The sequence below is a fragment of the Eleutherodactylus coqui genome, chromosome 7, assembly GCF_035609145.1.
Source record: "Eleutherodactylus coqui strain aEleCoq1 chromosome 7, aEleCoq1.hap1, whole genome shotgun sequence".
Taxonomy (NCBI): domain Eukaryota; kingdom Metazoa; phylum Chordata; class Amphibia; order Anura; family Eleutherodactylidae; genus Eleutherodactylus; species Eleutherodactylus coqui.
Window position 1 is genome coordinate 42,345,083 of NC_089843.1, and position 72,089 is coordinate 42,417,171.

Below are 72,089 nucleotides of genomic sequence, written 5' to 3' on the forward strand. Positions count from 1 at the left end.
TCAAATTTAAAGTATCACTATTTCACGACCACGGTGTAAATCAAGGGGTCATCTTGGGAAAATTAGGCAGTGTATGGATTTGGCAAGTCCAGGCAGCAGATCTATTGATTTTTTTTATATAGTACTGTAGTTCATGGTAGGAGCTGTACTGAAATAACAGTAAGGTTGTCTTACACGTTTTATAATAAGTATGTCAGAACATGTATAAGTAAAATAGGAATTTTATATGTGAAAAATTAATTCCAATTTCTTATCTATTGTCATATATCAGGTAACATGTATACAACATGTGCCAAGAACAGGAAATACTTTAACTGGCTTTTTCCCACAAAAGGAATTCCTCCTTTATCTACATGATAGGAGATAAATGTCTATTTGCTGGGGGGTTGACTGCTTGGATTTCCAAAGATTCTAGAGAATGGCATCCTTGAATGCCCCATGTGAATGAAGTGGTGGTGCACATGTGTGCCCACAGCTCTATTTACTTCTATGGGATGCTCAGTGGCCCAGAGTCAATTGGGGCCCCTCCAGAATGTTCTATGTCTGTCTTGTGTCACTGTCTTGTCAGTGTCTTGTTTTTGGAGTGCATTAGATCTATGTGTATTGCTGTTTTCAGGACTGAAAGACTTAAAGGGGTTGTCCCGCGAAAGCAAGTGGGGTTAACACTTCTGTATGGCCATATTAATGCACTTTGTAATATACATCGTGCATTAAATATTGGCCATACAGAAGTTATTTACTTACCTACAGGGCCCCCCCCCCCCCTGTGCTGGCGTCCCCGTTTCCATGGCGCCAACCAAACTTCTCCTCTGGTCGCAGGAACAGTCGCGCTTGCACACAGACGATTCCTCTTCTGGATGGTCCGGGCTCACAAGCTGCGTCCTGGCTCCTCCCTCTTCTCCGCATCATCGCGTAGCTCCGCCTCCGTCACGTGGTGCCGATCAGCCAAAGAGGTGGCTGGAATCGGCAGTGGAGCGCAGAAGAACATCCACGGTGCACCATGGGAGAAGACCCGCGGTGCACCCTGGGAGAAGACCAGCGGCGCCATCTTGGAAAGAAGAATCTTCAAAGTTGCAGAACGGGGATCCAGGTAAGAGAATTAAAAAAAAAAAAAAAATAACACATGGATGCGGCATTACTGTGGACTAACTGGGGGTCTGTGTAAAAAAAAAAAAAAATTATGTTTTGCTGCCGGGACAACCCCTTTAATGTCTGGTACTGGTATGTTCTGTCCTGTCTTGAAAATGTATTGTTTGTGGTCACGTGATGATGCTATGTATATGTGTTTGCAGAAGGGAAGGCAAAGTTAGTTTAGTTTAGGCTAATTTCAGTCTCAGTCTAGTCTTTACCAATCAGTCTGAGAGTCGGGAGCGGGGAGTAAGTCGAGCGACTGCTTACCGCTCTGCCTGGGCCTGCGCTTCCCAAGAGTCCTCTATATCACTTCTGACTACCAACGAAAGGAACCACTTAGTAGTGAGAAAGCGAGAAAGTGTTTTGCCAGTGGAGAAAGTATTTACTGGGAGAGGAAAGAACCTGCAGATAACGTAGCCTGTGGATTGTTCATTACCCCGTGAGCGTCACCGTGAGAGATGTCTTGTATGCTATGATTTCTACACCTGTTATGAACTGTGTTAAGGAGTTTAAGTAAATGGACAATACTGACCGTTCCTGGTTTTGTTCAGAAATGTTACTCTTCTGTGTGTGGACTCTTTTGTTTATTTACAAGATCTATTCCGGGAGAAGGAACGTTGGTGTCACGATTGACAATTACTGGACTACAGATAACTGTAGTTACCCCTTTCCCGTAATCTTCCCCAGCAGTAACATGGTCGGGTCCTGAGCTACCCGTAGGGCAGGAGAAGATAGAGCCCCGTGACAAAGTTTATTCCCTCTACTCCGCTGTCTCCTCAGCTGTGGGCCTGTTCCTCAGATGCTGCAGATGGAGAGAGATCGTGACCAGTCCATAGAAGTAAGAGAGGCATTGATTGAGAATGCACACCGCCACTTCATCCACATGGAGCATTCAGGGTTGCCATTCTCTAAATCACTGGGGGTCCCAATGGTTGGAACCCCAGCAAACAGTCATTCATCTCTTATTTGGATAGCGGAAAAAAATCTTTGATGGTAAGCCCCTTTTAGAACAAACCTGCCACAAGAACTGTCTGTTGTAATCACTTTCTGCCCCTAGACATAATAGTACTGTATACTATGGTAAGGGGCTAACTGCACTATTTTATTGCACCTCCATTTAACTACGGACTTCGGAAATGTTTACCACACAGCCTGCGGGTCGCTGGACTCAAACTCTGAGGCCTCATGTCCACGGGGAAAATCAGGCCAGCCGCGGATTCTTCATGGAGAATCCGCAGCGGGTCCCTCCTGCTCCGCGGACATGAGGCCTAAAAATATGAATAAACTCACCTGCTCCGGACGATGCGGATCTTCCTTCCTTCGCGGCCAGATCTTCTTTCTTCGGCCCGGTGGATGTGCTCGGCACGCCGGCAGCGTGCCGCGCGCATGCGCCGGGGACTTCCGCCGGGCCAAAGAAAGAAGATCCGGCCGCGAAGGAAGGAAGATCTGCATCGTCCGGAGCAGGTGAGTTTAATTCTGGTACAGGTCTCCTGCGGATCCGGACGGCTTCCATAGGCTTCAATAGAAGCCTGCGGGAGCCGTCCCCGCGGGAGACCCGCACGAAAATGGAGCATGACCATTTTTTTTCCCGCACGCGGATCCGCGCCTGATGGGAAAAATGACATCCGCAGGTATTTAACTACCTGGGGGTGTCCAATGCATCCCTATGGGGCGCAGATCCGCATGCGGGAAAAACGTTGCGGATTTAAAATAAAAATTATCCCGTGGACATGAGGCCTAAGCATCATAAACTTAAATGACTCGCAGTTTGGGTCCAGAGACTTGCAGTCAGTCCAGTAAACACTTCCGAAATCCGCACGTAAAACAGAAGCACAGAAGAGCACTGCAGTTTGCCCCTTAGTTGATTATTCCCACAGACTACCTTACTTTTATGTTGCAGTGATGTTACAGTCACAGAAGCAGCGCCACATCTTCACTAGGAGGTGATAACTGTAACAGCTGAACTCTAGTAGACTAGCCAATTATCTCTGCCATTTCTTCTAGTCGGCTGGAGTTTCCGCACCGCTGGTGTCATGCTGCATGCTGCTGCATAAGGTATAGTCTGTAGCCTCTCTTGTGTCTTAATCCTAGAGATTTTTGGAAGTCTATCATGCTGCTCAAAATTTTATATAATTTATACTGTATTACTGTAGCTTATGATAAATATGATATGCTACTCAACATTTGCAATGTCTGAACATAGCATCATGGGATTTGTATACTATCCCACCAAAAGTATTTCAACACTCCTATCAGTAGAATGAAATGTGTTTTATTTGCATTTCATGTGTCCTAAATTATACTATGTAACATGCAGACACTTGGAGATATCAGCCATAGTTTGTGATGGGAAAGGCACTAGAGATGAGCGAGCATACTCGCTAAGGGCAATTACTCGATCGAGCATTGCCCTTAGCGAGTACCTGCCCACTCGGAAGAAAAGATTCGGCTACTGGCGGCGGGGGAGAGCGGGAAGGAACGGAGGGGAGATCTCTCCCTCTCTCCCCCCCGCCCCCGCTCCCCCCCTGCTCACTGCCGCAACTCACCTCTCACCCGCGCCGGCAGCCGAACCTTTTCTTCCGAGAGGGGAGATGCTCGCTAAGGACAATACTCGATCGAATAATTGTCCTTAGCGAGTATGCTCGCTCATCTCTAAACGGCACGCTATTGGATATATGGGTTATGCCGCTGCACATAGCCATTCATTATGAAATGCAATAGTGCAAGAAGTGTTATTGGACAGTTGAGCAATGGAAGAATGTTCTATATAACAAATCACACTACTCCATCTTCAAATCAGATAGAAGTACCTGGGTGTGGGGGATGCCTGGGGAAACGCCTTTTGCCTGAGTGTGTTGGGCCAATAGTTAACTATGGCTGAGGTACTGTTATGGTCTGGGGATATATTACAAGGCATGGTCTCAGTACATTGGTTGTGGTGATAAGAAATTTCAACATAGAGGTGTACCTTAACATTCTAGATAATAGCTGCCGACAATGTGGCAATAATTGGATAAGTCAGTAATACTTCCAACAAGACAACATGCCTCATCACAAATTCAATACTGGTTTATATTGGTTTGAGGATATGGATGTTCCACAATTAGATTGGCCTGCACAGAGCCCCCACCTGAACCCTAATAAACATCTTTGGGATGAATTTGTACATCGGGTCGGGAAATATGATTACCGTCCATTTTTTATGAGATAACTCACTAGACGTTTGCAGGATGAATAGAGGGAAAGTGTATCAAATGTTAGTAATATATTATTTAAAATGTAGTAAATATATGTAACAGTAGCTATGGTTTAATGTTTCTTCTGAATTTCCTCTTTTTAGATCTGTGTGATGCAAAATTAACACTGAACTAGAGGCATGCCACTGCATTTACAAAATAGCCATGACAAGTTTCAAAAAGGTATAAAAAGAGCCTTTCTTTTTTTGCTCTTTCAAGCAGTTAATGGTATTGTTGGTTGTGTAACCAGAATTACAGTGGATCCAGAAAGTCTTCAGATCCTCTTACATTTTCACATTTTGTTATGTTCTGTCAAATTTAAAAAAATCAAGTTTTACCTATCATTTTGTACTCAATACCCGATAATCACAAAGTGATAACAAAATGTTAGAAATCTTTGCATATACTAGTAGTGTCCGCAGCACTTACAGTGACCAAATACATGGTGGAGCGTTCCTGCTGCACGCCAGACCAGGGTTGTTCACAGAAAAAAACAAAAATGCAATACCTGATGGTTTGCAGACCATCAGGTATTGCATTTTTGTTTTTTTCTGTGAATAATGTCTTTGTTGTTTTTCTCACCTCTGTGATTTTATGTAATTTATAGTGAGTTAGCGTAGGTACTGACGGAAGCGGTGTGGCCTGGACGTGGCCCGTCAGCCTATGCGTTTTGGCCAAAATGCAGTACCAACACCCGCATATTATCAGTATGCAGTAGTATTTTTGTATGTAGTTTGCTAGTAGTTGGGGTAGCCCAAGATGTCAGCCAGTGTGGCCCACTTGGAGATACAGGGCAACCCACTGTTATATCAGTGAGGGTTGATATCCTGTATGGTGGGTCACCATCCATCTGTGGCTGGCATCTTGGTATCGTTCACATGTGCAGGCTATGATTATATGCAGTTGCCCCTCCCCAATCTGGGCTGGGTTGAGTGAGTGACTGCATATTAGTCTGCAATGAACAAGTTGCTCCTCCACACCATTGTCTGGCTGACTGCATATCTTTAGGGCTTATGGCAGTTGCGCCTGCCCTACGGCGATTGTGCCGATGGCGATTGTGCCTGCCTTATGGCGATCGTGCCTATGGCGACCGTGTCTGCTTAGCAGACCTTCAGGTATTGTATTTTTGTTTTTTTCTGTGAATAATGTCTTTGTTGTTTTTCTCACCTCTGTGATTCCAGACCAGGGTTGGATTCAATCACCACTGAGGTTATGGAAGAATAAAAGAGAACCCTTTTTACCTCAAATACGGTCAGACACCTTTGTTTTACTTATAAATCTTTGCAGTTTTTTTTTTTTTTTTTAAACTAACATTTTTGCATTTACATAAGTATTCAGACCCTGTGCTTGATACTTAGTTGAAGCACCTTTGGCAGCGATTACAGCCTCAAATTATCTTCAGAATGATGCCACAAGTTTTGCCATTATTCTCTGCAGATCCTCTCAAGCTCTGTAAGGTTTGGATGAGGACTGTCTATGGACAGCCATATTCAGGTCTCTCCAGTGATGTCCCATTGGGTTCAACTCAGGCTCTGGCTGGGCCATTGAAGGACATTCACAAAGTTATCCCCTAGCCACTCATGTGTTCTCTTCAGTTTGTACTTAGGCTCATTATCTTGGTGGAAGGTGAACTTTGAGCTCTGGAATTAAGTTTTTATTAAGAGTATCTCTGTACTTTGCTACATTCAGCTTTCCATCAACCCTGACTGGTCTCCCAGCTGCTGAAAAACACCCCCGCAGCACAATGCTGCACCACCATGATTCACTGGTATTGGGCAGGTGCCTGGTTTTGTCCAGACATAGTGGTTGGAACTGAGGCTAAAAAGTTTAATTTTAATTTTATCAGACCAGAGAATCTTATTTCTCAGCCTGAGAGCCTTTCAGGAGCTTTTTGGCAAACTTTAGGAAGGCTTTTATCTGTCTTTTACTGAGGAGAGGCTTCTTTCTGGCTACTCTGTCATAGAGCCCAGATCAGTGGAGTACTGCAGTGATGCTTGACCTTCTGGGAGTTTTTTTTCCATCTGTGCACAAGATCTTTGGGTTCTTGGTTGTGTTTATTACCAAGGCCCCTCTCTCCCGATTACTTAGTTTGGTAGATTGTCCAGCTCTAGGAAGAATCCTGGCTGTTCCAAACTGCTTCCATTTAAGAACTATGGACGCCACTGTGCTCTTTGGAACTTTCAGTTCAGCAGAGAGGTTTTTTAGCCTTTCCTAGATCTGTGCCTCCATATAATCCTGTCTATGAGGTCTACAAGCAGTTCTTTCCTCCTTATGGCTTGGTTTTGACTCTGATATGCAATGTGAGCTGTGAGGCCTTATATAGGCATGGTGTTTTTTAAAATAATGCTCATCAACTAAATTACAGCAGATGGACTCCAAATAAGGCGTAGAAACATCTCAAAGATGATCAAGACAAATGGGAGGCCCACGGAGCTAAATTTCAAGTGCCATATTAAAGTGTATGAATACTTATGGGAATGCAAAATGTTAGTTTTTCATTTTAAGAAATGACAAAGATTTCCAACATTCTGTTTTCCCTTTGTCATTATGGAGTATTGAGTACAGAACATTGGGCAAAAACCTGATTTTTAAAAATTTGTACAATGCCACAATATTACAAGAAGCATAAAAAGTGAAAAGATCTGAAGACTTTCCAGGCCTACTTAAATGTCAATAAGATATATTTTGTACACGTAACAGCATTGGGTGTATACTGTAGCTTCCATTTCATTACACAATCCGTGAAAAAGGAACAGTAAACTAAAAAGATACAATAAAAAATAACGTTATTTGTGCAACAGATAGGATTGTTTCAATCGGAAGCAGCATTTATTTCAGGACAGAGCTACAATATCTTGAATGGCGAGGAAAGTACACAGGATACAACCTTGGAGACGTAGAGTATGACATATTTCAGAAATAGGGAGTACAGTTGCTAAAAATCATCGACAAGTCAGTTTATCAGAAGTTTTGACATTTGGTTTCAATGGCCCCCAAATCATTTGTCAATAAAAGTGTTCTTATAAGAACACGGCTGGTCTTCTTTCAATGTTGAAATGTATTGTAGTGTGTAATGTGAACTGTTTTCCTCTTCCTTTATTAGCACTTTGAGAATCTGCCTAGCATGGCCTGTAGCTAGAGTGGACTTCAGTGTATGTTTGCCCCATTACACTTTTCCATAAGTGGTGTATGAACATCTTCTCTACCACATCTCAAATAAAAGAGGGTTTATAAAAATGCCAACTGGACACTATATAGCAGAATTTAATCTGTAACCGTTGCCTTTTCTGGGCACTAACCACACTTTCTAGTAGTCTAACCACCAATACTTACAGTAGAGTCGAAATGTGTTACAACCGTACGTTGCAAGAATAATAGTTAAAAACACAATAGAAACACTAATGCATTGGGTACTCAGCATTAGATAAGGCTGAAGGTGATGATAGCATGATGATGATGATGATTAAGAAGAAATTAACAGTGGCGAATGCAAAAGATGGTATAGAACAGAAGAAATTGTATCCTAAAATGCTAGCTATGGCCTTCCCTAATCTCTCCCTGGCACTGACCTTAACACTAGATACTAGTATTGAGTGAACCGAAAGAGTTGAACCCGTGCACTTTGCTAAAAGTTTGGTAGGTGTGAACCTGAACTTCAGGCGGTTTATTTTGGCTGGACCCTCTCTGTGGTTAGCACTGCTGCCTTGCAGTGCTTGGATCATAGGTTCAAATCTGACCAAGGATAACTTTTGCATGAATATTTGTGTGAGCTTCTACAAACATTCATACAAACTCCATGCAGAATTTGTCATTTGTCAAATTTGAACCTAGGACCCCAATGCTGCAAGACAACAGTGCTAACCTCTGAGCCACCATCCTTCTTCCTCTTCTTCCTTCTTCCAGAAGAAGAGAATGAGGAGAAGGAGGAGAAGAAAGAGCAAAAGTGTTTTTTGGCTCTTAGACAGTGTTTTACACCAGTTCTAGAGGTATTAATGAAGTTCTAGTTCAGTTCAAACTAATTCAGATCAAACCAAACTTTTCTGTGTGGTTTGGTGAAAATTTCACTTGACACTACAAGATACTACTTTCTCTAAGTAGCTTTTAGTTATCTGCATTGGAAACCCTATCTGAATGCTAATTAGGGCACTAGGATCCAGACAAAAAAACCAAACAAGCTGAATAATGAACAAGAAAGACCAATATAAACTGAATGAGCAGGCAAACCGGAGGCTAAGAAACAAAGACTGGATTACACATGACCATAGAAACAAGATCCCACTGACAAGAGCAAACTAGACTAGAACCAAATATTAGAACTTGAAAAAAGAATACTGGATTTAAATGCACATTGTTACGGCTATCACCAGCAACCACACTGCAGAAGCCAGGAATACATAAAGGGAGATCAGCTAATGAGAAACTCCTTCCTAAATGATGTTGGCTGAGTAATTAGATTACATGATCCACTCTAATGGATCAGGTGTGGGAACAGATACATGGCAACAACCTGAACAAGAAGTTAGAAATCCAGAGATAAGAAACTGTCAGGAGAATTCCTTATGGTCATAAAAGGGGGGACGTTTCAAACATTGTCCCCTCTTCTACAAGGTTTGCTAAACATTAAATAAAAAAACACACAGAAATAGTGCCCTTTTTATCCATAGCTTATGGCCAGTATTGCAACATTCAATTAAATGGGGTTGTACTGCAATACCAGACACAGTCCACTTACTAGAGGCACACGGTTTTGAAGAAAAAACAACTGTTTCTATATCACGTCTATTTTTCCTTCGTCCTCACAGGGCATCATGATGAAATTCTCCAAAAATAGCTTTATTCATGTACTAATGGGACGAGGTTCATATTAAACTTTTTGCCTTTCTTCCAGTTTTAGGTTATTTTTCTTGTGAGCTGCAGGTCCTTACAGGCATTTATAAATGTTTCAGGCGAGTTGCTTTTAATTGCTACCAGCTGAGACATTAATGTCAGTTTTGCACTCCATTGAAATATTTATATATAATAAACTGTGTGCTATAAACAGCCGCAAGTCGTAAAATGCAAAGCAGCCCCAGCCAAACTCAATACTAATAACTTATTTGCAGAGGATGCATTTCGCTGATTATTTATGAAAGCACTGAGCCATGCACTGGTGTCTTTAAAGTACCAGATGCACAGGATATGTGATACAGCAGTTTCTTTCATCAAAATATACTGTATGAATGTATACTCCTATTAGTCATAGAATAGTTAGTCATAAACATAACTAGTCATATAAAGGAGTGTCTTATAGATGTCTATTATTGTATATTTGTCATACTGAATATTTTAAGATTATAGCATACCTGGCTTTTTGAAACAAGCTGCCATGTGTATGTACATGAGCAGTAACGCTATATCTGACCATTATATGATTTGAATCCTCAATTTTCTCATCTGCAGGCTATATTTCTAATTTTCAGTTCTCTCTGATCTGGTGGGAGGAGTCTTCTGTTATCCTTTTTGTAACACACATGAGTAACATCAATGCAATCTTAGAGAACAGTTGCAAAATATTGTGGGTGCTATGTTGATAGTTACACCAACCTGACAAATATTAACTAGAAGTAATGACAGTTATTATATACAATTTATTAAAAACAATTATCAATTGCACTATAGGCAATGCACACCATTGTAAAGGCGTTAAGGTGATATGTGTGTTACACTTGTTATTTAAGGGTTAATACAACTTTAAATCTGAAACTTTTAAAGCAGCACAGACCTGACTGAGCTATTCTTGGTAGTGGGAGGGTTTGGACATTCCCCAGTGACTATGTTTGATCATTGTGTCAGCATTCCTTTTTACTAGGATGGTGTGGGCAACAGGTCACATAATTATTTATTAAACTTTGTCATGATTTTAATTCAGGAACGTGGTCCATCATGATAGGCCACTATACTCTCCTTTTCTGCTGGCACCATAAATAAAGCTAAAACTGGGCTGTGCTCTTTAGAAAGAGCAAAGTGGTGACTTAACACGGTTTATGTCTCTTGTTCTTTCTCTGGTAATCATTGTTAATTAATTTGGACACACAAGGAACTCAGATCCCAGTAACCTTATTACAAAACCTAAATTTAATGGGTTACTCTAAGACAATAGTTAGAACAAGCAAATTTTCAAGGACTGGTAAACAGGTAATCACGGGTTTGCCATGCACAGTTCATAAGTAACTGAAAAACTAATCAATAGAACTATCCAATGTGTTTTGCTGTAAATTTTCCAAGCAATTACTCAAAAGCCCCAGGCTTATTTGTGGTATAGTCTTAGTCCTTTCAAATAAAGTGTTGAAGTCATGGGTTTACCTGTATCCCACTAAACAGTATTGTTTGGCTAGCAGTTCTGCGTAGTCCCTAATGGTCACTATATGTGTGCACTCACTTATTATTTGATGCCCAGGAAATCCTGGTTGCTGCCTATGTGATTTGATTTGCAGCTCAGTAGTGCAGTGTCAAATGTTATTCCAATGTTGCAGTTGCTCATACAAACACATCACACACATATAGCCCTGCTACTTGCATGTCACACACACAGAGCTCTGCTGCACGCACGTCCCACACACAGCTTTGCTACATTCACATATCACACACACACAGCTCTGCTACATGCATGTCATATACAGACAGGTCTCCTACATGCACGTCACACACCTCACACACAGCTCTGCTACATGTACGCCACACACACAGCTCTGCTACATGCACGTCACACACACACACAGCTCTGCTACATGGATCACAAGCAACACAGCAGAGTCCTACACATACTGATCACCCACTGGCCATGTGACCCCGGACTCCTCCCACACAGGTGACATCATCACAGGTGCTATAAGCACACGGCTGCTGTCCGGCTCCGCAGATTTTTAGTAAAATAAAGGACCCGTGATGATCTCACCATCATGTGATTAGGGGCATAGCTCAGAACCCAGGTGACTAATTCCATGACGGTGGCATCTTCACATGTAACTGACACAGTCACTCAGTTACAGACTGTTGGTCTTAGTATTCCATAGCAACTGAGGCTGTGGGGTTTGTAGGGAATGTAGTCAGCCCGTAATCTGCACAGGGATGAAGGACCTGTGATGACATCACCATCATGTGATCAGGGGTGAAGAATGTAATTCACTCACAGACATAGAGCCCAGGTAACTGATCACATGATGGTGACATCATCACAGGTCCTGTAAGCACACGGCTGCTGTCAGGCTCTGCATGGTTTATGACCTTTGATGATGTCACCGTCATGTGATCACGGAGCATGTAACTCATACAGTCTCTCTTGGACAGATAGTTGTTAGTATTTTGACTCTCTGCTTCTCTCTTTAATTTCTCCCTCCCATCTTCTCTTTATAAACTTTAATGAGAATCATAATTTATCCTCCTCTTTCACTTCCATTTCTCTGTCTTGTTATCTTTGTTATTGAAGATGGACATCACTTAACAGCAGGCAGTGGACAGAAAATTATAAGGAAGGGAGATCCCTAGTGGTCAGCACCGTAGAGTGATTTTTCAGCACAAAAAAATCTTTTTAGGTATATAAAGTAAATAGCACAAGTCATTTGAAAAGTCATCAACCATTTGCAGTAGTCAAAAACATCACAAAAATCACATCAATAGTCCATCAAAGGTTATAGCTATTACTCTAAGGGCTCTTGCACACTTGCAGTTTTCTTGAGCGTTGTTTTCACATGATATTGCTGCTTTTTTCCATGTGATTGTCAATGGGACTTTCTAATGGACTTTCTAATGTTAAAACCGCATCGCACAAAAATCGTAAGTTTGTGCTTTGCAATTTTTGTGCCCTGCCTTTTTAACATTAGAAAGTCCCATTGATGCTCGCATTAAAAAAGCAGCAATATCGCGTGAAAAAAATGCGAAAAAAACCACAAGTGTGCAAGAGCCCTAAGACATGCTAAAATGTATCCAGTCCTGAAGAACCCAAATGTCCTGGATCCGAACTGGTTAACTAGTTATTCAATAATTATGAATAATTATGAATATTGATATGTCTATAGTTATTAAAAAGTAAAAATAAAAACATCAAGGGTGATGTCCTCAATTTTTCACATGACCCAACAAGGGCACATTTGAGAATTGAGACTATGACAGCAGAATGACTTAGAGTATGTTCAGACAGTGGATTCTGGCACAGATTTTTCTGCGTGAATTCTACCTCTAAGAACCTCAACAGAAATCTACAGCTGAGCCGCAGATGTCCGCATCGGTTTTGGAAATGTATGGCTGTGCCCTATTCAATGGGCATATGTGGCTGTAGGATTACCGACATGGAAACAACATGGAATTACTCTTAAGAAGTGACGTCACTTTTTTTATTTTTAAAAATCTCTGCTATATAGACTACGGCACTGATTTTCATTGAATGCAATGGGATGTGGATTTGCTATATCATCGGCGTAGATTCCATATGGATTCCCAATCAAATTTGCCACAAAATCCCATTGTGTGAGCAAACCTTAGGAGGTTTAATGTGCAACTCTGATTAGAGATGAGCGAGCACGCTCTGTTAAGGCAGTTACTCGAGCGAGCATCGGTGGGGGAGAGAGGCGGGAAGAGATCTCTCTCACTCTCCCCGCCACTCCCCCCTGCTCTTCTTACCGTCCCCTGCTCACCCCCGCCGTCCCCCTGAATCTGCTCGGGTGAGTATGTAGTTACTCGAGAAGAGCGATGCTCGCTCGAGTAACTGCCTTAACCAAGCGTGCTCGCTCATCTCTAACTATGATGAATCATGGTATCAGACAGAAAAGATAAAGACATCCTCAGCTACAGTATGAACCACAGACTGGTACTCAACAGAGCAAAAACCAAACAAATGATTGTTGACTTCATAAACCAGGTAAAGAGGATCTTGCAAGGCAAACACTGTCATGACCTCTAAGCACTATAAACTAAGTTAGGCTGCTTATAGCTTAAATGATGGGGAGCCTCATTTTATACTCATCCGGTCCCTTATCCCTGTTCTATTCCCCGGCAAAGTAAGTGCATACACACCAGCTTGACTCTTTTCAGAATGCTGTGTGCATGCACTCCACTATAAGCCTCGTACCGGTAGATGACAGGTTCCCTTTAAGGGTATTTTCCAGTTTATGAAACCGTTTTTATATACTCTATTAGGGAATTTTCAGCTAATTGAGAAGGGTTTTCTCTTCAGTATCCTCTCTTGGCCAGATTACAAAGACTGCCCTGTCCTGGATTACACAGACAACCCATTGATCTGAATGGGAACTGTGTAATGCTTCATTTTATCTGTAGTGGCACTGCAGAGAAATTAAACACTTACTACTAGATTTTCCATGCATTCCCAAAACAACAGGGGCACAACTAAACCCGTCATTCAGCAACAGTCTACTGCTGGCCTATTGTTTAATAAAAGAGAATCCAGGTTTACTCTTCTTGTACGTGGAGTTTGTTTTCCACTGGAAAGTTGTACTGCATACCAGCTTTTGTTTTCCATTGATCCCTATCATGCCCACTTTCCACTGATGTGACATAACCCTGAATTGGCGGTACTTCTGTTAACACATCTACAGTCATGCAACCACTAGCCTGTGGGGCTTGCACAACCTATCTTGAAGAGCTCTACCCGAAACCTTTCTTTTGCACCACTTCTTCCAATAAGTAAAGATTGCCAAAGCAGAAAATCCCTTTTTCTGGATAGAAAAGTGAACAGGTTGAGTCATAATCAGTGGCTATACTCTGAATAATCACTGCATTGGAACAGCTGATGTGTGATACCTTGTGACCAGTAAGGGTGCATCACAATTTGCTCTCAAATAATGTTGAAATCTTTCCTCTATGCAGCAAGACAATACTTTGCAGTAATGGGTGAATATGGTGACTTGAGTGACTTTGACTGCAGACAGAAGGTTGGTGCCCAGAGGTGCGGTGCCAATATTTATAAACCAGTCACACTTGCTGCCTGTTCCACGAACCACAATATTAAAAGTGTACCAAGACTGGTTGAACCATGGACAGGTATCCGAAAGAAGATCACACAGTGAGGTTGATCCTAGAGGCGAGTATTGGGTGGCACGTCTGGTATCTCAAAAATAACATCCCATAATGGACCAACCAACTCAGCAGGACAAAAGCAGAAAAGTTAGACAAGTTTCTACAATGGCCATGATGCTTACCTTGAGTCAACTGGGGTTCAATACCTGAATACCAACAAAAGTAACCTGATGATGACATATCATTGTCAACAACACCTCACATGTGCCATACTGCGTTCCATTTGGCGGTCATTTTGGTAAAGTAAACACCGGTTTGCTGCTTGTGACGCGTACTCTGCGCCCGGCGTCCTGCAAACCTGCTGTCCCCAAAACAGAGGAACACTTCCAGGTAACAAGGTCTTTTTTCCCTATTTATACATGCTGTATTCTCACTCTCCCCCCGCTGCTTCCCCCGCATTTGCTCAGACGGGTATGCAGTTACTCGAGAAGAGCGATGCTCGCTCGAGTATCTGCCTTTACCGAGCATGCTCGCTATCTCTATTATTGTCATTATTGTTATTATTATTATTAATGAAATGTTACTACTAATAGTTTTTCTCCATATTCTAGGAATTTGCATATACAATAAATCCCAACCCTTCACTATACTTAACGTTACTCTTTATTCTATAGGACCAAAACAGGTTCCTTTGCCAGTATAATTTATTCTTATTGTAAAAATTGATGAAAGTAATACCACACAAGAACTGTAAAAAGGGTTCCAAGCAATTTATTTCACAAGATCTTATTTGCACAGTAGTACATAAAACTGTCAAGGCAGACAGATAGACTCATTGACTTGAAAAATATCACTTCACTGCTCAGTGCTACCCGAGCTTCTCCACGCCATGACAAAGAACAGAGGCCATAGTGCACTGGACAATAAATGTGCCGAAGAAATAATCTTTAGCACAAATTCACTCATTTGTAACAAGTCAAACGAACATAAAGATTGATCAAAGTAAAATTTGTGAAGGGGCAATAACTATACCGGAATATATTGAAAGGCACTAATTGACTGCCATTCTGCATTTAAGTAGCGCTTTAAGTGAATTTGAGGATTTATTTTCGAGAGGCTAAAATATATTTAGTAACTAAAATGTTGATTCAAAGTAAAAACAATAAATACAGAAATAAACATGTAAGGGCAGTTTCACATGAGCATATTATAGGTGCATTCATACAACCATCAAACAAACAAGTCTACCTATCCAACTTTGAGTCTACCAATACAAAATCCCAGCCTCATAGATTCTTGCGGTTGGACCAATACATTTATCTGTATGATGTATATTTGCCTGTAATATGACAGTGTGAAACCAGCATTAGGGCTCGGTCAGACGAGCGGATATTCATGCGTCTTTTTCCACGCGGAAAAAAATTGCACTGCGTGCCCGGAAAAAAAGTTTGCACTTACAAAAGATAGAACATATGGATGGCAATAGACGTGGTCATGCAGATTTTTTTCCGCACACAGTGCATTCTTTTTTCTGCGCAGAAAAGCGCACGAATAACCGCTCGTCTGACCAAGCCCTAATAGTTTTTTCACAATAAATCTAATTTATAGTAAATATTGTATAATAAAACAAATAATACATTAAGAAGGTTTTCCAAGAGATTTTTTTTTCAATTTTACCTTTACCGCAAACCTCACTTATTGAAATCTGCTGAGACTTTGAAGACCTCGGAAAGAAAGTGAAGGAAGTAGGAGCACAGGTCCTCTTCTCATCCATCCTCCCAGTGGATGGCCATGGAATAAAAAGATGGAACAGGATTCTAGAGGTGAACAACTGGCTATGTTGATGGTGCTGTCAGCAAAGATTTGGATTTCTAGACCATGAAGTGAATTATCCATACGATGGACTGCTTGCTAGAGACGGGTTGCACCTTACAAAAACAGGCAAGCATATATTTGGTGGACGCCTTGCTTTACTCATGAGGAGAGCTTGAAACTAGAACAATATGGGAAGGGAAGTGAAAGGCGAGGTAAAAAGTTACAGCTAATTAATACATTTGAGAAACTCGCTATTAGAAGTGGAAAGAAAGAACAAAGACAAAAAGATCAGAGCATGGGAAACAAACAAGGAGAATTGGAGCTCCTAACACAGGAAGAGAAATATAATGTCATAGGCATCATGGAAACTTGGTGGAATGATACACATGATTGGAATACAAGGCTTGAAGGATACAACTTATTTACAAGAAACAGACCTAAAACAAGGAAAACATTCATCTCCACAGAGATTCAAGCTTCTGAGCATGGTAGTTCTGAAGAAACTGGGTAAGGATATAAATGGAGAACAACAGAAAGGACACCATTGTAGGTATTTACTATAGGCTGCCTGGACAAGCAGAAGATATTGATGAACTCTTTCTACATCAGATGGCCAAGCTCTCAAAAAAGCATGACATAGTGATCATGGGAGATTTTATCCATCCAGACATTTGTTGGGAATCTCTCTCAGGTAAAAGTAATGGATCCAACAAATTCTTATCGGCTCTTGCTGACAACTTTATCTTCCAAAAAGTAGAAGAGAAAACAAGGGGATTTGCTATCTTGGACCTAATTCTTACCAACAGGGAGGAAATGGTTGAGGACGTTCAAGTGGCTGGGACCTTAGGAGGCAGTGATCATGCTATCCTTGAATTTTGGATAAAAAGGGGAGGAAGACCTGAGAAAACTGAGACCTCAAGGTTGGATTTCAGAAATGCAGATTTTAATGAACTCAGAAAAAGGATAGGGAAAATCCAATGGCTGGATGTTCTTAAGGACAGAAATTTCCAAGAAGCTGTGGAAATATTGTGAAATGGGAGTCTCAAAGCACAATCGTTAACAATCCCTAAAAGAAAGAAGAATGGGAAGCATTTAACTAGACCAGGATGGATGAATGCAGAACTTTCACACGTTAAAAACGAAGAAAAATATGTTTATCACATGGAAAGAGGGCAGAATATCCAAAGAAGAATACAATGCGGTCTGCAGAAACTGTAGGACAAGTGACAGAAAATCTAAAGCTAATAATAAATTAAGGCTTGCAACAGAGGTCAAAAGCAATAAAAAAGGATTTTGGGGGGGGGGGGGTTATGTCAAAAGCAAAACAAAAGTCAAAGATGCTATTGGATGCTTACAAGATGAAAATGATGAATTGGTTAAGAATGATGTTGAGAAGGCTGAACTTTTAAATTCGTATTTTGTATCTGTTTTCTCACAGAAAGTCGATGTAACATCAACTGATCTTCCCTGTGCTATTAGGGGAATAAAAGAATGCAGGCTATCTATAAGCAGCGAGAAGGTGAGGGAACACATAGCTAACTTAAATGAATTCAAGTCTCAAGGTCCAGATGAATTACACCCTAGGATACTAAAGGAAGCAGTGGAGCTAATTGCTGAACCACTCGCCATAATCTTTGAAAATTCCTGGAGAACAGGAGAAGTCCCAAAAGATTGAAAAATGGTAAATATTGTCCATATCTTCAAGAAAGGAAAAAAAAAGTGGATCCAGGAAACTACAGGTCTGTGAGCCTGACTTCTGTACCAGGATAGATCTTTGAACAAATTATTAAACAGCATGTGTGCAAGTACTTGGATGAAAATGGAGTAATTAACCAGAGCCAGCATGGGTTTGTAACAAATAAGCCATGCCAGACGAATCTAATTTCCTTAGATGCAGTGGATATAGTATATCTTGACTTTAGTAAAGCATTTAACAAAGTATCTCATACCACAGTTATTGAAAAAATGACCAAATATGGGATTGACAAGGCAACTGTTAGGTGGATTCACAACTGGCTGAGTGATTGTACTCAAAGAGTGGTCATAAATGGCTGCATATCCAAGTGGAGGAATTTATCAAGTGGGGTACCACAAGGCTCTGTCCTAGGCCCAGCGTTGTTAAACATTTGTATAAATGATCTGGAGAAGGGAATTGATGGAAAACTGATTAAATTTGCCAACAACACAAAGCTGGGAGGGATAGCTAACACTAGGGAAGAGAGAGAGAGTATTCAAAAAGATCTAGAAAAGCTTGAACAGTGGGCAGCGACTAACAGAATGGTATTTAACAAGGAGAAATGCAAAGTCCTACATTTGGGCAAGAAAGATACAAAAAGCACTTACAAAATGGGAGGAATTGGGCTAAGCAGCAACACATGTAAAAAAGACTTGGGTATACTTATAGATCATAAAATGAACATGAGTCAACAATGTGATGCAGCTGCCAGAAATGCAAACACAATTCTGGGATGTATTAAGAGAAACATAGAGCCTAGATCATGTGAGGTAATTTCCCCCTTCTACTCTCCCTTAGTCAGACCTCATCTAGAATACAATGTCCAGTTCTGGGCACCCCACTTTAAAAAAGACATAAACAAACTGGAGCAAGTTCAGAGAAGAGTTACCAAGATGGTGAGCGGTCTGCAAATCATGTCCTATGAGGAACGGTTAAAGGATCTGAGAGTGTTTAGCTTGCAAAAAAGAAGGCTGAGAGGAGACTTAATAGCTGTCTACAAATATCTGAAGGGCTGTCACAGTGCAGAGGGATTAGCCCTATTTTCCTTTGCACAAGGAAAGACTAGAAGCAATGGGATGAAATTGAAAGGGAGGAGACACAAATGAGATATTAGGAAAAACTTTCTGACAGTGAGGGTGGTGAAAAAGTTTGCCATGGGAGGTGGTGAATTCTCCTTCAATGGATGTGTTCAAATAAAGGCTGGACAAATATCTGTCTGGGATGATTTAGTGATCCTGCATTGAGTGGGGGGTTGGACCAGATGACCCTGGAGGTGCCTTCCAACTCTACCATTCTATGATTCTATGAAATGAGCACATGCAGTGCTTCAGTGAGAGGTCATGTGACCTGTGATCTCCTATGGTCTTCTAGTCCTAGTGATGGGCAATATATAAGTCTCATAGCCTAATAATGGAGAGACCCAGGCCTGTATATGGGACATCACTGATGATGTTGAGGCTCCACGTTGTCTACATTGATCATGTAGGTAAGCAACCACATCACTGCTCCAGCTAGTGTAAGCAGAGACTTACCGGTAGGATGAGAGTAATGATGGAGGAGCAGTAGCTGAGTGTAGAAGTGAGTATTTTTTTAAATTTTATTCCCCTTCACTTTCACCAATGTTTGTTTATTCTGACCAACCCTTTGAATATGCTTATAGTTCCTAGCTAAAAGCCTCAGTAGGTCCATGATGAACATTAACATTTAAATGAGGATTTTAGATTAGTTACCTATCCCTCTAGAATAGGCCATGAAAGTGTGAGTTCCTACTCTCAGTATCCCTGCCATGCAGCAGCACAATTGGGTATTGGCACTCTATGGAGTATCGCATCCACTTGATTAAAACACACAGCATCATGTGTGTCCATTCCACTATTTCTGGTTCAGCAATACAGCCATGTTCACTTTAATGAACTGAGCTGCACAACCAGAAACAGATGCACATGCTTGGATACCATTATATTAGGTATTTGCCCCTTGCTCTACTGATCAGTGGGTAACCCAGGGATGTGACCACCATGATCACGTATTTATGAGCTATCTGGGACCAGGCCATTGATGAATAATCCATTTAGAAAACCTTCTAGATTACCTTCTAAATTTACTTGATGAAATTGGGAAGTCAAGTAAATAGAAAATCATTGATGTTGGATAAGATTTCACCAGCCTTTATGATGACCGGTAATTGCCTCTGACTTGTTCTCTTTGTAACTTTATCAGAAAAAAAGTTTTTGCATTCAGGTTAGCAGTCCTTCAACTTCTGTAAATAACCTAAATATAGAGGAGAACATCAAGTAACTCTAAAGTATATTTTTAATTTAATTTGTATTTCATGATTTTTTTTTCTTATTCCATGATGAGAAAAGTTCATTGAGTAGAAATACTAAAAAAAATAAAAATAAAAAAGTAAATCTAACTAGAACTAAAAAATGTAGATAGAATGAAAACTAAGAAATATTAGTTTAGAAATTGTGGCTAAGGGCTCAGTCAGATGGGCTTTATTTACGTGCAAATTTATGAGCGCAAAAACGCGTAAAAAAATAAAAACCGCACCTGGCAGCATTTATGCTGTCACATCCAGGGGTTTCAACTTTCGTCAATGGGACCGGCGGCAGCAGTGGTGGCCCCATTGCCATAGAGAGAACATTGCAATCCTCTGTCATAGCTGTGACAGCCATGGCTGAGGATTTTTTTTATCTCCGCGGGGAGTCCCCTTGTCACTGAACACTGTGACAGCATGGTCACAGTGTCCAGTGACAAGGAAACTCCCTGCAGAGATGAAGAAATCGTCTGCCACAGCTGTGGCAGAGGACCGCCATGCTATCCCATTGAATTCAATGGAGCCAGCGCTCAAGCTATGCAGGAATTTTCGGGGAAGGGCTTTAAAAATAAGCCCTTCCCAGAAAATCATCTCTAAAATGTGTAAAAAATAAAAACATATATATGCTCACCTCTCCGCAGCTGCCGCGGCTCAGGCACATCTAGCCGGGTCTTCTCCCTGCACTGCTCTGAAGTACTTTCAGCAGGCAGGGATTTAAAATCCCCGCCTGCTGAAAGGGCTATTGAAAGTCAAAAAAATGATAGAGAGCGCCACAGGTAGATCCAATCCACACTCACTGGGATATGCGGATACAGTCACAATGTGTCTTTTCCTCAGTACTCCAATCCTTCCAAGCAAAGGAGAGCTGCAGATACAAGCTGGAGGTTCTGGAGCCAGAGCTCACCCAGATAAAACAGAAAATGTAAGGTCAGAAAAAGAGTCTGCGCTCAGAGATGGAGTGAACTGAGGACAGATTCACATAAAAGAAATAGTGAGGTATGACACTTACTTGAAAGGAGGGGGGTATGATGCACAGATACCCCCTCCTCAGAGTGTCCTCAACACAGTGTGAAGCTTGAGAAAGGTGCTCTGTTTTGCACTGAAACGCGTCGCCTTATTAAAAGTTTTGTCTGACTTCAACCTTTGGATTATTACTATGCATCCTGGAGCATAGCTTCACACTGTGTTGAGGACACTCTGAGGAGGGGCATCTGTGCATCATACCCCCCTCCTTTCAAGTAAGTGTCATACCTCACTATTTCTTTTATGTGAATCTGTCCTCAGTTCACTCCATCTCTGAGCGCAGACTCTTTTTCTGACCTTACATTTTCTGCTGAAAGGGCTATCTCTGATTGGCTGAGCACTGTGACCAATCAGAGGCAACTCTCAGCCGTCATTCAATAGCCCCATTAAAGGGGTTGTCTCGAGGAGGCAGTGAAATTTTTTTTTGCCCAGTCCCCCTTATTAAGCATACATTACTAAGCACCTGTGTAAATGACTTTTCTAGCCGGTTTCTACTTACAGTTCCAGTGTTTCAGCAACTTATAAAAAGTTTCCCCAAGATGGCCGCCGGCTGTTTTCCCATCGCTTGCTGTAGCCCGACGTGCGCGCTCCTGAGACGCTACCAGCTGTGTCTCCCTGACAACCAGATGCCCCGCAGCCGCCGACCGGACCAACCGCGGCCGCCGACCACGGCACACGCTCTTGGGCCACAGTCACCCACCGCCAAGCAGCAGGTAACCAGCGCTAGGCCCCGGCTCCCCCGCACTAGGCACCGGCTCCCCGCGTTAGGCCCTGGCTCCCCTTCGCTAGGCCCCGGGGCCCAGCGGTAGGCTCCGGGGCCACAGCGGTAGGCCCCGGGGCCCAGCGGTAGGCTCCGGGGTCCAGCGGTAGGCTCCGGGGCTCAGCGGTAGACTCCGGGGCCAAGCGGTAGGCTCCGGAGCAACAGCGGTAGGCCCCGGGGCCCCCGCGTTAGGCCCTGGCTCCCCAGCGCTAGGCTCCGGGGCCCAGCGCTAGGCTCCGGGGCCCAGCGGTAGGCTCCGGGGCTCAGCGGTAGGCTCCGGGGCCAAGCGGTAGGCTCCAGGGCCAAGCGGTAGGCTCCGGGGCCACAGCGGTAGGCCTCGGGGCCCAGCGGTAGGCTCCGGGGTCCAAGCGGTAGGCTCCGGGGCCACAGCGGTAGGCCCCGGGGCCCAGCGGCAGTCCGTCACTCGTCACCCCCGTCAGTCCGTCACCCATCACTTACCTGGGCGGCTGGGCAGCGCGGCTGGGCGGCACTGCTGGGCGGCTCAAGTTTCTGCACCTTCCTCTAAGAGAGAATGGTAGCAGAATGGCCGCTCCAGCGCGCTCCCGAGAAGTTACAGCTCATTTGCGCATGCGCAGAAGAGCTGTAGCGGCGAGCACACTGAAGCGGCTCGTGCTGAGAGCAGAAGACCGGACTGCGCAAGCGCGTCTAAAAAAGCAAGCCGCCAGCGAAATTAGATGGAACCATGGAGACGGGGACGCTAGCAACGGAGCAGGTAAGTGAATAACTTCTGTATGGCTCATATTTAATGCACGATGTATATTACAAAGTGCATTAATATGGCCATACAGAAGTGTATAACCCCACTTGATTTCGCGAGACAACCCCTTTAAGCACAAGGTGAAACCCCTGGATGTGACAGCATCCAGGGGTTTCACATCCAAAAAGGACGGATTCTGCAGTTACTTGCGTTTTAAAATCCGCTGCCGTATATTTACCGCTGCACATTTTTGTGCGCAGGTAAATATCGGGCATAGGACCGCCATCATTGAAAAGTATTGGTTCCTAATAGATGCAGATCGCAAACTCAAGTAACATGCGCACATAAAAATGCCCGTCTAACTGAGCACTAAAGTTGTATCTCTTTTATTAGAGATTGCTGGCACATTATTAACGTTAAAGAGATACTTCAGGAACAAATTAAGGGTGGAATCACACGACAGTATATTGGCTCGGTTTTCACGCCAAGCCGATATACGGTGTCCTCATCTGCAGGGGGGGGGGGGGGAGGATGGAAGAGCCAGGAGCAGGAACTGAGCTCCCGCCCCCTCTCTGCCTCCTCTCCACCCCCTCTCCACCCCTCTGCACTATTTGCAATAAAAGGCGGCGGGACGGGTCAAGGCTAAGTTCCGAGAATTAGCCCCGCCCCATCCCACCTCTCCTCATTGCAAATAGTGCAGAGGGGCAGAGAGGAGGCAGAGAGGGGGCAGGAGCTCAGAGCACTGCTCCTGGCTCTTACAGCCTCCCCCCCCCCTGTAGAGAGAGACGACGTATAACGGCTGGGCGTGGAAACCCAGCCAATATACGTTCGTCTGAATCCAGCCTAAAGATTACTCTAGGGCAAGTAAAACTTTTTGTCGTTAATGTTGTCTTGCATAATGAAATATAGATCCCATATTTTCTTGCTGCAATTTTTCAGGCAATCTGTGTCTTTATCGAGTGGTCACATGATGTGTCCCACTCTGACTTTTTCTCATTGTGCTTGAGTCATGCTCACTCAGAATCCTTTGCATTCTACTGGTCATGTCCATCTTCTGGTGATGTCAATTGCCATGTAAATTACATGGCAAAGGGACAAGACTGCATGCTGCCAACAGAAGAGATGGAGTGGGCGGCATAAACTATGGAAAGTAGGGGAATGGTGTGGTTCTAATGTTGGTAGAGAAGCTAGCACATCTTGGGGTAGGAGCAGCAGGGGAAGTGGAAATGGCTGGCAGTGATTTTAGGAGGTGGGTGAAGACACTATAAAGGTATGTAGGGGAACTTTGAGAGTGCTTAATAACACACAGGGAGACTTTGAAAATCAATATTGTAGTGAGAAAACCACTCTAACCTTTTGAACTTGATGATCTATCCTTAGAGATAGGGAATAACTTGTAATTCCGGTAAAATCCCTTAAACACTAGATGCCACCTTAACAACTGTAAAATAATGTGCTCCAAAAATAACTGGGGCCATTGAGGGTGAACAGGGATAAAAGCAGTGATGGTATCTGCGAAGATGCAGCTGTAAAGGTATGTAGCCCATCCTGCTTGTCAGAGGATCTGACAGGTTGTCTTTAAGATACTTGGTGGTCAAAAGCAATGGCAGATCTACATAGGGGAAGTAGAGGCAATTGCCCCGAGACAGAGATTCCCGGGATCCAAGGGTCACACAAAGTGCCCACTGGCACCGGCTCCTAATGCTGCAGCAGGTAAAACATTTACTATATAGTTGAACAGATTGCTGTCCTAAATCTGGTCCAACATGACATGTGCGCTCTCTTGCAACACAATCTCGCTTCTCTCTTCTGGCTTTGGCAGTCAATGTACTTTTAGGGCCAGAGCCAGTGGAAGGAATGGAGGTATGAGGTCACACTGTGAGAAAGCATAGACACAGTGTCAGACCAGATGGGAGACAGCAGTCTGAGTGTATGTAGTGAAAGTTTTACTTGCTGTAGTATTAGGAGGCAAGAGAGGGAACCTATGCTGAAGCACAAAGGGGATCAACATTACTTAGCGGGGCCACAAATGGGCTACAGTAGGTGCATCATTACCAAGGCCACATGGATTGAAGTATTACTTAGTGTGACCACAGTGGGCACATTGCTACCACAGGGGCAACAAGACCAGGAGATTGTGGAGATGAAACTCATGGCTGAAAATAGTCTCAGTGGCGATCTTGAAGCAGAAACCGAATATGTAGAACTCCAAGCAGAGATGACATCACATATAATCACTGGAGGTAACTGCACTGCAATCACTATCATTGTTTAGAGCTCTTATTTGAGTATATTATATGGTAACCATATTATTTAGAGGCATACTAAAGCTGACCCGCTGCACATTATCTCAGAAGCTTGCAGGCTCGCCGTGTTATAAAAGTTGTCTATAAACACATATACATATTCTAAATTTTTATGTGGGGAGGTAAGTCATGTGAACAGCTTCCCTCTCAGTGTCTCGTCAATCCTCCAACAGCCAAAAACATCAGATGCTAGGTTATTTGTGGCGCCCTCTTCAGCCAACAGCAATTAAATTCAAAGTACATTGTAAGAATTAGTAGAAGCGTGTAATAACTTTTCCATTGTGAGCAGAACATATTGGCTTAAAATCTCACATTTCAATTTACAAATTGCATTAACAGGAAATGTAAAATAACAAAAAAAAAATAGAAATCAAAATATCTCACTGGAACCGACTTTTTGACAGAAGGATGTGAAGAGTAAATTCATATTTGTGTGCTTCATGAGTGAATGTATCAGAAGCGAGACTGGTGTGATTGGATAATGAATACTTAGCTGGTTTATAGGGAAGCAGTGAGGCAGATGTTGCAGGTTCCCTTTAATTGGAGCTGCCATTATATGAAGATAAACAATGTGTAGTGTTCTCAATAAGCAGATTGTCCGTTTTTAAAATTGTAATTTCATTTTCTCTGTATTGTATTTGTAATGAGTCCAAAATATGTGTCCTTTTTACCTCATTGTATATGTTAATTAGGTTGCTAAATGGCCACAATTCACCAAGAAGTTGCTGTGCAGAGAAAATGTCAGGAGGATGAAAAAACAATGTTTACATTTATTTTTCCTGTAAACCTATTTTTAAGCAATTTACGGAAAATACTAAGAATCTTACAACTAATAATTTGCTATTATTACAATTTGTAATGTTTCCTGACCAGTGATAAAAAATGTGCATCACATTCGGATGCTAGTTTCTGTTTGCATTCACAAGATCAGCGGTAGGAGAGAAGTCTATTAGTGCCCTTTTAAAGAGGCCAATAAATCGTTCAGAATTCGGCACCCAGCAGGAATCTGAACGATTATTGTTCAGTGTGAATGCCCAAAATGAACGACAAACGAAAATGAATTTGCTTCTAATTCAATTTCTGCATGCAGAAAACGGAATGACGGATAGGTTCATGTGAACATGTTTCTTGTGAATGGAGGTGAGTGGGCCAGAATGGTTTCCGACTCCTTCCGCCTCCATTCAATAGTGATGCTTATTCCTGTGTAAAGATAAGTGTAAAACATCATTCAGTGCTTATAAGGATATAATAGGTGAAGAGTAAGTAAAGGTTAACTTATTCAAGGGGGAGGTCTCCGGTCCTCGAGTTCCCCCTATTAAGAAGTAGGTAGCTAATTAATAAAGATGTTTCTAAGGCTTTTATTAATGCGGTGTTTTTAGCTGCCCTCCTATATTAGTACATTAATTATGCTTGAAGAAGGGGTCTCCTGTACCCCAAAATGTGTTACACATACTTTGATGCACTTTGTGGAACTTCCATCACTCTGACTGTTATTGGACTAGTAAAAGCATTTTAGAACAACGTCTGATCTTCTCCTCTTGAGGTATAGTATTTGTCACTACCACAGCTTCAAAACATGTGTTGTTTATCCGAGAGAGGGAAGAGCCGGGAAATATACCATGTGTCAGGATTACATATACTTTACTGGCTCCAGCACACAGAAGTTTATCTGCCGCATAACAGATGGTTCCACAGGTGTCCGCCATTTCGTCAACTAGAATTGCCACTTTATCCTTCACACCCCCCACAAGAACCATACGGTCCACCTCATTGGCTTTTTTCCTTTCCTTTTGTATTTAAGCAAAGTCAACATTCAGCCAGTCAGCGATTGATGAACTCTCTTGGCACCACCGGCATCTGATAACACTATGGTGCGAGTTTTCCATTCTGCAATGTTTTCTTGAATCTACTTTAAGACAGCTGGTTCAACATATAAATTATCCACAGGAATATCAAGGGAGGCATGAAGGTCCATGGTAATGATGCGGTCAGCCCCAGCTACAGACAGCATATTGGCAACAAGCTTAGCAGAGATTGGAGCTCTTGACTTGTCCTCCTTGTCCTGTCGTGTGCATGGGAAGCAGGGTATCACCGGAGTGACCCAAAAGGCAGATGCTATCTTGCATGCATTTATCATGATCAGAAGTTCCATCAAGTTATCATTTATCTCCCCGCAGCCACTCTGGATGTTGTAAACATCTTCTCCCCATGACAAATCAACCACTGAAAAACAAAAACAATACCGAAATTGCTGTTCATCCCACCGTTCAAAAAATGAAACATTCCCCAAAATGGTACCAATGAAAATGTTATTACATCCCAGAAAAAAAAAAAAATCAGCCCACATACACCTTCATATCATGGGTCTCAAAAAATCGTGACACAAAAACAAATGATTTTTTTAAAGTGTTTTTACTGTGTACTAGTAGCAAAACAATAAAAACTATATATATTAAGTATCACTGTAATTCTGTAGATCAAACGGTCAGCACCCATTTGTGGATGAAATCTTCAATGCCTTATTGGAATTTAACATAAAACATGCTCACAACAAAGGGCCGATCCATGTTGTGAGCATATTTTTTCTTAAATTCCAATAAGCATTGTAGGTTTTATCCAAGGACTGGTGCTGATTGTTTTTTTCCACAATATGTACTTTGGCAGCCAACAAGCTGATTCATTGCACCTCTGAAATATTTCAATGGATTCTGTTTATTAGATTAATGGAGGCTTGGACAGTGATTGTGGGTCATTGAGCATCACTTTGTTACATATTGTATTGCCATAATTCCTCTGACTCAACAAATAAAGTTAATATTGATATCACATGGTGAGCACTGTAAGAAAGAGAAACCCAAAAAACATCCCCCCCCCAAAAAAATCACAGAATTGCTGTTTTTGTTTTCCCCTAAAAAAGTTTTCCAATATACAGTATTATATACCTCCAAAATTGTGATATTAAAAAATTACACTTATCCAAAAAAAGTCTTCATATGGCATTGTTGACAACTTATGGTGCTTGGACTGCAAAGATAAAAAAATGAAATAATTTTGCTTAGCCCTTAGCAAATCATTTATGAGTAAATATGGTATTTTTAAAAGAAAAGGCGCTTTCACTGTTTGTTTTTAGATTTTTTTGGCCACCATTTTTGTAATATTTTTAATGCAGAAAAGTTCCTCATTCAGATGTCATCTATGACTGATGTTTTTGAAAAACTATTTTCTTAACTAAAAGAAACCCTGATGGCAATCCGAAGAAAATAGAAAAAAAACATGTAAAGTAAGTGTTTTTGGTGTATTTTTGCAGTTGTCTACTGGATTACTTACTAACGGCAAAGCCAAACTTCTTGTGCATAAAGTTGGGCAGAAAAAGAACTCTTATCTTTACACTGAGTTATATTAATTGTGATGAAATTTTGTGTACTATCACACGTTCTTCATATAGAAGGGTGAGAATTTGGCTGTGGCTTATGACTTAAAGGGGTTGTCCCGCGAAACAAAGTTGGGGTATACACTTCTGTATGGCCATATTAATGCACTTTGTAATATACATTGTGCATTAATTATGAGCCATACAGAAGTTATTCACTTACCTGCTCCGTTGCTAGCGTCCCCGTCGCCATGGTGCCGTCTAATTTTCAGCATCTAATCGCCCGATTAGACGCGCTTGCGCAGTCCGGTCTTCTCCCTTCTGAATGGGGCCGCTCGTGCCAGAGAGCTGCTCCTCGTAGCTCCGCCCCGTCACGTGTGCCGATTCCAGCCAATCAGGAGGCTGGAATCGGCAATAGACCGCACAGAAGACCTGTGGTCCACCGAGGGTGAAGATCCCGGCGGCCATCTTCGCAAGGTAAGTAAGAAGTCACCGGAGTGCGGGGATTCGGGTAAGTACTATCCGTTGTTTTTTTTTAAACCCCTGCATCGGGTTTGTCTCGCGCCGAACGGGGGGGCTATTGAAAAAAAAAAAAACCCGTTTCGGCGCGGGACAACCCCTTTAACCTAACAGGATATCCCACTTTAGGATGGTGAAGGGACTCAGCAAAGTTTAAGTTGCATAGAAGTTTACTCAGATTAAAGCAACTAGTGTAACCGTTACAGTCCCTCACAAGGGCTGAATGACTCAGCAGAGAAAGCTACTGACCAGAGCACAGAAGGTCCTGATATGGCCTCTGGCTTTCCTTGATTATTCTCCATATCTATACCCGAAATTCTAAACCCAGCACCAGAAATGCCACATCGCTTTTGTTTCCTCCTTCTATATTTTGATACTTCTAACTGTTCTTCTGATTCTGACCCACAGCTCCTCCTGAGTATCCTCCAGTTCTGTCATTATTGCTGCATCCTACTGCCTGTGTGTACACCTGTGTACATCTAAACTTTCTATGGATTGTTGGTCTATACCTCTGTTCATATACATGCCACGGATTCTATTTGGAGCCTCTGGTGTAGATCCATCCTGAAAGTCTAGTAAAATACTGGAAGCCGGACAGACCCAATTATAGTCTATCTGGTGCCATTCTATTCCATCATAGGCAGATACGCTCGGGCAGGGATACTATTTTCCTGTTCCCATAACAGTCCTATCCTCCAGCAGTGCCATGGTCAATCTGACACCAAAATTCATTGTCCAAATAAAACTTTCAAAAGTTTTATTGGTTTTATTAATATAACATTACACCAAACTGCAGTGTGATAAACAGAGAAGGTGTTGGGACTCATCCAAAAGTCATATAGCAAATCAGGTACATTATGTTTTAGAGCTTGAGGATGGGAATCTCATAGTAGCAAAGGGCTAGATACAGAGGAATATCGAGGCTTCTCTAGAGGATTTAGTATCAGCAATCTAAGCTTTATTTGACAGACTGTATGGATACTCCATTGAGTTGGTGGTCATAAGCTTCAGCTCCAACCAGAATCATTGAGAAAACACGTCATAAACAACAGTATAACATAGAAACTGTAAACAAAAGAAAACAATATAGGGAAAAGAAGAATAGAAGGGGGGAAAGTGCAGAAAGGAAAAGGAATGGGGACAGATGTGGAGATTGGGAGCGTTGGGGAATCCAAGTGAGCCTACCAAAAGTGCCCATTGAGGGCTAAGAAAAAGAAAAGAAGGAAAAAGAACACACAGCACATCAGGGTGAGAGTGAGAGATGAGAGGGGAGGATGGGCATGATTGAGCCCGGGTTGCCAAATTATAAGGAACTAATTGTGAAGGATACTGGATCATTTCTCATTTATGAAAAACCCATCAATTCTGGTGTTAACTTCTTGTAGGATAATATTTGCTTTTGTTTTGTTTTTTCAACAGTGGGCTATGGTTTTGCTTAGCTGCCAAGAGAAGGAAAGTAAAGAGGTGATGCTGGGAACGAGATAAAGCTTGTGTGTTATGATAGCTTTCAAAATTACAGTCGGTTCATATCCTTGAGCAGCGCTGTAGATCTTCTTGTTTCTTCTCCCAATAACAGAGCAGGGAAATGAAAAACGTAACCTGAACACTGGTGTGAACATAGCCTAAGAAGTAAAGTATGGCGCCATAGATGTCTACAGGCACTATATTGCAACTCCATATAATTTGTAGGTTGTATGAGGCAGGATCAAGGCCATGTATTTACACAAGCTTTACTTAAAATGTATTTATCTAATACAAAATTGTAGAAAAGATTTAAAATGATGGTGTTACTCATTCATTATAATATTAAAGTAGTAACTAAGAGTAAAAAGAGAAATAAATTACAAACTTATGTAAAAAAATAACACTCAATTGTTATAAATGTAAATGTCTTTTTGAATGTGTTATGACTTTTAGATTTCCATTAATTAACTCAACAGGAACCTTAGATTTATGTGACTCTGAGCACCTGACAAGAACGGCTAATGTACTTTACAAATGTAACACACGTCGCTCGATAAGATGTATTATTGGCAGGAACAATGGCATCTGTATTAGAGGTGTTTGTAAAGATTGGTTTTATAGGCACTATTTCATTGTTGATTGCATGGTTTATGATCCATATACAAAGCATTAAAAGACTATGTGGGTGCAATAAATTGATAAAAATGGCCTCGTATTCATTGTAAGATACAGGAGGTTTATTATTAGGGAGCTGTAACTACAGTATAAAGTAGATCAAGTATATAAAATATTCCTATTCTATTATTGAATTGATAAGTAACTGCATTATGTATGCACTTTATTTATCCTGTATTTATAGTTACCACATATAGATGCCTTTTATATGTACCATAAACTACTCCGCTAGATATTACCTGGAGGTTAAAGGGTGTGTAAAGCCTTAATTCATATAGCATGTAACATACCACATGAGAAGTTTTGTAATGCCTAATAGTATAATGTTATTATACTACAATATATTATTATATATGCATGTGAAAAGTTATATAATGATCACTTTCTTCCATGAGCAATGTTACATATTTCTTCTTACATAATTAGTATGTCACAGATTGCTTTTGCAGGAAGTTCCTTATCCTATATGAAGTGTTCATTGACTAATATTCCTCCCAACTTTTATCCTGTTAACGATCACTTACCATAAATGGATGTCATGCAGTCTTGGCGGGACCAATAAAAACTAAAAGCAGCATAAACATCATAATGTTAACATTGCCTAATATCACTGCTCTATGTCAGACCTGGGGAGAAGGGTTCACAGCTTGAACACAGGCTTGTGGTGTAAAGTGTGAGTATGGATTATACTATCCTGTCATCACTCATAGTATTCACTCATTAGCTACACTATCTAATGCTGTATGTAAGCATTGTTGTTATTTTGATAATGAGGATGATGATGAAGTACTATAGTGTACATGATGCTTTATTAATGATAATATCTACTATGATGTTTTGAAGATCATGACAACTGCTAAAAAGTTGATAGAATAAAAAAATAAATTCACCAATCCTAAAAAATAAATTAAGTGCAAAGGTTTACATAAGACATGGCTGCGAAAAATGCAGTAAAAGAAACACACACCTCAGCAATCAGACACATTTAATATATGAATAACTGTTATATGAATAACTGCATAAAAAGCTCATATTTTGATCAAAACATGTGGGCCCATCCTCCACATCAAGGCAAACCTTATTGGATGTGTTCTCAATAGAGATGAGCGAGCACCCAAATGCTCGAGTCCGCGTTATTCGAGTCGAGCTTTTCGTAAAATTCGAGAGGTCTACTCGAGTAACGAACCCCATTGACTACAATGGGAGACTAGAGCATTTTTGTATGTGGGACGCCGGGTGCCGAGCTTTTTTTTTTCCCTAGGTCTCGCTCTCTCTCTCTCTCTCTCTCTCTCTCTCTCTCCCCCTGCCTGCCAGACAAAAAAATTACAAATGACCCACGCTGCGTCAGGGCAGGGAGGGGCCAAAACAGGCACGTCACAGCGGAGAGAAGTAAAAAACTGGGGCGGGGTCGAACACGGCTTGATGCTCGTTCGAGTAACGAGCACCATCGAGTACGCTAATACTCGAACGAGCATCAAGCTCAGCAGAGTATGTTCGCTCAACTCTAGTTCTCAACTTAACAAGACAAACAGTTAAGATAAACAACAGTTATGGATTTTTGTTCAGATATTAACTGTATGAGTACCGAGTCATGTGTTTCTATTTCTGTATTTTTCATAGCCATGGCTTACATGGACCTTTACATTTATTTTTTTCTGTTGGAAGTGCTGACTTTCTTTTTTTTTTGGTGCATGCACTTTGTGGAGAAAAGGCTGTCTACATTGTTGTTGTGCACTCCATTCAGCCATCTGTTCTAGATGCTTCAATGAGAGTACGCAGCCAGGTATCCTGCTTCCCTTGAGGTCTATATTCCAAACAGAGATGTCTTTTAGAGTTTGGAACCCTTCTCATAAGGTTCATCTGAACATGGCAGATGGGCCCCCATGTTTTGGTCAAAATATGTTATAAAGCCTCACATTTTATGGGGTTAGTACAAACAACAGTTGTGTGTCTATTATAATGCTTTGAGGATACTGTCTTCTATAATGTTCTGATGATCATCATCTTGATCATTTAGCAATGGTCATGATGATGATGACTACCGTATTATTACTATAATGTTTAGATAATAATGTGTACCATGATGATATGATGATGGTGTCTACCATGATGTTCTGAGGAAGGCTGCCTTGTTCTGATGATAATTGATGATGATGAAGAAGACCATTTCTAAAATGAATGATGATAATTGTTATGATATTCTTATCATGGTCATAATTATGACTACCATAGTGTTTAGATGATAGGTGGCTGCAATGATATTTTGCTAATTATAATGTCAATGTTGTTTTGATGATGACAATGGTGGTGGTGGCTATTATGATGTTTTGATGATGACTATGATAATGTTTTATTGATGATAATGTTGCTGATTAGGAAGATCATATATAACATGACTACCATAATTTTCCTATGATGATGAGTATAAGGATGATGATGATGAAACCTATCATGATGAGTTAGCGATGATGATAACCACCATGATGTTTTCATGATATGTTCCATAATGCTTTGACAAGGATATAACAAAGTAAAAAAGGCCTCAGTGCTCACACCGTCAGAATAAGATGGAGAATGTACATATGAAGATAAGGATGTGTAACTTACTTCATGGAGGCGCCCCTGGCATGGGCGCCTCCTAATCCAAGATAGCGTATCAAGAAGTGGCAAACAGCCGCAGGGATGATGAGTTCCATGGTTTAATATACAAACTAAAATAAAATACTATACACAACGCGTTTCGGCCACACCGCCTTTTTCAAGTGTATAAAATACAAACACACAGTCATATATTTATAGTACATAACATTAGGGTACCTGATAATTGATTGTGAGGGCGTCGCATTATGCTGACGTCCGGTGAGTCGGCGCTTAGTCACATAGCTGCATGTTACTGAGGGGTAGCTTGTGACGTGATTGTAGCGCGTCAGGTGGTTCAGCTCCGAGACGTGTGGTGATTGTTACGCGTCACATGACGTGATTGTGGGCGTAATACCAACGTCTGACGTAATGGCGCATGGTCATGTGACCACGCGTCATAGAGATAGCTGATGGACTCGTCAGTGGGCGTAACGCCAGCGTCTGACGTAATGGCGCATGGTCATGTGACCCTGCATCATAGGGATGGCTGATGGGCTCGTCAGAAGGCGTGTCCGTGCTCTGTCACGTGATCGCACCATCGTGATGCGGCGGCCACATGACAGCCCCGAGACACGTGATTAGACATAGGTATAGTGCCGCAAATGTTGGTATCCAATGGTGACGCATATTAAAAAATGGCGAGTAATATAATGTGAATACCTAATGGTCAGAGATGGCAAGATTAAGGTACATATGATCATATGTTTATAGGGGAATTATGTATAGGGCTCTCGGCCGTGAATCCATGTTGGTCAGTGCTTTGACAAGGATGACTACCATGATATTTTGATGATGTCTATCATGATGTTTCGAAGATGGTAACTATGATAATGTTTTGTTGAGGGTTACTATCTAGTAACAGATACTGAAATGGTAAAATGATAATCCTAATTAAAATGAATAAATACTACCCAGTAATGACTTAAACAAAAAAAGTCACTCTTCTCCTTTTTAAATCTTTTATCTTCTATTTTAGATGTTCAAAATCTAAAGAATTTCATTTTAAAAGTTAAATTAAAACCAATAATTTATAGCATAATGTCAGTTTTCTTAATATACGGCCCCAGCAGATTAAACTAGAGAAGGAGACAGTTATATATTGTGTTAATATTTGACGATTCCACTCAATTATGATTCATCTACTTTGACCTGTTATAACATTTAACTATACGGCGACCTGTTCTAAAACTTCAATTAAAAATAATGTATTTTTTAGTGATTTAAAGGTTTCACATTTGAAATCCCCTATTACTAAAATTGTAATGTTATTTAATTTATATTACGCTAGGGAAAACATAATATTTTTATGAGTTTTAGCACACAATTGGGCCAGAATTGAGGGTTAATTTTGGGCCCGGTGGTTACTTAAAGTGACATTTTTCTTCTGTATTAAGGTAGAATTCCCCAACTTTTTCTACCTTTTGAGCCAAAGTCAACTTTTAGAGATGGGCAGAAACCACAAACAATGGAGGAGAAACATACTAAGTGTAAAGAAACAAGAAATCATGAATTTGCAGACATTTACTGGTTGGAATGCAACACTAGTATTACATTATACTAATTTACACTTTTTCATGGTTAACATTAGAGATGAGCGAGCCTACTCGGCCACGCCCCTTTTTCGCCCGAGCACCGCGATTTTCGAGTACTTCCGTACTCGGGTGAAAAGATTCGGGGGGGGCGCCGTGGGTGAGTGGGGGGTTGCAGCGGGGAGTGGGGGGGAGAGGGAGAGAGAGAGGACCCCCCTGTTCCCCGCTGCTACCCCCCCGCGCCGCCACGCCTCCCCCCGCCCCCAGGCGCCCCCGAATCTTTTCACCTGAGTACTGAAGTACTCGAAAATCCCGGTGCTCGATCGAGTAATTACTCGAAACGAGTAGGTTCGCTCATCTCTAGTTAACATATATAATATTGTAAATTGCTAGTATGTGAAATTATATAGCCACCTGTGTATGAGAAGTGCAAGGGAGATATGGTTCATCACTGTTTAATGATAGTTTGATGTTGTTTTCTTTGTAATGGTATTGTCTCTTTAACAGGGATAGAAATAGAGGAGAGCTGAGCAGAAAGAAGAGACAGAATTTAGTTGAGAGAGTTGCTTTGTTTAGGATAGACGTTTAGGTAGGAGTCTCTCCTGGCATACTGTAGTGTCTCAGATACAATCCTAAGGAGGGTTCCCTCCAGGATAATGAGATACAGCCATTGAGAAGTTTGCAGTGTGTGCAGATAAGACAGCTAAGCTGTGGACAGAGGAAGAAGGGAGCTTCTCCTAGTTTGTGCTGCATGGCTGTAGCAATTGTTCTATGGTTAGTTTTCCTCTGGTGAACAGGGAGAGTAGTGCTGAATGGTAAGGTCACTGCCTAGTGGTCTCTTTGTTCCCTTCCTTTGGATGACACTGAACCCATACTGGCAGGCTGGGCAGAAATTAATCACCATTTGGTCAGGCACAGAGCTGTTGCAGGTTTCCTATGCTGACAGGTCTTAAGACTACTTGGCAAACTCAGTATCACTTATTGTTGCTTCCAGTTAATAGGGCCAGGATTCTCATTAACAGTCATTCATACTGACTCTTGAATTTTGACAGACTAAGATACCCTGGGATACTGGTCACAGATACCATTTTCCTGTTTTATAGTCAACTAGCTTACCCGTCGCATGTTGCTGTGAAGACAGATAGACATACATTTGTTTTTATATATATAGATAACAACCAATCACAGCGCAGCTTTCATGTTACCTCAGCGGTATAATATATAAGAACCAATCGCAGCGCAGCTTACATGTTACCTCAGCTTTATAATATATAACACCCAATCACAGCACAGCTTTCATGTTACCTCAGCAGTACAATATATAACACCCAATCACAGCGCAGCTTTCATGTTACCTCAGCGGTATGATATATAACAACCAATCACAGCACAGCTTTAGTTTTACCTCAGCGGGATAATATATATAACAACCAATCACAGTGCAGCATTCATGTTACCTTAGCAGTATAAGAAATAGGAACCAATCACAGCGCAGCTTTTATTCTGCCTCAGCAATATAAGAAATAGCAACCAATCAAAGCACAGCATTCATTTTACAGCATCGGTATAAGATATAGCAACCAATCACAGCACAGCTTTTATGTTACCTCAGAAGTATAGGAAATAGCAACCAATCACAGCTCAGCTTTCATGTAACCTCATCAGTATAATATATAGCAACCAATCACAACACAGCTTTCATGTTACCTCAGCAGTTTACTATATAGCAACCAATCACAGCACAGCTTTCATGTTATCACAGCAGTATAAGGAATAGCAACCAATCACAGCGAAGCTTTCATGCTACCTCAGCAGTTAAGAAAGTAACAACCAATCACAGCGCAGCTTTCATGTTAACTTAGCAGTACAAGAAATAGCAAGCAATCACAGCTCAGATTTCATTATACCTCAGCCGTATAAGAAATAAGAACCAATCACAGCGCAGCCTTCATGTTACCTCAGCACTATAGTAAATAGCAACCGATCACAGCAAAGCTTTCATGTTATCTCAGCAGTGTAATATATAACAACCAATCACAGCGCAGCTTTCATGTTACCCCAGCTGTATAAGGAATAGCAACCAATCACAGCACAGCTTTCATGTTACCTCAGCAGTATAATATATAACAACCAATCACAGCACAGCTTTTATGTTACCTCAGCAGTATAAGAAATAGCAACCAATCACAGCGCAGCTTTCATGTGACCTGAGCAGTGTAAGAAATAGCAACCAATCACAGCGCAGCTTTCATTTTACCTCAGCATTCCCAATATCTAGCTATTGTTTTGTGAAACGTTCGGCGGATGCATCATTTTGTAGTTGAACACGCATCCCGTTGCTCGTAATGTCTTTTTCTTTTGTGCTTGAGATGGAAATCGAATGATCTACGTCTGGGGGGCATAACTGTTGATGCTCGCACGCGCGCCACCTATCGTAGGCTAGATTCTTCTCAAATTAGATTTTTAAATAAAACTATTAAAAAGATTAGTAGAATTTAGGGAGGAAGGCTGGTCATTTGTGGAGATTGTATTATTATCTCGGATATTAGGCTTCACTCTACTGGGCGCTCTGTCAGAACTTCTCCCACTCTTGCTCCGTGGCTTTTCAAAGAAGTTTGATATGACATGTTTAGATGCTGAAATTCATCCTCTAAGTAATTTACATACTACTCCCCTTGCCATAGATCCTTTCCCATATTAACCTATTTTTGGTAAACAGATGAACCCTGCCGTCGGTGCGTTCTTTGGAGATGGCACTACCACATGGTTTGATCACTCTCCTATTTTCCTTATGCATTCTCTTAAAACTCCTTCATCTGCAACTAGAACCTGGCGGAAAAATATTTTTCTTATGAATATCTCCCAGTTTAAGAAGCTCATAATGAAAACTTTGAGTGAATACTTCTTAATTAATGACAACCATAAGATGGAAATATTTTCTAATTTTGAATACTCATAATGTGTTTATTTGAGGAATTCTAATAAAAATAAGTGTCCAATATACAAGACAAAGCAATCACATATTAATGAACTCCTCTTACAAATCACAAACTTAGGGTGAATTCACACGAACGTATATCGGCTCGGTTTTTACGCCGAGCCGATATACGTTGTCCCCATGTGCAGGGGGGGGAGGATGGAAGAGCCAGGAGCAGGAACTGAGCTCCCGCCCCCTCTCTGCCTCCTCTCCGCCCCTCTGCACTATTTGCAATGAGAAGAGGTGGGCGGGGCGGGGCTAAGGTCCGCGAACTATCCCCGCCCCCGTCCCGCCTCTCTCAGGAGGCAGAGAGGGGGTGGGAGCTCAGCTCCTGCTGCTGGCTCTTCCATCCCCCCCCCCTGCACACGAGGATGACGTATATCGGCTCGGCGTGAAAACCGAGCCGATATACGTTCGTGGGAATGCACCCTCAGAGAAACTATTACAAATGTCCCCATCAGCCTTCCTACATGCAGATTTATTCAAAATATGGCATAATTTAAAGCTTGCTCTTTTGGAAGACCATAACAAAAAAAGCGCAATCTTCATTTAAGACAATTTATTCCTCTTTCAATAAATCTTCGACAATTAGTTTAGTTAAACAGCACCAGGTTAAAGCAAGAATTCCCTACATTATAATATCGGATAGTTCTGATGAAAAACAGCTGATAATTTAGTTCCTTCTATTCCAACTTCTATAACTTAAACGATGATATCTCAATGCCTCAGCCCCCTATATGTACTATTAATAATTTTCTTCAAAGAATTAATCTTCCATCCTTATCTTCGTCACAACTCGACAATCTTTACGCTCCTATATTTTCTCCGGAGTGGCTGATGTAATTAAATATCTTGAATCCCATAAATCGTCTGGTACAGATGGCTTCACCTATGAATATTATAAGCTTTTCTCATCCATCTTAACACCCCATTTAGCTAGGACTTTCAATAAAGCAGTTTCATGTGGCCATCTCCCAGAGGAATGCTTCAAGCCACCACTGTTACAAGTCAGCAGATACTCCTTCAAATTTCAGAACAATTTCTCTACTTAATTGTGACACTAAAATATACTCAAAACGTACTAGCTCAAGTTGGTCAAGTTGATTTTATGAAAGGGAGACAAGCCTAGGATGATAATAGGAGGTGTTTAATCTTATTATGGAGGCTGATTTCTCTCAAATGCCTTCTTTGCTCATTGCTTTAAATGCAGAGAAGGCATTTGACAGGTCACATGGGACTCTTCTTTTGCTAATTTACATAAATTTGGCATACATGGTAATATATTTAGATCTATACAAGCTCTATGCAGTTCCCCTTCTGTCAGAGTTCTGGTGATCGTATTTTGTCTAATTCATTCTAAACCTCAAATGGAATTCACCAGGGGTGTCCCTTGCCTCCCGTTGTTGTTCACCTTAGTAATGGAACCACTTACTGAAGCAATTAGGACAGAAGGTAGTGTTAAGGGCATTTCAACTGATTTTAAACAGCATAGAATTGGTTTGCTCGCATATGGCATGATAATAACACTCCAAGACCCGGTAACATCATTGAGAGCTTATTTTAAATTAAATTTAAACAAGTCACAAATCCTAGAAATTAATATGGGTGACTGTTACGTCCATAAGGTGCACTAAAGTGCCAAGTCTCAATACGGACGCAAGATGGTGACCTATTTAAAACTATAAACACCTCTCATAGTGTTGCAAGGACCAATTGCACCTCTCCAGGCTAAAATGGAAAGATTCCTGTACCTTACTAATCAGGGAAAGTGGGTAACCCCTGCCTAAAAGCGGGGTGATTGCCCTAACAAGGACAGCCCCACTGTCTTCATCTGGGACCTGGCCATCCCTGATTAGGAACCTGGAGAGATGCATAAAACACAGGACATGACACTATTCACACACATTGAACACAGAACGCGACAGTTCACACCTCATGTCTGGCCACCTGCACAGACATGCAGAACATGTCGCTGTTCACACCAATACACAAGTTTATGCAAACCACATAGAACAGGACTGCACATATAGCACATGTAAAGCCACATGTACAGACATATAAAACATGTTGCTGTGCACACCAACACACTACTCAATGCACGCAACCCAGAACGCAAGGAGGGGAGGGACAACAGGTGTCCAGACTGAATGATCAATAAGAAATGGAGAGCAGCACAACCTTATAAACCAGGAGAGGATAAGCACTTGGTGCACGGTCCCACAATGGATCTGGACTTATAGATCCCCACCATGTCAGAAGAAATTCAATCAAAGGATAGAACCAGCACACTGGAAATTTTTGCAAAAAGAATCCTCTTCTTTATTCCCCAGTCAATTGCAAAACAGAGCTGCAACGTTTCAACCTGATGCAACAGGTCTTTGTCAAGCATGACAAAAACCTGTTGCATCAGGTCGAAATGTTGCAGCTCTTTTATGCAATTGACTGGGGAATAAAGAAGAGGATTCTTTTTTGCAAAAATTTCCAGTGTGCTGGTTTTATCCTTTAACAGGTGTCCAGACTGTCCTCAGGGAAGGTGAGAGAGGCACAACAGACAAGCATGTATAACACCAACTCTGAGTGGGTTTACAACAGAGTAAAACAGTAAAGCACTAAAATGACCAGCATCTTCTATCAAGAGATGCTGGTTTTTTATATGCAGCAGATCAGAGTAGATTGGCTAGAGAAACACCATGCCCAGCCAGCTCAATTAACCTCATCTGTGAAGCTGTGCTCATGGAAACCTGTAGAACCACAGATCCCAGATGCTCAACCTAACAATAACTCTCTAAAAGATTATATGTAAAAAGAATTCCCTTTTCAATGGTGACACAGTAATATTTCCTACTTTGGAATAACACTTTTTTACCCATTATCTGATCTTATTTCAATAAACATCTTACCACTTCTCTTTTCTCTCCAAAGTGAACTCAATGACCTTTATAGACAGGAATATTCTTGGATGGATCGCATTGTGCTATATTAAATGTTAATCTTACAAAAAATCATATATTTCTTTTGTACTATAAGATTTTCTATTCCTTGTCTAATCATAGCTAAATTCTAAAGACAATGGTCACACTTTATTTGGAACAACAAAAAACCTACGGTTGCATTCTATGCTATTTTTGCACTTTAAACAAAGAGGCTTTGGGGTACCAAATTTATGGTCTTATTACCTCTCTATTAATATCAATCAAACTTGGGCCTGGCTCAGCCATTCTTCAAATTCTAGTTGGCCTCATATAGAATGTCATATTAATGAGAACAGGTCCTTCAAATCACTCCTATTGGCCTCTATTTTAACCATCTTATACCCCAATTTCAATTTATTTATTAATTTCAAAATGATGTCTCCCGCCATGATTGCCTCCCTTTAGGCTGGGAATCTCTATGCTCATAAGGTAAAGTGTTCCACGAAAACAGTTCTGGTAAAACTTTCCAGGCTTGGATATTAAGACTTGGGTGAAAAAAAGGGATTGTTCTTGTTACAGATCTTATGTCTGATGGAGAAATTGAGACATTCTCAGCTTTAGTGAAGGAATTTGAATTTCTATTTAAAGACTTTTTCAAATGTATCCAAATCATTGCCCTTTTGAAAACATTCCATTTACAAGAGATTTTGTTCCCTTCTAAATTGCATACACTGTCAGGAGATGTGGGGAACTCCAAAAAAGCCCATCTATTAAACTGGGAGACTTGGAGGGAAAAAATTACTTTAGATCAAAAGTTTTTAACTTTTGATTGGGCTAATAAATCTACACTATGTGCCAACTTATTAGAAGTCTATTACAAGCTGTTGACCACATGGTATTTTACCCCTCTGAAACTTACCAAATGTTTTCCTAGATCTAATTAGATTAGAATTTGTGCTGGGGAAACTCTGACCAAGTAGGCTCAATCTACCATATTTTCTGGAATTGCCCCTGGTATCTTCCTTTTGGAGAGATGTATTCTCTCCCATGGGTAATATATCTAGAGTGAATATTGTTCTAAAACCTAAATTAGCTTTGTTGTTATTTGATTTGAATTTAATACCATATCCTTTCATGAAAATAATTTTTCATATTCTCCTGTCCCCTAAGCTTTTATTGACCAGAAATTGGAAATTGGAAGTCTCCTACGTTTCCCTCTATTAAAGATTTAATAAATGTGATTTCAGAACACAATATCTATGAAAGGCTTTTTGCCCTCTGAAACAATAATTTTCATAAATATTACCTAACGGGGAACCTTTGGCTTAATTATTTTCCTTTATAAATCTGCCTTTTCTTTTTTTTTTTGATAGTTATCTGGTTTAACTTCATACTATTTTCTCTTTTCTCAAGTTTTATATTTTATTCTTTATGCATAACATATGGGTTTGTTCTTTGTAATTTACGAGCCATTCTTTGTAAATATAATAAAGTCTTGTAATCTATGTGAGATTCAGTGTCTTTAAATGCATGGTTTTAAAATGTTTAATAAAAGTTGAATAATTTAAAAAAGAGGAAAAGTTGAATAGAACAGGCACAGGTCAAACCTAACCAGGGGCTTTTCTGGGTTGGTAGAGATGGAAAATGTGGGTGCATCCTTTAGGGCTCAGTCATACGGGCCTTTTAACGTGCAAATTGTTTTGCACATAACACATGCGTTCAAAAATTTGTATGACTGAAGTGGGCGGCACGCAGGAAAAACAGGACCTGGACAAGTTTTTCTGCTCAAAAAGTGCACTGCCCGCTATCCCCTGCTGTGGCTGTGACAGCTGCAGCAGGGGAATCCTTGGATGTGAAACCCCTGGATGCTGTCACATCCAGGGGTTTCAACTTTGGTCAATGGGGCCAGCGGCAGCAGCAGAGGCAGCGCTTCCATGATTTGGGGATTTTTTAATCCCCGGCCAGAAGAAATAAGGAAGACCAGGGGAGAAGATGCGCTAAGGTCGGCCAGTGCTTCTAGGTGATGTATTATTATTATTTTTTGTTGTGCAGCTAAGGCTTAATTTCGGTGTTGGGATTATATGTTAAAGCTCCCCCTCATCCTCACTGTGGGGAGTCCCCTTATCACTGAACACTGTGATGGTGCTGTCACAGTATTCAGTGATGAGGGGACTCTTCACGGAGATGAAGAAATCCCCTGCCACAGCTTTCACAGATCATGCTTCTCTGCCGCTGCTGTGTCAGCTGAGGCAGGGGATTCCTACATCCCCGCGGGGAGTCCTTTTATCACTGAACACTGTGACTGGAGGGGACTCCCCGCGGGGATGAAGGAATCTCATGCCACAGCTGTCACTACAATGGCAGAGTAGCACGATCTTCTCCCTATGTTTTCAATGGGGCCCGTGCTGCTGCTGCCGGCCCCATTGACAACAAGGTGAAACCCCTGGATGTGAAAGCATTAAGGTGTTTCACATCCAAAAAATCTCCTGCTGTAGCTGTCACAGCCGCGGATAGCGATCCTCTCCCATTACTTTCAATGAGGATGCACTATTTATGTGCGATATTAAATTTCAGTCACACGATTTTACAAATAAATTGTGTGATTTTTTTAGCGCACCTGTTCATGCAACCCTTGTAGCGGCCAGAATTGTACTAGCAGTCGCAACTCCCATCAAAATTTATGGGAGCTGCCCATACAGTTAGGAGCATCGCCCATTACCTAGGGGTCAGAGCAGCACTTTTCACTCTGTACCCCTGTGTATTGCAGTGCTGATGGCGGGTGCACAATCAGCTGATCAGCTGGGAACCTGAGCGACGGACCACAGCTGATCAACTACTAATGACCTGGCCTGAGGATATGTCATCAATAGCATTCGCATGTAATGGAGAAATTGATTTAGGTAAATCAAAAAGTCGGCTAAGGGCTCACACCCACTTACGTTTTTTTTAACGCTGCGATATTGCTGTGTTTTTCTCATGCGGTTGTCAATGGAACTTTCTAATGATGAAAATGCATCACAAGTTGGTGTTTTGCAATTTTTGTGTGATACATTTTTAACATTAGAAAGTCCCATTGACAATCGCGTGAAAAAAATGCAGTGATATCACGTGAAAAAAAATGTGCAAGAAAAACGCAAGTATGCAGGGGCCCTTACTAAGCTAAATATTAAAGAAACACACAGATGCTTGCTGCTTTCAATACGAGTCTGGACTGACCCATCCTCTTGAAGTATATTATATAAGAAATCATTATACATCAGATGTAAAGCAAACAGAAAAAAAATCAAGTTTGCGACAAGATTTTGGCATTTATACAGTCTTCACTTATGTGGTTGTGAGAAATGACAACAATTGGCATTCTACAATGCCATTAATCAGATGTATTCATTGTTTGATCTAAGGTTGACATACTCTTAACAGCTGTAATTTCCTGTATGCTTAAGAGATGATAAACCAAGAATAAACTACCTTCTTTCCTATAAATGCTATATAATTCCAGTGTTCAACCAGAAAGTAGAGCAAAAGGTTATTGAGAACTTAGGCCTCATGTCCACGGGGAAAATCAGATCCGCTGCAGATTCTACATGTAGAATCTGCAGCGGGTCCCTCCTGCCCCGCGGACATGAGCGCCGAAAATAAGAATTTAAAAGTATTTACCATCCGGCGCGGGCGGAGAAGATCAGCTGTTCCTCACGGCCGGATCTTCATTTTCGGCCGGCGGATGAATTCCTGACGCCGGCGGCACGTCGCCGGCACGTCGCCGACGTGCCGCGCGCATGCGCCGGGCACATCCGCCGAGCCGAAGCAAGGAAGATGCGGCCGTGAGGAACAGCTGACCTTCCCCGCCCGCGCCGGATGGTAAATACTTTAAATTCCTATTTTAGGTCTCCCGCGGATCCGGACGGCTTCCATAGGCTTCAATAGAAGCCCGCGGGAGCCGTCCCCGCGGGAGACCCGCACGAAAATGGAGCATGGTCCAGATTTTTCCATGCTCCATTTTTTTTTAAATCCCTTTTATTGACGATCCGCGGGTATTTATGTACCCGCGGGTGGTCAATGCATCCCTATGGGATGCGGATCCGCATGCAGGAAATCCGCTGCGGATCCTAAATCCTATTTTGCCCGTGGACATGAGCCCTAAGCTTCTAGAACATTAACCCCTTAAGGACATCGCCTACTTTGGGCTTAAGGACCCAGCCTTATTTTTCAAGTCCAACATTTGCCACTTTATGTGGTAATAGCTTTTGAATGTTTTGACTTATCGATGTAATTCTGAGAATAATTTTTCGTTACATATTGTACTTTATGCTAGTGTAAAAATTGCATTAATAATTTTGTCTTTATTGGGAAAAAAAATCCAAATTTACAGAAAATTTTCAAACTGTGAATTGTTCTTTTTGTAAGATCTCAGGGCTCAGTCACACGGGTGTTTGTAACGGGCGTTTTTCCGCACATCAAAAAATTTGCACTAGATAGAACCAATGCTTTTCAATAGCAGCAGTCACATGTGCGAATTTTACATGCGGAAAAATGCCTGCGGCGAAAATTATAGGACACCGTTTCGCAGATAGCAGGCATCTGCTGAATGGGCTGCCTCTGATTGGTTGAGCACTGTAACCAATCAGAGGCAGCTCTCAGCTATTGAATGACAGCTGAGAGCTGCCTCTGATTGGTCCCTGTGCTCAGCCAGTCAGAGGCAGCACTCACCCATTCATGAATTCTGCCTCTGATTGGCTGAGCACCTTCCCTGGTAAGTAGAAATGAATATCGCAGTATGGGCCACCAGTAGGTGACGTGGAAAAAAAGCACTTTGTACACCTCTATTGTAATTTTTTAAAATTTGTATGTTTTTAAACTCACTACCAGTGTGTATAAACCACTCCTCTAAAGACACTTAAAAGCAATTCACATTGTTTGCGTACCCATTTAAATGCATGCTTAGTCCTCCCACAGTGTCTGCAGCTACAGACTACAGGTCCCACCCTAGTGGTGTTTTGTGGTCCTTCAAAATTGTTCACACCAATAGTTACATTATTGCCAGTCTGCTTAAAGGGGTTGTCTCGAGGAAGCAGTGAATTTTTTTTTTGCCCAGTCCCCCTAATTAAGCATACATTACTAAGCCCCCCTGTAAATGACTTTTCTAGCTGGTTTGTACTTACAGTTCCAGCGTTTCAGCAACTTATAAAAATTTTCCCAAGATGGCCACCGGCTCTTTTCCCATCGCTTGCTATAGCCCGACGTGCGCGCTCCCGAGACGCTACCAGCTGTGTCTCCCTGACAACCAGACGCCCCGCAGCCGCCGACCGGACCCCTGGATTGAACGCGGCCGACCACGGCACACAGTCACCCACCGCCAGGCAGCAGGTAACCGGCGCAGCCCCCTCCCCCCCCGGCACAGCGACAGCCCCCCCATTGCAGCGACAGCCCCCCCATCACAGCGGCAGCCCCCCCCCCCCCGGCACAGCGACAGCCCCCCCATCACAGCGGCAGCCCCCCCATCACAGCGGCAGCCCCCCCCCCGGCACAGCGGCAGCCCCCCCATCACAGCGGCAGCTCCCCCATCACAGCGGCAGCCCCCCCCGGCACAGCGGCAGCCCCCCCGGCACAGCGACAGCCCCCCCATCGCAGCGGCAGCCCCCCCGGCACAGCGGCAGCCCCCCCCGGCACAGTGGCAGCCCCCCCGGCACAGCGGCAGCCCCCCCATCACAGCAACAGCCCCCCCATCACAGCGACAGCCCCCCCGGCACAGCGACAGCCCCCCCATCACAGCGGCAGCCCCCCCCCGGCGCAGCCCCCCCCAGCACAGCGGTAGCCCCCCCGGCCCATCACTTACCTGGGCGGAAGGACGGCAGGACGGCGGGACAGCTGGGCGGCTTCTCGGGACAGCTGAGCGGCTCTGCACCTTCCTCTAACAGAGGATGGTACAGAATGGCCGCTCCAGCGCGCTCCCGAGCAGTGACAGCTCGTCTGCGCATGCGCAGAAGAGCTGTAGCGGGGAGCACACTGAAGCGGCTCGTGCTGAAAGGAGAAGACCGGACTGCGCAAGCGCGTCTAAAAAAGCAAGCTGCCAGCGAATTTAGACGGAACCATGGAGACGAGGACGCTAGCAACGGAGCAGGTAAGTGAATAACTTCTGTATGGCTCATATTTAATGCACGATGTATATTACAAAGTGCATTAATAAGGCCATACAGAAGTGTATAACCCCACTTGATTTCGCTAGACAACCCCTTTAAGTCCTTCAGAAATGATAATCATTTAAATGTTTTAGCCACATGGCTGCATACTCTTCCCGCATATTTAAGGGGCATGCACTGTCTGGCTAATGGATTTTTTGATAAAGCTATTTCATTCTTCAACATATATTATCAATATTTTTAGACTTGGTATTTTTGCCCAAACATAAGTCCACATGACCTATGTAGGCAAAATACACCGGCCTCTAGCAAGTCTCCTTTTTGCCTATTGCACAATGGATGCTACTGATGAGACTCAGCTTATTAGTGTCACTAATTAAGGCCTGTTCCTTAATAGAGATTTAGAAATGTTGAGCCTTTGTTGATACTAATGTGTTTTCTCCCCTCTTATGTCCTTAAGAGATACATTAATGTGGCTGAATCGTGGCAGGAAGATTTTTCTGAGGAGGCCCCCGATATGGCATCCTCACCATCTCACAGTGCGTCATCTAACCTGGATTGGCAGCGCCCTGTGTTTGAGAGGTGGCCTCAGTGGCAGCCGCCGGATATTGGAGCAAATTCTCCCCATAGGCGTCCAACCAGGAGTCCAACCAGGAGTCCCCTTAGGTCTTCTGGTTGAACTCCCCCTCAGGATTCCTCTTGGTGGCCCCCTAGGGCTCCCCCTGGGCATCAAACTAGGAGTCTCCTTAGGTCTCCTGGTTTGACCCCCCCCCCTCCGGATTCCTCTCGGCAGTCCCCTAGGGCTCCCTCTAGGCGTCAAACCAGGAGTCCCCTTAGTTCTCCTAGTTGTATTCCCCCTCAGGGGTTCCTCTCGACGGTCCTGAAGGAATCCCCCTAGGCAGAGCCTTAGGAATCCCTGCAGGAACCCACCTAGGCGGGCCCCTAGGAGTTTCTGAAGGCATCCCCCTAGGGCTCCCTCTCGACATGAATGATCATAGCAGCCCCATCATCATCTGTCCAGAGATATTGAGCGTGCTATATTGCAATATTTGAAGTTCTGGACAGATGATGATTGGGCTGATTTTTTTAGTTTCTTGATTGCTAGTTGCTTGTGGCAGCTGCCAAAGAGTTTACAGGGGAGAGTGAGTGTTGTCATGGATACGGTGCTAGATAACACCTTCGAGGACCGGGCAGCAATGGAGGTGTACTGGTTTTTAGACCACTGGAGTCTCCACGGTAGGGGGAGGCACCCCTATAGGGCAATCTATGAGAGTTGACTCCAATGTTGTCATTTGCAAGGCTCCTTACTAAGCCTTTTTTTGTGTGTAATAAAAACACATTTTTGATTTGACATGTTGTATTGTGTGTTAAAATTTGTTTAAAATTTTAACTGGTATAAGCTAGCACATGTGTAGCTAGGCTCAAAGGTAGTTAGTAGAGATGAGCGAGCACCAAAATGCTCGAGTGCTCGTTACTTGAGTCGAACTTTCAGTGATGCTCGAGAGTTCGTTTCGAGTAACTAACCCCATTGAAGTCATTAAATAAAAATAAAATGGCAATAAAATAAAAAATATATATATACTCACCTTGTCCCCGGCAGATGGAGTTCAGCACGGCTGGCGGCAGTCCTCCTGAACTGCTCTGAACAGCTGTGAGTAGTATTCAGCAGCCGGGGATTTAAAATCCCCGCCTGCTGAATGAGCTGCCTCTGATTGGTCACAGCCTGACCAATCAGAGGCAGATCTCACTCACATACCCATTCATGAATTTATGAATGGGTGAGTGACTGCTGCCTCTCATTGGCTCAGCAGGACCAATCAGATTGGTCCCTGCGCTGAGCCAATGAGAGGCAGCAGTCACTCACCCATTCATGAATGGGTGTGTGAGTGAGATCTGCCTCTGATTGGTCAGGCTGTGACCAATTAGAGGCAGCTCATTCAGCAGGCGGGGATTTTAAATCCCTGGCTGCTGAATACTACTCACAGCTGTTCAGAGCAGTTCAGGAGGACTGCCGCCAGCCGCGCTGAATTCTGTTTGCCGGGACCAGGTGAGTATATATATATTTTTTTATTTTTACACATTTCTGGATGAATTGCAGGGAAGGGCTCATATATTTAAGCCCTTCCCGACAATTCATCCCGCGCTCGCCGGCAGCCCATTCCTTTCAATGGAGCCGGCTGTATTGCCGGCTCCATTGAATTCAATGGTCAGTGCTCGTTTAATCGAGACGAGTACCGCGTGGTGCTCGTCTCGAGTAACGAGCATCTCGAGCACCCTAATACTCGAACGAGCATCAAGCTCAGACGAGTATGCTCGCTCATCTCTAGTAGTTAGTCATCCCAGCTTGATAAAGTCGATGAAGAAAGGTTCAGGTATTGGCTGCTTTTCATACTCTCAATTGTGTAAGTAAAGTAAAGATGAAGGACCAAGCGGACAATAGCTTAATCCTGAAAGCCTCTCTCAACCCCCCCCCACCACCACCACCACCCCATCTAATAATCTTTGTTGAGCTCAGGGCTCTAATCAACGGGTATTTCTTGTAGGGCCAAGTCCCCTTTTGTTTTAGTTTGGTTTGGGCAAAAAAGTGAGGCCACCATGGTTACCACACACCTACAGTCAGTGTGTTATGGGTAACAAGCAAGCATTAAAATGTTTGCTTACAAACATTGCACAACCTTTTCTTACTGCGACACTTTAGCCAAGGCCAAAAGACTCTGTGGCAATCATTAGATAATGGCCAGACACCTAAAAAGCTTGAGGAATATTGTAGGAACAGATGTTGGATACTTTGGACATGGCTTCAGTCCTCAATGCTTTTTTACACACAATGCACATTAGGGTGTTGTGGTCCGCCGGTGTTAGTCACCTGCGTCTATTGACTTGTCCGCCCATGAAGCATGTTCTTTATTTATTTAAGGCAACTGTTGAGGCCCTTTTGGTTTGTATGCTTCGCATTGTAGCCTATTCGCCTTTATTTTCTGTGTTCAAATTTTTTGCGTAAGATTTTCTCTTGCATATACGGATGAACATGCGATGTAAATGTATGCCAGTTTGAGGTGACCGTCGAATATTGTCTAGGAGACAAATGTGATAGGAGGAGTAAACTGTGTGTCTCGCGACATATGCGCATGGCCCACACCGCGCACTAAACGTTCGTCCCCTGCATGCCTATTACGCTGGATAGTGCTGGGCAGCGCCATTTTGGATCTTTATAACAAAACCAAAAGATGACTGGACGAACATCACCCCTGGGATGGCGCGAAACCCGTCTGCTGGTCCAGATAATGGACCCGCTCGATTATGATGGCAAACATGGGCCATACCTGTACCCCTACAAGCATAAGTAAAGGATATTGAGGAAGATCCGATGGGGGATGGTGCGAAAGTATGGGACTGTGTGGAGCTGGATTCAATTACAAAAAAGGTCGAGCGACCTGAAATTAAAGGACCCCCAGCGCCTGCAGACCATGTGTGTTTGGGTGTGATAGGAAAATGCTGGCACATAGTGATGTTGGGCGGGCCAAAAGGTAAAGATTTTTTGGGGCTGATCATGTGAATATTTAAGGCATGGCTTATGCACCTTTAGCCCTAGTGCAACACATAAAAAGTACACTTTAGTGACAGGAACATACTGGCACAGACTTGCAGCTTGAACTCTGTGGCATGGAGTCTGAAGTGTGGTATGCCATGGAGTGTGTATGAAGCAAATCCTAGAGCCAGAGGTCACACAATTGTTCCATGCCCCTGCCCATGGGAGTGTATTTAAAATGCATCTAAGGGTTCTTCCTTAAATGTGTAATTATTTCAGCAGTAAAAGCGTGCCTTCATGACAGCCTTTGCAAATGTGGAAGAATATTTAGAAATGTCCATGCCTTATAGTTTGTGTCGTTGTTTATTGGATATTTCAAGCCTTACTTCAACATGTAATTACAACCATGCTGCTCTTGTGTGAATTGTGGCTAATTTTGTGTTCACGTTAATCTCCCAACAGAAGAGTCACAAAGTCACAGGGTGGAATCTGTCCAGGCTGTATAAGCGATAAGGCATGGCAGGGCTACTTGCCATGCTTTATCACAGCGATCATCAGGGCTGTGGTGAAAGTCCCCCAGAGGGACACAAATGTTGTAAAAAAAAAAATTTAAAAAAATGAATTTAAAAAAAAATGTCAAAAAAAAGTTAAAAAAACCCTTTTTTTATGCTTTTTCGCAGATTAGCATAAAAAAGATTAAAAAATATTAAAACCCTACATATTTGATATTGTCGCGTCGGTAACAACGCATACAATAAATTGCACATGCTTTTGACTGTGCACGGAAAAAAGCGTTAAAAAAACGCTAAAAAACAGAGGCAAAATGCTAATTTTTAGCATTTTGCCTCACTAAAAACGCATTAAAAGTTTTCAAAAAAGCCATATGTACCCCAAAATGGTACCAATAAAAACTACAGCTTGTCTCGCAAAAAATAAGCCCTCATAGAGCTCCGTACATCAAAAAATAAAAAAAGTTACAGGACTTTGAATGCAGCAATTTAGAAAAAAAAAAGATTTAGAAAAAAAGGGTTTTTGTTGCACAAAAGTGGAAAAACCTAAAAAAAAGTGTAAGAATTTTGGTATCGATTTAACCGTACCGGCCCGCAGAAAAAATGGATTGTCTTATTTATGCTGCATGATTAACGCTGTAAAAAAAACATTTTAAATCTCCCTGCTATCATAAAAAAAAAATTTTTACAATATAAGATGTAAACTTACGCCCTGGAGCAGGAAGGGGTTAAAGACTGAAACAAATGTGTAATTGTTGTGTTGTTAGGACTCCTTAGCAATTTTTTTTTTGTTTGAACCCATAGCGTGGCGAGATGTTCCCCCTGAGGAGAGGGTGGCCTTGTTCTTCCATGAGATCTGTCTGTGTCACCTGCAGATCGATGTGCTGCAGAGCGGCCTAGATGGATTCCGGGAGCACCTGGCCAACCTTTATCAGTGGAAGTACATCACTTCCCGACAATGGAGCAGAGGTCGCTCCACTTACCTTCCACTTCCCCACAGTCCGTGTCCACGCCATAGCCCTTGGATCTTACAATGACCCATTGAATTCTGCTTGAGAGGGTGCAGAAAGGGCCCTGTGTTGCCATTGTTCTGGCTGGTCCATCATCTGCAACCATAAGCTGGGTTTTGTGCTGTCCCAGAGGAGGGAAATGTGTTCTTTTGACAGAGATATTTGAGCCATGTTGGCTCTTCATTTATACCAAGTTAATTTTTTTTTTTAGTAAAACAAACTAAAGAATACATGATGTTGTCATTTATTCATTACTATCTTTTAAGATTCCACACAACAGAACCCTTTTTGCTAAACACAGGGAAGTCTTTCTTTCAGATGTCACAGGTAAATGCTTGCTGCAAGACACATCAGGTGAAGTACACATATTTGAGGGGGAGTATATTGGCCCTGGTACACTACATTATTTGAAAAACAATTTAGTACAAGCTCGCAACCCATGTCAAGGGTCCTCATTATTTGCGAGTTCCTAACTACAGAAAAGTGACAATAATGATCTAACTAAGAAAAAAGGTGGGCACAGCCAGCTTAAAAAATATATATATATATCTTGAGAAACCAGCTCATCGGCTTCCTCGCATATGGTCCAACTGCCACGGAAGTGCTCCCTGTAGAGAGAGGAAGTACTCCACGAAGAGGTCCCTGACTTGGATAGCAGAGTGTGTTGGCCTACCATACTGTACAGGCTTCTCCAAAACTTTGCCCCAAAAGCAGTGGGCAAAACATCCACAGTATTCAAAACAGTATCATGTTGCCGGCAAAACTTCTGTAAAACCACACAGGCACAAATTACTGCAGACATATTCTCAGGAGCCAGCTGAATGGCACTTAGTAACACTCGCCAACGATTAGCGAGAATCCCTAACGCACATTCCACATAACGCCGGGCTTGTGTAAGGCGGTGATTCAACACCTGCCTCCTGTTGTCAATATTCCTGTGAGCAAAGGGACACGGAACATGATTAGACAGGCCAAATGCCTCATCCGCCACAAAGACAAATGGGGCTTCTGGACTTGATGAGCCAGGAAGGGTCTAGGGCGTAGTCAAAGAAAGCTGCTCGTCTCTCAGCCGCCTTCCCATTCTGGAAGCTCTGAAAATGCTAGCATCCCCAGCGCTCCCAAAATACCCAATATCAACCAACAGGAATTGATAGTTGTGTCAGCAACAGCAAGGAGGACCACCGAAAAGAACTGCCTAAAGTTGAAATACTGTGACCCTAAGTTAGATGGCTTTTGGACACGAATATGCTTCCCGTCCAGCATCCCAATGCAGTTCGAAAACTGTGCAGCGTCCATAAAACCCACAGCGACGTCCATCCAATCTTGAAGAGAGGGTGAAGCTGTCACCAAAAGTACAAGATGCTGCCAAAGGACGTCACAGGTCTCCCTGACGAATCCACCAATAGTAGAGTGGCCAATCCAGAAAGCCAAATGCAGCGACGCAAAGGAATTCCCAGTGGCCAGAAATCTACGAAAAGAGGAGATAAAGAAGAGATGTTACAATGAAGGTACAAACATTGTAGCGTCAACTGACACTAACAAGGGTAAGCAGCAATAACAACCATATACAGTACATACAATACCACTTTCCTCTGATGAATGAAAAACATCACACATTGGGCTACACAATTTGTGAAGAAATTATGGCTTGGACGCTAATTTGGTGTGCATACTTCGCCACCTCAGTCAATGGGCATGATTGCGAAAAACATACTTTGGCCCTAAATCAAGTGTTCCCCCGCCCCTCCCCCCCCCCCTCCCACCCACCAAAAAAGTGTTTCTAAGCCTTGCGCCTCCATTAACACAGGCTCCTTTGGGGGAGGAAGGGTGTGGGGGCAGCGCTGACAAAGGGCCTTCGCCACAAAGTGTGGTTTATTATTAGTCATTAATCCCTGTAAAAAGGGAATCTTAACAGCTACACATTTATGCTTTTTTAATTAAGGAAAAGCCAAACCATATGTGCCGTGGCCATGGAGCCTGTGATGGTGTTTCAGGTATAGGTGTGAGGTTGCTAATGTGCAGGGAAATCCAGGACGCAGCCTAATAACCAAATATGTCTCGTCAAAGATACAAAGCCTACACAGGGAAGGGATAAAACATAATTACATACATGATGTGACCTAGAGACAGATGTGAACGTACCGCAGAGTGACCAGGAGTCTTTGCTCAGTACAGACACACTCACGGATGTTGGTATCTCTGTGGGTAATCCCGGAATGCACCACCTCCAGAAGTTCATCGAACATCACGACCGACAAATGCCAAATGTGATGAACTTGTCCGGGTAACACCTTAGGTCCGCGTAAAGGGAGTAAAACTGCCCAATATATTCACATTGCGACACCATCTGATGCACCCAGTACCTCCTAGTCCTCCTTCTGACTGGCCTTGGACTACTGCTAGAACTAGGTTGGTGCTTAGCAAATTAACCAAGCACATCCACTGGCAGGCAACCTGAAAGACAAAATACACGCGACATAAACCAGGCAAAGTAAATATCATCTTGCGATTAATGCGCATTGCAAATTTATGCAGCGGAGAAACGCTGCTAGATGCATTTTTTTCTGCGTGACGCACGCTTCGATCGTGTGAATTTTTAAACGCATGCGTTTTGCACACAAAAATTTGTGCGTTAAAACGCCCGTCTGACTAAGCCCTAAGACAGATAGTCAAACACCACAAAATAGTTAATAATTAACATTTCTCATAGATCTACTTTATACTGCAATAATTTTTTGTGTTATTTTATTTTTTTAGGACTCCACAAAGTATATAAAGTTAGCGGTAGTTTTTCACATTTACTAGCAAATTTCATAATCTGAATTGTTTTTAAGGACCATTTCAGATCAGACGTGGATTTTAAGAGTCTGTATATCAGAAAACCTTCATAAATCACCACATTTTAAAATCTGCACCCTTCAAAGTATTCAAAATGGCATCTAGGAAGTTTATTAACCCTTTAGATATTTTACAGGAATTAAAGAAATGTGCATCAGAAATGACAACAGTTCCATTTTTCTACGAATGTGTTTCCCATGATGTGTTACCCAATTGCTCCTGAGCACCGAAATGCCTCATATGTAGACATACACCGTTGTTTGGGCACATGGCAGGCCTCAGAAATGAAGGACTTGGCATGTGGCTTTATGCACAAGCTGTGTGGAGTACATCAGGGTAAGACATATAACAACAGTTCAAAGCAATAATAAAATTAAAATTCCAGGGACGTGTGGTAGGTCTTGAAACAATTTTTTATACACTGGGTTGTGTGGGGCACATTTCACAATGATGCATTGGTGTCCTTCATTATCCCTCATTTGTAGCAGACTCTGCACCTCTTTTGGGTCCTTCCCCTCTTCCCAGTGGAGGAAATTTCACTGGGAAAGTGCTGCCCTTGAACAATACGAGTGGCCTCGCTTCCAAAAGTACTGGGCTGCTCCTCCACCTCCTGGTCCCCAAATATTAGGGCCTTGATGACTTCCTCTTGAAATTAAAGGAAGTTGCCCCTCTGGCCTGCACCTCGATACAGCATGTAGTTATTATACGGTGTCATCTCTATGATGTGCACAGCCAGTTTTTTATACCACACACTTGTTTTCCGTATGGCATTTTACGGCTTGAGTACTTGGTCTGACAGGTCTACTCCTCACATGTACTTATTGTAATCAAGGACGTAGTCTGGCTTGGGGGTCTCTATACTGGTACTTTGTACTGGGCAGGGGGTACTGCTGTGGCCATGTATTGTGCTTATATTTGCCACACAATACATTATTGTTCCATAGTGCCCGGCTCTCACCCCTTCTAAGCATTTGCCCAAGCAGTGTCTCCGGGAGGCTTTTCTGATTTTTTCTAACAGTGCCACGTGCCACTGTTCTTCTGGAAGTGAGGCTGTAAAGTAAGAGAACACTGGCGTAAAAATTATCCAGGTATAGATGGTAACTCTGGTCTAGCAGTGGGTGCTCCATTTCCCACACAATTTTTCCTGTTATTCCCAGCACGGGGGAGGGGGGGAGGGCATTCTGGGGGCTCAATTTTGTGACCTTCCCCTCATAAATGTGGGACTTGTGGGTGTACCCCGATGTGCACAGCTTGTACATTTTCACACCATACCGTGCCCGCTTACTGATCAGGTACTGGCGGAATTTAAGCCCCCCTTTGAAATGTACTAGGGACTTGAACTGTACACCTGGGCAAACTTAGAACCAAAATGCTCTATTACTAGCCTGATTTTATATAAGCGATCATAATTCGGATGATCGATGGAGGAGACACTGTGTGTTATCATTATAGTGTAGGAATTTTAGGATAGTTTCAAAACATGTCCTTGGCATTGCCATGCGGAATATTAGGGTGTGGTACAAAATATCTGTACTCCAGTGTGCCCTGATGGTTGGCTTCTTTACTAGTCCCATAGTTGATACAAGCCCCCAAAATTGTTTGACCTCCACAGGGGTCCATTTATTAGGCCTTACATAACTGGAGTTGGGATTTTCTTGTATAAAATTCTGGGCATATAAATTGGTTTGGGTGACAATGTGGGTAATAAAGTCATCTGAAAAAAAAAAAACTTTAAAAAGTCCTTCCCTCTGAGCTCTTAAATATTTCATTGAATCCCTGAGTTGCCAAGAAAGTCTGGCATCTGCGGTATGAAATTTTCAGGGGCACTCCAGTAAGCATTAGATAGATTGGGGTCCTCAGAAGTGGCAATCCTTGGATGCCTTCTCGGGCGTTCAGGAAGTTCAGACTCACTTGATGATGAGGAAGAGGATAATGCCAGAAAAGTGGCATCATCCCCACTATCTGAGTCTGACTCGGATGCAATAACTGCGTACGACTCCTCTGCAGTAAACCTCTTGCAGGCCATAGTACTATAAAATTTATTGTGCCCTCGAAAAAACTTTTATTGAACAGGACACCGCAGGATCACTGGGATGGAGTGACCATGCGACGGGGTCAGAAATACAGCAGAAACTTTTGTGCTGTTTTGCTTTTTACACTGACTAATATGCCGATGCCACACTGACTAACTACACGCAGCACTGACTAACCACGGGATGGATGACTACGAAATGGGAATACAAGAACTTTTATTTTTTTAACCTGACGGATACTCTGACATTACACTGACTAACTACTTGGTACACTGACCAAATACACGCTACACTGACTAATAACGGGATGGGTAACTACTAGAGATGAGCGAGCACCAAAATGCTCGGGTGCTCGTTACTCGAGACAAACTTTTCGCGATGCTCGAGGGTTCGTTTCGAGTAACGAACCCCATTGAAGTCAATGGGCGACCCGAGCATTTTTGTATTTCGCCGATGCTCGCTAAGGTTTTCATTTGTGAAAATCTGGGCAATTCAAGAAAGTGATGGGAACGACACAGCAACGGATAGGGCAGGCGAGGGGCTACATGTTGGGCTGCATCTCAAGTTCCCAGGTCCCACTATTAAGCCACAATAGCGGCAAGAGTGCCCCCCCCCCCCCAACAACTTTTACTTCTGAAAAGCCCTCATTAGCAATGGATACCTTAGCTAAGCACCACACTACCTCCAACAAAGCACAATCACTGCCTGCATGACACTCCGCTGCCACTTCTCCTGGGTTACATGCTGACCAACCCCCCCCCCGCACGACGCAGTGTCCACAGCGCACACCAAAGTGTCCCTGCGCAGCCTTCAGCTGCCCTCATGCCATGCCACCCATGAGGAGGAACCGCAGGCACACACTGCAGAGGGTTGGCACGGCTAGGCAGCGACCCTCTTTAAAAGGGGCGGGGCGATAGCCCACAACGCTGTACAGAAGCAATGAGAAATCCAATCCTGTGCCACCTCCATCTGGAGCTGCACACGTGGGCATAGCAATGGGGAACCTATGTGCCACACACTATTCATTCTGTCAAGGTGTCTGCATGCCCCAGTCAGACCGCGGTTTTTTATAAATTTTTTTACATAAATAAATCCCATTGCATTGCCCATCACAGCTGAGGTAATAATGTCATGTTTAATGCAGGTGGGCTTCGGCCCACACTGCATGCCCCAGTCAGACTGGGGTTCTTTAGAAGTGGACACAGATGCATTTACAACTCCCTGTGGACCCACAGCATGGGTGGGTGCCCGGAAGCCACCGGCGGTACATAAATATATCCCATTGCATTGCCCATCACAGCTGAGGTAATAATGTCATGTTTAATGCAGGTGGGCTTCGGCCCACACTACATGCCCCAGTCAGACTGGGGTTCTTTAGAAGTGGACACATGTAGTTACAACTCCGTGTGGACCCACAGCATGGGTGGCTCCCTGGAACCCACCGGCGGTACATAAAAATATCCCATTGCATTGCCCATCACAGCTGAGGTAATAATGTCATGTTTAATGCAGGTGGGCTTAGGCCCACACTGCATGCCCCAGTCAGACTGGGGTTCTTTAGAAGTGGACACAGATGCATTTACAACTCCCTGTGGACCCACAGCATGGGTGGGTGCCAGGAAGCCACCGGCGGTACATTAATATATCCCATTGCAGTGCCCATCACAGCTGAGGTAGTAATGTCATGTTTAATGCAGGTGGGCTTAGGCCCACACTGCATGCCCCAGTCAGACTGGGGTTCTTTAGAAGTGGACACAGATGCATTTACAACTCCCTGTGGACCCACAGCATGGGTGGGTGCCAGGAAGCCACCATCAGTACATAAATATATCCCATTGCATTGCCCATCACAGCTGATGTTACGTCAGCTGTAATGCAGGTGGGCAAAAAATTAATTGGATTACACTGTAGGCGAGGGGCCCAAAAATTGGTATACCAACAGTACTAATGTACCTGAGAAAAATTGCCCATGCCCAACCGAGAGGGCAGGTAAAACCCATTAATCGCTTTGGTTAATGTGGCTTAATTGGTAACTAGGCCTGGAGGCAGCCCAGTTAAAATAAAAATTGGTTCAGGTGAAAGTTTCAACGCTTTAATGAGCATTGAAACGTATAAAAATTGTTTAGAAAAATTATATGACTGAGCCTTGTGGGCCTAAGAAATATTGCACGTTCGGCGTGATTACGTCAGGTTTCAGGAGGAGGAGCAGGAGGAGGAGGATGAATATTATACACAGATTGATGAAGCAAAAAGGTCCCCGTTTTGGATGGTGATAGAGAACGATGCTTCCATCCGCGGGTGCAGCCTACGTATTGTTTATGTATTGCTGCTGTCCGCTGGTGGAGAAGAGAAGTCTGGGGAAATCCAGGCTTTGTTCATCTTGATGAGTGTAAGCCTGTCGGCACTGTCGGTTGACAGGTGGGTACGCTTATCTGTGATGATTCCCCCAGCCACACTAAACACACTCTCTGACAAGACGCTAGCCGCAGGACAAGCAAGCACCTCCAGGGCATACAGCGCGAGTTCAGGCCACATGTCTAGCTTCAACACCAAGTAGTTATAGGGGGCAGAGGCGTCACTGAGGACGGTTGTGCGATCGGCTACGTACTCCCTCACCATCCTTTTACAGTGCTCCCGCCAACTCAGCCTTGACTGGGGACCGGTGACACAGTCTTGCTGGGGAGCCATAAAGCTGTCAAAGGCCTTAGAGAGTGTTCCCCTGCCTGCGCTGTACATGCTGCCTGATCTCTGCGCCTCCCCTGCTACCTGGGCCGCGGAAATGCGCCTTCGGCCACTAGCGCTGTCGGATGGGAAGTTTACCATCAGTTTGTCCACCAGCGCCCTGTGGTATAGCATCATTCTCGAACCCCTTTCCTCTTCGGGAATGAGAGTGGAAAGGCTCTCCTTATACCGTGGGTCGAGCAGTGTGTACACCCAGTAATCCGTAGTGGCCAGAATGCGTGTAACACGAGGGACACAAGAAAGGCATCCTAACATGAAGTCAGCCATGTGTGCCGGGGTACCTGTACGCAACACATGGCTGTCCTCACTAGGAAGATCACTTTCAGGATCCTCCTCCTCCTCCTCCTCTGGCCATACACGCTGAAAGGATGACAGGCAAGCTGCATCTGTACCCTCAGCAGTGAGCCAAGCTGTCTCTTCCCCCTCCTCCTCATGCTCCTCCCCCTCCTCCTCCTCCTCCTCCTCTGGCCATACACGCTGAAAGGATGACAGGCAAGCAGCATGTGTCCCCTCAGCAGTGGGCCAAGCTGTCTTTTCCCCCTCCTCCTCATGCTCCTCCCCCTCCTCCTCAACGCGCTGAGATATAGACATGAGGTTGCTCTGACTATCCAGCGACATACTGTCTTCCCCCGCCTCCGTTTCTGATTCCAAAGAGTCTGCCTTTATGCTTTGCAGGGAACTTCTCAAGAGGCATAGCAGAGGAATGGTGACGCTAATGATTGCAGCATCTCCGCTCACCATCTGGGTAGACTCCTCAAAGTTTCCAAGGACCTGGCAGATGGCTGCCAACCAGGCCCACTCTTCTGTAAATAATTGAGGAGGCTGACTCCCACTACGCCGCCCATGTTGGAGTTGGTATTCCACTATAGCTCTACGCTGCTCACAGAGTCTGGCCAACATGTGGAGCGTCGAGTTCCACTGTGTGGGCACGTCGCACAGCCGTCGGTGCACTGGCAGATTAAACCGATCTTGCAGTGTCCGCAGGGTGGCAGCGTGCGTGTGGGATTTGCGGAAATGTGCGCAGAGCTGGCGCACCTTTCCGAGCAGGTATGACAAGTGGGGGTAGCTTTTCAGAAAGCGCTGAACCACCAAATTAAAGACATGGGCCAGGCATGGCACGTGCGTGAGGCTGCCGAGCTGCAGAGCCGCCACCAGGTTACGGCCGTTGTCACACACGACCATGCCCGATTGGAGGCTCAGCGGCGCAAGCCAGCGGTCGGTCTGCTCTGTCAGACCCTGCAGCAGTTCGTGGGCCGTGTGCCTCTTCTCTCCTAAGCTGAGTAGTTTCAGCACGGCCTGCTGACGCTTGCCCACCGCTGTGCTGCCAAGCCGCGTGACACCGACTGCTGGCGACGTGCTGCTGCTGCTGACACATCTTGATTGCGAGACAGAGGTTGCGTAGGAGGGTGGTTCAGTGGAGGAAGCATACACCCCCGCAGATACCACCACCGAGCTGGGGCACGCAATTCGGGGGGTGGGTAGGACGTGAGCGGTCCCAGGCTCTGACTCTGTCCCAGCCTCCACTAAATTCACCCAATGTGCCGTCAGGGAGATATAGTGACCCTGCCCGCCTGTGCTTGTCCACGTGTCTGTTGTTAAGTGGACCTTGGCAGTAACCGCGTTGGTGAGGGCGCGTACAATGTTGCGGGAGACGTGGTCGTGCAGGCCTGGGACGGCACATCGGGAAAAGTAGTGGCGACTGGGAATCGAGTAGCGCGGGGCCGCCGCCGCCATCATGCTTTTGAAAGCCTCCGTTTCCACAAGCCTATACGGCAGCATCTCTAGGCTGATCAATTTTGCAATGTGCACGTTTAACGCTTGAGCGTGCGGGTGCGTGGCGTCGTACTTGCGCTTGCGCTCAAACAGTGGAGCTAGCAACGTCTGGACGCTACACTGAGAGACATTGCTGGATGGGGCCGAGGACAGCGGAGGTGAGGGTGTGGGTGCAGGCCAGGAGACGGTACTGCCTGTGTCCTCAGAGGGGGGTTGGATCTCAGTGGCAGGTTGGGGCTCAGGGGGAGAGGCAGTGGTGCAAACCGGAGGCGGTGAACGGGCATCGTCCCACCTTGTGGGGTGCTTGGCCATCATATGCCTGCGCATGCTGGTGGTGGTGCCTCCCCAGCTGATCTTGGCGCGACAAAGGTTGCACACCACTGTTCGTCAGTCGTCAGGCGTCCACGTCCTATAGGCCTACCCCTCAGCATGGTGTATTACCAGTAGTGCAGAAACAGAACGCTGTAATTAAATGTGCCGCTTATTGGCCTGTGGTTGCAGGCTGACTTCGTTTACGGAATGCCAGGAAATAATTTGGCGCAAGCCTGCTGTAACACTTAGCTGGCTGCGTATGATTTTGTAGAACTACTACACCCAGCACACACGGACCCAGAACACTGAGCACAGTGACAGGCAGGCCAAATAGATTTTTTGCCCAATATTTTTTAGAAAAGGCCCACTGCGTATATTCAATCAATAATATATGTCTTCTGTCCCTGGAGTGTGTCACAGAACTGCAGAGTGTTGCACTGTTATTAACTGCAACAGAGCGGTGATTTCAGAGCCAGGAAATAATTTGGCGCAAGCCTGCTGTAACACTTAGCTGGCTGCGTATGATTTTGTAGAACTACTACACCCAGCACACACAGACCCAGAACACTGAGCACAGTGACAGGCAGGCCAAATAAATTTTTTTCCAATATTTTTTAGAAAAGGCCCACTGCCACTGCCTATATTCAATCAATAATATATGTCTTCTGTCCCTGCCTCCACACTTCTGTCCCTGGAGTTTTACTGCAGGGCGCAATGCTCTGCACGGCCGATATACCCAAAAAAAAAAAAGTGCAGCACTGCAAAAAGCAGCCTCCACACTACTGCACACGGTTAGATGTGGCCCTAAGAAGGACCGTTGGGGTTCTTGAAGCCTACAATAACTCCTAACGCTCTCCCTGCCTCCACACTTCTGTCCCTGGAGTATTACTGCAGGGCGCAATGCTCTGCACGGCCAATATACCCCCCCCCCCAAAAAAAGTGCAACACTGCAAAAAGCAGCCTCCACAGTACTGCACACGGTTAGATGTGGCCCTAAGAAGGACCGTTGGGGTTCTTGAAGCCTACACTAACTCCTAACACTCTCCCTACAGCAGCTCCAACACGATAGCACTGTCCCTCAGCTATGTCACAATGCATCTGAGGCGAGCCGCGGGAGGGGCCGATTTTTATACTCGGGTGACACCTGATCTCACCAGCCACTCACTGCAGGGGGTGGTATAGGGCTTGAACGTCGCAGGGGGAAGTTGTAATGCCTTCCCTGTCTTTCAATTGGCCAGAAAAGCGCGCTAACGTCTCAGAGATGAAAGTGAAAGTAACCCGAACATCGCGTAGTACTCGTTACGAGTAATGAGCATCCCGAACACGCTAATACTCGAACGAGTATCAAGCTCGGACGAGTACGTTCGCTCATCTCTAGTAACTACGAAATAGGAATACAACAGGAACGTTTTTTCTTTTTTTGATTTTTTTACACTGACACTACACTGACTAGCCACACTCTACACTGAGTAACCACACGCTACACCTACACTACTATACTGGTCACAGCTACACTACACTACTGATTACACTACTTATCACACACTACATTACTGATCACACTACAGATCATAGCTACACTACTGATCACACACCACATTACTGATCACACACTTCACTACAGTACTGATCAAACTGATTACACACTACACTACTGAACACACACTACACTACTGATCACACACCACATTACTGATCACACTACAGATCACAGCTACACTACTGATCACACACTACACTACAGATCACACACTACACTACTGATCACACACTTCACTACAGTACTGATCACACTGATTACACACTACACTACTGATCACACACCACATTACTGATCACACTACAGATCACAGCTACACTACTGATCACACACTACACTACAGATCACACACTACACTACTGATCACACACTTCACTACAGTACTGATCAAACTGATTACACACTACACTACTGATCACACACCACATTACTGATCACACACTTCACTACAGTACTGATCAAACTGATTACACACTACACTACTGAACACACACTACACTACTGATCACACACTACACTACTGATCACACTACAGATCACAGCTACACTACTGATCACACACTACACTACAGATCACACACTACACTACTGATCACACTACAGATCACAGCTACACTACACTACTGATCACACACTTCACTACAGTACTGATCAAACTGATTACACACTACACTACTGATCACACACCACATTACTGATCACACACTTCACTACAGTACTGATCAAACTGATTACACACTACACTACTGAACACACACTACACTACTGATCACACACTACACTACTGATCACACTACAGATCACAGCTACACTACTGATCACACACTACACTACAGATCACACACTACACTACTGATCACACTACAGATCACAGCTACACTACAATACTGATCACACTACTGATCACACACTACACTACTGATCACACTACAGATCACACACTACACTACTGATCACACTACAGATCACAGCTACACTACACTACAGATCACACACTACACTACTGATCACACTACAGATCACAGCTACACTACACTACTGATCACACACTACACTACTGAACACACACTACACTACTGATCACAGCTACACTACACTACAGATCACACACTACACTACTGATCACACTACAGATCACAGCTACACTACACTACTGATCACACTACAGATCACAGCTACACTACACTACTGATCACACACTACACTACAGATCACAGCTACACTACACTACTGATCACACTACAGATCACAGCTACACTACACTACTGATCACACACTACACTACAGATCACAGCTACACTACACTACAGATCACACACTACACTACTGATCACACTACAGATCACAGCTACACTACACTACTGATCACACTACAGATCACAGCTACACTACACTACTGATCACACTACAGATCACAGCTACACTACACTACTGATCACACTACAGATCACAGCTACACTACACTACTGATCACACACTACACTACTGATCACACACTTCACTACAGTACTGATCACACTGATTACACACTACACTACTGAACACACACTACACTACTGATCACACACTTCACTACAGTGCTGATCAAACTGATCACACACTACACTACTGAACACACACTACACTACTGATCACACTACAGATCACAGCTACACTACACTACTAATCACACACTACATTACTGATCACACACTTCACTACTGATCACACACTACACTACAGATCACACACTACACTACTGATCACACACTACACTACTGATCACACTACAGATCACAGCTACACTACACTACTGATCACACACTACATTACTAATCACACACTTCACTACAGTACTGATCACACTGATTACACACTACACTACTGAACACACACTACACTACTGATCACACACTTCACTACAGTACTGATCACACTGATTACACACTACACTACAGATCACACACTACACTACAGATCACACACTACACTACTGATCACACACTACAATACTGATCACACACTTCACTACAGTACTGATCACACTGATTACACACTACACTACTGAACACACACTACACTACAGATCACAGCTACACTACACTACAGATCACACACTACACTACTGATCACACTACAGATCACAGCTACACTACACTACTGATCACACACTACACTACAGATCACACTACAGATCACAGCTACACTACACTACTGATCACACTACAGATCACAGCTACACTACACTACTGAACACACACTACACTACAGATCACAGCTACACTACACTACAGATCACACACTACACTACTGATCACACTACTGATCACACACTACATTACTGATCACACACTTCACTACAGTACTGATCAAACTGATTACACACTACACTACTGAACACACACTACACTACTGATCACACTACAGATCACAGCTACACTACACTACTGAACACACACTACACTACAGATCACAGCTACACTACACTACAGATCACACACTACACTACTGATCACACTACAGATCACAGCTACACTACACTACTGAACACACACTACACTACTGATCACACTACAGATCACAGCTACACTACACTACAGATCACACACTACACTACTGATCACACTACAGATCACAGCTACACTACACTACTGAACACACACTACACTACTGATCACACTACAGATCACAGCTACACTACACTACAGATCACACACTACACTACTGATCACACTACAGATCACAGCTACACTACACTACTGAACACACACTACATTACTGATCACACACTACACTACTGAACACACACTACATTACTGATCACACACTACACTACTGAACACACACTACATTACTGATCACACACTACACTACTGAACACACACTACATTACTGATCACACACTACACTACTGAACACACTACAGATCACAGCTACACTACTGATCACACACTACATTACTGATCACACACTACACTACTGAACACACACTACACTACTGATCACACACTACACTACTGATCACACACTACACTACTGATCACACACTACACTACTGATCACACACTTCACTACAGTACTGATCACACACTTCACTACAGTACTGATCACACTGCAGATCACAGCTATTCTATACTACAGAGCACACCCCACCACACTACACTACACTACTGATACTCTTATATTTCACATTGATCTCTCTCTGTAACTGCCGGAAGCACACTGCAGGGCTTGCAGAGATAGATTGCAAGGTAAACAGTGCAATCTGGTCTGTCGTGCTGTAATTGGTCAGTGAGAGCTTCACTGACCAATCACAGTGATCGCTGAGGAGGGACCATTGTGATTGGTCCCCCACCTGCATGTAGTGATTGTCTGCTAACTAAATTAGCAGATGTCACTCCCTTGTTGCCGCGATTGTCACCGCGGCGACACATTAACAAACAGGCCATACGTTTACCTTCAGTTGCGGGAAGTACCCTGCTGCCATGATGTAAACTTATGTCCTGTGGCATTAAGGGGTTAAAAAACTAGTTGACTTCACTATCACATGAAAAACCCCTCTTTTGGTTAGTAGGGGAAATTTGTAATTGGCATGACAATAGCTCAAGGCTGAAGCTTACTAGGGTTCTTGTTGGCTGGGTGAGAGGTTGGATACAGAGATTGTCTCATGAGATACAGATGTAGCAAAAATTAACTTGACTGTAATTACTTTTAGCAACAAGTTATCTCAAGCTGTTAAAAAGATTTTGTTCTCTTAACATAACGAAAGCATTGAAAGCAATTTAACCCTTTCCAATCCACTGTCTAACGTCTGAAGACATTACGATTTAAGGCTGTACAGCTCCGATGTTGGAAAACGTCTGTCGGGGATCTCTTACTGTATATTGCCAGCCTCTCTGCTGTCGGAGCCTATCCAATGTGCCACCTCATATAGTACTGCCTTTAGCCAGCATATAGCGCCATTGTGTAACAGCACAAAAAGAGAAAGCCCCCTAGGAAAACCAGGATACAAATTGGATCGGAATGGGTTAAGGGCAAATAAATTGTGACACAGAGAGTTATTTTAATGCCTTATGAGTCAAAGCAAACTTTGCTATATCAATAGCTATTGTCCAATAGGTGGTAATGTGGAGGAATTATTTCATCACTCATTTGCATATCTTTTTCTCGGGCTTATAAGATTCCCTCATGATGCTCTCCACAATAAAACATTTCTCCCTCCTGTCCTCGCTTGTGCTCCTTCCTTGAACTTATCATTATAAATGTTTCAATATCTGCTTTGTTTCATTGTATATTCTTCATTATGGCCTTTGCCTCTTCTGTTTTTTATCTGATGAACTTTACTCTTGCATGTTTATACAAGTTTGATATTTTCCTAACTGATTCGAAGTGGAATTTGCCAAACGGAGAACTTCATGGCGTGTCTCTTGCTCTATATCCACTGGAGCTTGGTACTTTAAGCTAATTAAAGCAGTGAAGGGTGAAGAGAGGGAATTGATGACACGCTTTCTATGGTATTTTATGAATTTTGCTGGTTTTCAATCAAATTTCCGCTTCCCCAAACTTTATTAAGTAATTTACTTTGCAGCAATGGATAACCGGTATAACTTTATTTGTCGTATGTTTGGTGCGGGTTCACTTATTATAGGACATAAGCAGCATACATAAAACACACATAGCATTTCAGCAATAAGCAGACCAGCAAAGATGCCTTCCAGCAGTTTTCACTGCTCCACACACTTGTCCCTATAGATCTGTAAATGTCTATGTAGGTTTTACAAATTGGGATACATAGTTTTACAGTTAGGGAAATTATACTCTCCAGTGCAATTATAATAATTCCTTTCCGAGAGTTATTAGCCCACTGGTGGTCCCTGGCCATATGGGTATTTATTCTGACTTCATTATGGGAAATTTAACATGATCTCCACTACCTTAATGCTGTTTTCACATACTGTTTGGGGAATTACACCAGACCCTGTGGTACATTCAGACTTGCTGTGCAATACATTGAATAAGAAGGAAAAATATAAAATCTAGGTTTTCCCTGGCTCTGCAAACCTTTGCACTTTTCCACGGCTAGAATATAAGTCATAAACAACATATACTGTAGTTTTATATAGTAGCATTTTGGAACAGTTATTTAATATACAGCACGAGGTAAAAGACTGGACACATCCATTTAACTAGTATAATAAAGAGAGAATTGACTTCCAATGTGTGAAAGTATTCAAATGGTTTTCCAGGCACAAGTACTATTGATGACCTATCCTTGGGAAAGTCAAAGAAGAAGATGTGTCAGCAGCATTTCCTCCATCCATATATGATAAGGCAATATCAATGCATAGCCACCATGGACCCCAAATCAAGGCTCCTAATCAGGTTAACAGAAAACATATGTGACAGCATAGGTGGTGCGATAAAGTAGCAACATTCCTCTTCATTCCTCCATAATGCACACAGCAACGTTTTGACCCTTGTGGGTCTTACTCAAACCAATGAATTGAGAAAGACCCACAAGGGTCAAAATGGCACTGAGTGCATTATGGAGGAATAAAAAAGAATTTTGCTGTTTTATCGCACCACCTATGCTGCCACGTATGTTTTCTGCTATATTCGAAATAGGTCATTAATAGTTGTTGGGCTTGGGTCTGTTGCTGGAACCCCAGCTGATGAGCTGATCAGGCGCCTGCTATCAGCACCAGTATACACATTGGTTAGACCTCCATGCCCAATCCAACTTCCAAGAAATTGCACATCGAGACGTCTGTGTACAGGAATAGCAAAGTGAGGAGGTGCAACATCCTGTTGAAAGTTTAAAGTAGCTGCATCCGCCTTGATGCTCCTTTATTCACTTCCTGGAGTGAATAAAGAAGCATCAAGGCGGATGCAGCTACTTTATATTTACACTTGGCTGTGCTGCTCATTTTCAGTTTTTTTGTGGAATGCATCTTTTTGGATCTAGGAGTCAGGTACAATTTTTGAGCTTTGCGTAGTGACTTTTTTTTACCTCCCACAGAGTGTGGTTTAATTGTGAGTGCCACTGTTATACTTCTTTCTTGAGGGATCCTGTTGAAAGTAACATGGGTACATGCTGTTCTCATTGAGCACAGGTGGGAATGTCAAATCCAGTGACATCTGGAGGTACTTCTCACCATTAAGTGATCTGTCAGTGAAAAAAGGCCTGGATGTCAGACACAATATACCAACTTCTTGGCTACCTTACTACCCCTTTCAGTTTCTGTCTCATTCCTTCACTACTAACTATTGTGCTGAATAGCACTGGTGTCACGACAATTACCATCACAAGTCATCTTTAGCTGGTTCCTCTACTTCAGACGCTGCTATTTGGGAAGCACTGGTGAAATCCACTGTGACACCAGTTTAGCTAACTACCACTCTCACTATTCACATCCTATCCGGTGCGCTGCACTGTTAGGAGATTAAATTAAGACTCAAATAAATGGTCATATGCTAGCCCACTATGGATCATCCAATTGCCTTCACATTTACATAAAGGCACGTTTCTCATGGATGGTACTTGGCATTTTACTAGACAATCTCTCACAGACAGCATATGATGGATAGGCATACCCATAAGGGTGCAGAGGTACCATCAAGGACCCTTTTACACAGAAAAATTATTGTTCAGATTCTCAATGGATGGCAAGGATGAATCACCCTATGTAAACAGGAAATACTTTATTTAATAACAACTACCTGTTTACTGTGATTGGAAGTGGGTGGGCAGAAACAATTCCTGGCCACTCCACCTTGATTCACTGAGTGATGATCACTCCTGTGTAAGGCATAGGAATGAATATCATTGGGATGGCTGTCTGGTGCTTCTGCACCTGACATCTGACCAATGTCTAGGGCATTAAGAGTCACACTAAGGACCTAATGCCTAAAGGCATGTAGGGACCACTCTGATACACAAGAACACATAATTATAAATGGCTTATAGTAAGTGAGTAGTGTTGAGCAAACCAAACTAATAGAGCCCTGTTTCAGGTTAGACTTTGCTAAAAGATTGGTTCGCCATAAATCTGAACTAAGCTTTCAGCAAAATTCTACCTGAAACAGGATTCTACTGGTTTGGTTCGCTCAATACTAGTGGTGAACACTAGTATATTAAACTATCTAAGAGCCACAAAAGCCCTGTATAACACTCTCAGATAGTGTTATACATCAGTGTTAGGGGTTTTGGTGAACTTCTGATTCAGTTTGAACTAATTCAGATAAACCGAACCTTTTGCCAAATTTTGGCAAACCGGTCAAGTCAAACATTTCAAAAGCTCACTCATAGCTAAAGAAGACATAAGTATTATAAATGGTTCATGGTAGGTGAGGGATCTTACCAGTATTTTTTTTATTGATGTCCAGAAGCTTCAAAATAAACATCTGGTATGATGGCACATGGAATATCTACTGATCCGTAATATGGAATTATGGTGCACCTTTGTAACTGCCATACACCTACACATAATGTAAGTGAGGCCTAAAAGTACAATTGTTTTGTTTTGTGAATAATTTAGGAAACCACTATACACAAATCCAATCAGACTTCTTGTAAGCTCTTATCAAAACAGATGCTTTGTGTCAAATGTCATTTTTTAATTTTTATTCAGCTTGAATCTGGTTATTTTGGGTGGATAAAGAGGAATAACATATCCAAGCTGTTTGGTAATTACTGTCAAATTTGGCTCAAAGTAAAAGACAGCTGGCTACCGAGTACCGGGATTACACATCTGGTCATTATATTTTACTACAAGCTCTACATAAATGCTTAAAATAAACACTGGTTTTCAGGATAAGAAGGAATCTTATTACAGAAAATTGACAAAAATCAACTTTTTTTGAGTGTTAAGCCTGACATAACAACATAGAGGTCTAGAATAGCAGCTACAAGGAGAACCCCATAGCCACTGGTCAAATGTGCAGCTTTCCGATACCCAGAAGAAGGTGTAAAAACTCACTATACTGGGCACTCAACATGCACTAAAGTGAAAAGTTCCATTACTTCCTTTCATCATGTGATTGGCGAGACAGCTGTCATTTCACAGAGCTAGTGGGTCTAATTAGCAGTCATGACTGGGTCTATTGTGGCAGTTGATAGGCAGCTCCAGTTATAGGATATGTATGTAATGTAAAAAAAAATACTGATGGCCTCCAGAGATCTTTTTTGACTAGCAAACAATAAAAACAAATTCACCACTAACTGTATCTGTATCTGTAATCATAATCAATTTCCCTAATTAGACCACTCAAAAGAAAGGCAGAAAAAAATTAAAAATTTCTTCTTAAGTTTTCTTTATGAGATTACAAATTTTTACATGAAAATAAAAAAAAATGAAATTGTGAATACTATATGGGAAAAGAATAGAGATGAGTGAGCATACTCGCTAAGGGCAATTACTCGATTGAGCATTGCCCTTAGCGAGTACCTACCCGCTCGGAAGGAAAGGTTCGGCTGATGGCGGGGAGCGGCGGGGGAGAGCGGGGAGGAACGGAGGGGAGATCTCTCTCTCCCTCTCTCCCTTTCTCCC

General features: G+C 43.0%; 1 pseudogene; it reads right to left on the reverse strand.

Moving 5' to 3' along the window:
- Positions 1 to 26,542: 26,542 nt before the first annotated feature.
- Positions 26,543 to 52,399, reverse strand: LOC136573479 (ribose-phosphate pyrophosphokinase 1 pseudogene; annotated as a pseudogene).
- Positions 52,400 to 72,089: the final 19,690 nt, after the last annotated feature.